General features: G+C 51.4%; 4 protein-coding genes and 1 long non-coding RNA gene across 6 annotated transcripts; 3 read left to right on the top strand and 2 right to left on the bottom strand.

Moving 5' to 3' along the window:
- Positions 1-243: 243 nt before the first annotated feature.
- On the bottom strand, positions 244-12,819 carry FBRS (fibrosin). Its single transcript, XM_058711981.1, has 18 exons — positions 11,254-12,819; positions 10,785-10,964; positions 10,009-10,044; positions 9,859-9,888; positions 8,749-8,797; positions 8,357-8,657; positions 6,663-6,964; positions 6,252-6,457; positions 6,092-6,136; positions 5,781-5,876; positions 5,476-5,544; positions 4,642-4,671; positions 4,191-4,262; positions 3,761-3,881; positions 3,575-3,655; positions 2,522-2,605; positions 2,191-2,398; positions 244-2,068 (listed from the first exon to the last, which is right to left on the bottom strand). The coding sequence occupies exons 1-18, from the start codon at positions 11,707-11,709 to the stop codon at positions 1,483-1,485; spliced, it is 2,952 nt and encodes a 983-aa protein (XP_058567964.1). The 5' UTR covers positions 11,710-12,819; the 3' UTR covers positions 244-1,482.
- A 1,447-nt stretch (positions 12,820-14,266) lies between these two features.
- PRR14 (proline rich 14) lies at positions 14,267-19,246 on the bottom strand. Its single transcript, XM_058711982.1, has 12 exons — positions 19,115-19,246; positions 18,245-18,316; positions 17,952-18,120; positions 17,178-17,299; positions 16,918-17,107; positions 16,640-16,683; positions 16,329-16,438; positions 15,439-16,027; positions 15,233-15,302; positions 15,061-15,152; positions 14,730-14,801; positions 14,267-14,639 (listed from the first exon to the last, which is right to left on the bottom strand). Exons 2-12 carry the CDS (start codon positions 18,265-18,267, stop codon positions 14,360-14,362), a joined length of 1,761 nt encoding a protein of 586 aa, XP_058567965.1. The 5' UTR covers positions 18,268-18,316; positions 19,115-19,246; the 3' UTR covers positions 14,267-14,359.
- Positions 18,382-21,789, top strand: LOC131501661 (uncharacterized). Its single transcript, XR_009256848.1, has 2 exons — positions 18,382-18,839; positions 19,083-21,789. It is a non-coding gene; the product is annotated as an uncharacterized LOC131501661 (long non-coding RNA).
- Positions 21,790-44,127: 22,338 nt separating this feature from the next.
- LOC131501720 (zinc finger protein OZF-like) lies at positions 44,128-51,954 on the top strand. Its single transcript, XM_058712144.1, has 4 exons — positions 44,128-44,749; positions 44,934-45,047; positions 46,003-49,011; positions 50,237-51,954. The coding sequence occupies exons 1-3, from the start codon at positions 44,554-44,556 to the stop codon at positions 47,214-47,216; spliced, it is 1,524 nt and encodes a 507-aa protein (XP_058568127.1). The 5' UTR covers positions 44,128-44,553; the 3' UTR covers positions 47,217-49,011; positions 50,237-51,954.
- Positions 51,955-54,383: 2,429 nt separating this feature from the next.
- Positions 54,384-60,084, top strand: LOC131501721 (zinc finger protein 689). Of its 2 annotated transcripts, XM_058712145.1 has the most exons (3): positions 54,391-55,145; positions 55,358-55,471; positions 57,204-60,084. In XM_058712145.1, exons 1-3 carry the CDS (start codon positions 54,941-54,943, stop codon positions 58,385-58,387), a joined length of 1,503 nt encoding a protein of 500 aa, XP_058568128.1. In that variant the 5' UTR covers positions 54,391-54,940; the 3' UTR covers positions 58,388-60,084. The 2 variants fall into 2 exon arrangements, with proteins under 2 accessions (XP_058568129.1, XP_058568128.1); XM_058712146.1 differs by lacking the exon at positions 55,358-55,471 and having other exon boundaries at positions 54,384-55,145.
- Positions 60,085-61,403: the final 1,319 nt, after the last annotated feature.

Genomic DNA, 61,403 nt, shown 5'->3' on the forward strand with positions numbered 1-61,403 from the left:
GTTTGAACCCGTATAGTATGTACCCCTGGGTTATATAAAAATGTGTGAAAAACGTCAATGCCCAACACCCCAATTCATCCATCTACAAGTAAAAGAACCACTCTCCCAGGTGGGAAGGGGAACCTTCCAGGACATGTCCTGTCTTCAGTATCGTCCTCCCTCATCCCTCCCTGACCCAATGCCCCTTGCCCGCCGCCGGATGACCCCCCCCCCCCCACCACACTGAAAGAGCAGCCAAGGGGCCTCATTGTAACACTCATTTTTATATAAATATCCGCAAGTCATGTTACAGAATAAGCCCCACCGGGGAAAAAAAGTCAACGTTATGTTTTTGTTAAATTGACCCCTGCCTTCTAGGTTGGGCCCCAGCCTGGGGGCGCCTGCTGCTTTGGGAAGGCTGGGACTGCTGCCGAGAGGCTGCTGAAGAAGCTGCCTGTGTGGCCCACCCCCGGGCCGACCCCCTTCTTTGGTGTGTGGTACATGGTGACCTTCTCTGCCCCCCACCCCCCCAGCCTAGGGCAGGGTTCTGGGGAACAGGGTTCTGGGGAGCAGGGCCCAGGAGTCCTGGGGGCACTTGGAAATGGAGTAGGGAGACTGAGCCACTAAGAGGTGGAGTCTGAAGCTTAGAGATTTGAGCCTTTTGGGAATGGTGGCACACAGAGGTAACAGGAACAAGTTGGGGGGGCGGGGGGGACCTGGGCTGTTAGCCAAGCAGGAAGCGTTTGCCCTTCTTTCCAGCCTAGGTACCCAGGTCCCTTCCCCTGTTGCTCTGTCTCCTGCTGACTCCATATTTCCAGGGATAAGCCCTGGGTTCCTGCCTGTCCCCTCCCAGCTCTTCCCTCTACAATCCCCCCTCCCCCCACAGAGAGGCCAGAGGCTAGGAACACAGCACCAGTCTGAGGATTTAATTAACCAGGAAGGGGGGTTATTGGGAGGGGCACCCCTGTAAAAATGTACAAAAGGTCTGGGGGGCTATGTGGAAGGGGAGATAAATATGTACATGGAACCCCCCTTCCGTTAGCCCCTCCTCCCCCAGCCCTGAGAGGGCATGAGGACTTGGGTGGTAGGTGAAGGGGAGGGGGGGCACTTTGGCCTCTGGCTTAGTGAGCCCTTGGGGAGGCAGGCCAAGGGCCTAGGGGCCCTCAGAGGGGGCGATGGTGTACCTCAGGAGATCATGAGCTATGACCTCTGAAATGACCCCCACTCTCATCTCTCACATGTACACACACACGCACGCACACACACACTCACACACACACCCCTCTCTCTAGAGGATTGTGACCTCTGCCCTCCCAGTGACCCCAAGGTCCATCTGATGCTTGATCTTGTGGGGGTTGGGGCTTCTGCTCCCAGGTTCCATGACCTCAGAGATGGCTGGTGAGGTCATGACCTCTGCCCTCTAGCCCTGGCTTGAAACCTCAGCTCTAGGACCTTGTCAAAAGGAAAGGGGGATGGAGCTTGGCCCCCGCCCCTCCCCTTCCCTCACCTGTCAGCCCGGGCTGGGCCAGGGGCCCTAGGTGGGGAACTAGGCCGGGGGGCGGGCACAAGTGGAGGTGGTGCCCCCAAAAGGGCTCCTGGGGGGGTCTTGCTGAGAAGGTGAGGGGTTCCCGGGGCCGCAGCAGGTGGCGGTGGCGGGGCCAAGCGGCTGTATAGCAGGGGGTGGGCAGGCTCCAGACCGTAGAGGCGGGCGGCAGCCACAGCCCCTGGTCCAGTCAGCTCCTCGCCAGCCTCATAGAAGCGGGGTGGCCTAGCAAGGCGAGGGGGCCCTGCCAACCAGGTTGGCTCCAGAAAGCCAGCGCAGCGCTCTGGGGGACTAGGGCCCAGAAAAGGGGGTGGCCGGGGCCTCTCAAACAGTAGGTGAAGGCCCTGAGGCCCGGTGGTGGCGGCAGCGGCGGCAGCGGCGGCGGCGGCGGCGGCGGCGGCAGCGGCGGCGGCGGCGGCGGCCTCCTCCTTCCGTTCTTCCTTTACCCGCACTGATTCCTTGGCCGGTCTGGCCCCTTCCTCGCCAGCCCTGGCCTTGGGAGTAGCAGGAGAAACTCGGAGCTGGGGCCGTGAGAAGGGGAGGTCCCTGTGGGAAAGAATGGAGGTACTCCAGTGGTCTGACCAGGCTGCGACCAGACCAGGCTTCGGGGAGGGAGGGCCAGGGTTGTGGGCAGTGGGGGGGGGGGGGGGGGGGGAGGAGAAGCACACCTGTCTTTCTCCTCCTTGGTGATAGAGGGCTCTCTCCGCTCCACAGGCCGCTCCTTGTCTGAGCCTGGAGTCCGGGCGGCCTCAGGGGGCCGGACCCAGGCAGGAAAGGCCAGAGGACTGCGGTGCAGGCGGCCCCATGGGTCTGGCGGGGAGGCGAAGGCTGGTGGAGCCCCTGGGCTTTCTTTCTGGGCAAAGACGGCGCCGGAGTCTAGACAGAGGGCGAAGCAGGGAGTGACAGGAGCCACGAGGAGGAGGCCCCACTCAGGGACAACCCCCCCCTCCCCAGCCCACTGCCACAGCCACCCACCCGCCCCACCCAACCCGCACTCACTGAATGTGGGGCTGCCCAGGCCTCCAAAGGCCCCGTTGGAGAGGGCAGCCAAAGAGGCGAAGCTTGTGGGACGCCCAAAGGGATCTGTGGGAGAAAAGGGGAATGGTCAGAGCGTCGGCAGCCAGCTCTGATCAGGCACCAAGACTGGCAGGGAAGAGGCAGCTTATTAGCAAGCAGGCCCCAGAGCTCTCAGCCGCTTGGGTCTTGGTTTTAACCACCAGGCACTGAACACCTCCTTAGGCCTGGCAAGGCACTAGGCTTTGACATGCATCGTGTTGTTTAACCTCACAAACAACAAGCCCCACTAGGCAGACAGGATCACTCCCACTTAAAGATGATGAAACAGGCTCAGAGAAGTGAAGTGACTTGCCAACGGTCATCTAGCCAGTAAATGGTACCCCCAGCCCAAGGCCTCTCTTGACTCCAGAGGTCAAGGTCTTACCCCACAATCCCCCGACACCAGCCACCCAGACTGGCTCTAGAGCAAACCATTCACCCGAAGATCTCTGCTGGCTTCCTCCCACCTGACATGCAGGGCCTTTCCCAACCTGACCCTAACTTCATGCACATAGCCAGTCAGAACAACTAACCTACCCCGCTAGGGGAACATCTCACAACTTCCTCTTCCAGGAACACCTAATCCTATGCTATCAGGCTCAATTCCCTTGTGTCTACCCAGACCCGAGTTACATCTCCCCACGAAGCCTGACAAGACTGCTAGGAGCCAGCGACTATGTTCTCACCTGGGCGTGCACAGCCTTCCTCCACCCTCCTCTCCCAGGTGGCACACTATACCCCCTACCACTGGCTATTTCAGAGACAGTGTCTGAGGTGGCAGAGATTGGCAATCGCTTCTCCCTTCCCTATCCCACTTCACAGGTGACAAGATCAAGGCTCAGAGGGGTTAGAGTAACTCGCCCAAGGTCACGAATCAAGTGGAACCAGGCCTACCCCCATTCCAGCCGCCTCTCAAGTCTAATTTCCATCCCCAGCTTGAGAACTCCTGAAGTCAGGGACAAGGCCTGGGTTGCCCAACATGCCCTTGGCTCTTACCAATGTGGGTGCTGGGGCTCAGAAAGGTTCCGTGGGCCCCGGGAGCTGCGGTGAAAGGGTTGGCTGCAGCGTGGACGGCACCTGGGGCAGAGAGGTGGGAGATTCTGGTGAGGCTGAGTGGGCGCAAGGTGGGCCTTGGGCTATAGACAGGGAACCTCAGGCCCTGAGAGGGCTGGCCAGACTCACCAGTCGCAGTGAAGAGGGAGGCGGCCGGGTGGGAGAGCTCCTGCCCAGGGGGCAGGGCCCCATAGGGCCCCGGAAGGCAGGGCAGGAGGTCGTTCCGAAAGTCAAGCTTGTGGGAGTCGCCCTGCGTGGGACAGGGAGAGGGGTGGTGAGTGAGGAGCCAGGTGAAGTCCCGCTCTTGCTCTTCCACCCCTAGGTCCCCTCCAAGGGCTGGCGGGCGCCAAGAAGGGGCTTGGGTGCCTAGCCTCTGCCTCTCTCAGAGCCTTCTCACACCACCTCCCCCTAGTTAGCCAGACAACCTAGTACTAACTGTGAAAATGCTCAGGCAGTGACCGGGACAGAGCCAAGCAATTCGGCCAAGCTCTGCCAAAGGCAGATGCCCAGGGCTCAGGCTGGCCCACTCTCGCTCTCCCCAGCCCTCCGGCCCCAGTACCTTCATCTTTTCCTGGTGTCTCAGGATCATGTAAGCCACGCGCACGTGCATGGCACACCACTTCCCTGGTTTCTGCCGCCCCAGAAGGATAACCAAAGGGAAAGGGAAGGAAAGAACGTTCACTCATCGCCCACTCCAGGCCTGGTCCTAGGCCCAGCCTTGCCACACAACATCCCCACTCATCATCCCTACAACTGAGGGATGACTAGGTTCATTTCACAGCCTAGGAAACTGAGGCTCAGAGAGATAAACTGTCTTGCCCAAGGTCCCACGGCCAGTTACATCAGAACCCAGGTCTGTAGCTTGTAAGCCTTTCCCTTTCTGCTGTTCCACATCTGGCTGCCTCCATGTCTTGGGCTTCTCGCTCATTCCCAAGCAAGACCCGCCCTTAGCCAAACACCCTGACACCAGCCCGCAGCCTCATGCAGCCTGAGGTCCTCACCAAACTCACCCTCAAAGGTGGCCGGAAATGGTCGGGGATCTGGGGATGGCAAAGCAGAGATTGGCGGCGATTCAGACCTGTTTACTGTCCTGGGCACCTCGTCTCCACAGTCCCCAATCCCCACCCAAACACCAGAGCACTTGTGTGGCTCCCTCGGGCCTTGCCTGCCTCTGTCAAGACTGATTTCCCCATCTCTCCCACTCTGGGTATCTCCCCTCCAGCACTAAGGTCTTGAACCAGGCCCCAAGGACGTGCCCCTGCTTGGAGGACTGGGGAGTGAGGAGGCAGACAGGCAGCTTTCTCAAACTCAGAACCTATCCTACTAACAGCTTTACATAGTGAGACTCTGCTGAAGATTCCTCTAGTAAAAAAAAACCTTTACTGCTGCTAAAAGAGGTTGCAAAATCTCTGGTCTAGTCTACCCTTTAGGAAACACATCCTGTGCTTTTCATGATATTCCCAGAGCCGTGGGCTCTAAGGCTGCTCCCTGTGCCACTTCACAAAGGAGCAGCTTATCTTTTCATTCATTGTTTTATGGACAGGACTTCCTGGTGTGATGTCACTTAAAAAAAAAAAAAAAAAAGGATTTTGTAACTTGAAAAATTAGAAAACTCCTACAAAAACTACTCTCCTAGTAAGCTCACTTCTGGGACAACTTCATGAAATTTCCTATTCCTCATGCATGGTAAACCTTGTCCTTTACAGAAATTCCCTCTCGTCAGATTTTCAGGTATGCCCCTGATCGTGTATTAAAGGCAGGGATCAGTCGTTCACTTTCAATCAACCCTGCTCTCCCTCAACAGATACTCTAGTTCCCCCAGGACCTGCCTTGGCCCCCCTCACCTGTGTCCCCTTTTGGGGAAGCCCGCTCGGCACTGGCCCCAGTCGTGGTGGCAGCTCGGGGTTCGTGCTCTGGGAAAGGGGAGTGGAGGGATCAGTCAGGAGAGCTGGCGCCAGGCATAAAAAGGGGTCTGGAACCAAGCTGGGGGCTGGGACAGGGAGGGTGCATTGGCTCTGAAGAAATCTAGGTCCACAAGGGGAGGACAGGAGAATGGGTGTGGTTTTGGGGAACGGAAGAAGGTATGTGGATCCAGGGCGTCTGGGTTTGTACAGGGTGGGAGGTGGTGGTATTTGGATTGGGAGCTCACCTTGGGCTGGAAGGCCCCCTGCAGGGAGCCAAAGGAGACAGCCGGCGGGAGGCCCGGAGGGAGGCCGGGCACTGCGGGAGGGAAGGCCGTGTACGGCTGTGGAGAGAAGGGGACTAGTCCAAGCTGGGGGTGGAGGGGCAGCCCACGTCTCGTCTGCCCATCAATCCTGTGGCCTCCACCCTAAAATCCCCCAGGGAGCTCTCCCAGGCTCAAGGCTCTTGCTTTTGAAGCTGAAGACTGGATCCCCAACAGTCAGGGCCACACGCATTGATGCATCCATCACATAACACACCACACACACACACACTCACATTATGCCGGAAAAGGCCTTCCATCTTTCCTGGATATTTCTCAAACTAGGGAAGAGAAGGGAAGAGTAAGCTGCCAGCCAGGGACCCATGATCTTCCCCTGGAAGCCACACCCTCCCCCCAAGTCTCTGAGCCTCATCACCAGCCCAATGAGGAGCTCACCATGTGGGGGCCATGGGGTGGCAGCAGGCCCGGGGGATAAGGGGTGAAGTGCTGGTGGGTGTGCTGGTGGGTGTGCTGGTGCTGGTGGTTGTGCTGGTGGAACTGGAAGGCCAGGGGCCGGGCGGAGCCCCCTGCCCCCACCACCTCGGGGCCACCCTGGGCATTCAGGTAGCGAGAGTTCAGGTCCTGGCCGATCAGGTCCTGCTCTGTGGGAGGGGAGGGGGAGAAGGCTTTAATATCTGTCGCCACCAGGTCAGCCTCCTTGGGCCCAGGTGACTGGCCTTCCCTTCTGGCCTTTAGCCACTCCCTCCTCAAGCCCTGATGTCTGCTGAGGTCCAGCTGCCCCAAAGCCGACTGGGCCCAAGCCCGGGGCCATGGCCCCCCACCCCCCGGCCAGGACCCCAAACTCACCAGAAAGGGCGTTAGCGGCTGAGGCCCCAGGGTGCCCTGGCACCTGCAGCAGGGGTGGGGGTGGGGGCAGGGTGGGGCCAGGGGAGAACAAGGAGGGGTGGGGGGGTGGTGGGGGGGGCCGCAGCCCAGGGGGGGGAAAGCTGTGGGTGGACAAAGGCAGGGGCAGTGAGGGCGTCGGGGGCCGGTGGGTGAGCTGCGCGGACGAGGAGGAGGCAGATGAGGAGGAAGAGGACGAAGAGGATGATGAGGGGGGAGGCTGAGCCACGGGAGGGGCCGGGGCCTTGGGGGGCGGCCGTGAAGAGCTGGGGAGAGAAGTGGGGAGATGAGTGAGGGGTTGGGAGGTGCCAGCTCTGACGGGAGGGGGTCAGAAGCCTGGGCGATACCTTGACCCTGGTTCTCCAACATGGAAGGTGGTAGAACCCGGCCCCCAGGACCCCCACCCCCGCCCAGGGAGCCCATCCTCAGACTGAGGTACCTCCCACACCCAGCGACCCCCACGCTCTCCCTCTCCAGATCTCTTCCACACAGCTGCCCGGACGTCTCTGGCCACATGACTTGCCCTTTTCTGACTCAACTGCAGCACGAAACATGTCGTTCACTTTGCCGCTTAGTTACAACCTAAGCCACCTGGGTTCCCACCCTAAGACAGTGGAAGCAGCACCTCCCTGGCCTGGCCTAGGAGTCAGGTGACCTGAATTCTAGGCCCGTCTTGCCATTGACACCCTGGGTGACCTTGAGCAAGTCACTGCCCCTCTCTGAGCCTTAGTTTTCTCAAGAATAAGAAAAAGAACGATAATGAAAATGACAACAATAGAACAGCATCAATAATGATAATAATAGTGTCAGTGATTCTTACCCTTTAACAAGCACTTACTGTAGGTCAAGTGCTGGCACCTGCTTTACACGCTAATCCAAATCTCCAACATGTCACACCACCTTCCCAACTGCTGCTGCGTCCGTGCAACCACCTGTACCATTTACTTCTTTCTTTAATTTAACTTTCTTGGCTTTTCACTTAGCCTCGCCCAAGCCACACATGTGAAATCAAGGGTTTGAGATACTAGTCATGTTTTTCTAAAGCAAGTAACAACTGAAAAAAATTTACTCACGTAACAGCTCAAATTATCTCACGCACCACTGACGATGCACGTACACACTTTGGGAAACACTGCATTAACTCATAATTAATCCTCACAATAGCTTTGTTAGGATGAAGGTACTCTTGCTATTTCTTTTTACAGGAGGAGGAAATGGAGGCTCAGAGAGATTAAGTGACTTGTCAAAAATCACACAGTCACTATGTGGCAGAGCAAGATTTTGAGTCCAGGTCTGACTGACACCAAAGCCAGCACCCTTAATCATCATGTCAGCATTTCCCAAAGTATGTTCTGAAGAACAGTATTCCTAGCAGATGTGCCCTGCAAGAAGGTCTCACCAGCAAATAAAATTGAGAAACGGCACAAAGCGGATTTCCCTGCATGTGAATGTAGGGTGGAAAGTTTCTGGTAAGTCCTGCAAGCAAGTAACTTCTTTAAATCTGTTTCACCCAGTGTCTCTAAAACTTTTCAGCCTCGGAATCCTTTCTTCAAGTCACATCCCACAGGTACCATCCCATGTCCCAGCCACAGAATGCAGGGGTTGGCGCCAAAATGACCAGGTCCTTCCAGATCAGACCAAACCCCTGGACCACTCACCTGCCAGTGCTGAGGTCCAGGCTGCTGCCATAGGGAGAAGTGCGGAGGCCGAAGGGCGAGACCCGAAGCTGCAGCTGGGGCTGGGGTGGGGGTGGCAGACTGGGGGCGGCCGGCAGGGGTGCAGGGGGTGAGACAGGAGGCCGAGGGGCCGGTGCAGGCGGTGGTTCCTTCGGGGGGAAAGGCACTAGCAGCGGGTCGGGCCCTGGGGGCTGTTCCTGGCTCCGCTCCAGGCCCGACACTTTAGGGACTACGGAGAGTTTTGCTTCACAGTTCCCATTGAAGGCGCCGTGGGGGCCCGAGGCTGTGAGGACAGGACAGCAGACGTATTCAGTTGAGGCCCACGCTCACCCAACTTCCCTCCCTTGTCTCCAGCCCCAGCCCTTGAGACCAACCTTTGCTGGTTGAGACAGTAAAGGATGGATCGAGGTCATCATCGGAGACCTGGGGAAGAAGGGTAGGGACAAGGTCAGGTTCTGCTCAGGAAGGCTCTAACCCAGGAAGGCTAACAGCCTCTAGAGCCTGCTAGGAATAAGTGATGGTCATAAGTCTATTTCACCAGCTTAGCTAAAATCCAGCAAAGACTATGGGCTCCAGAGGGCCTATCCTTGGGAAAAAGGGTAGGATAGCTGAGCCTGAAATTAGACCAGGAGAACTGAATCAAGGTAGAACTTACATAGCAAAGAAGTAGACACATCAAAGCAAAAATGTTAGAGATCACTAACTGCTGGCCCACATGTCTACCTGACTTACAGATCAGTTTGGTCCACAAGTGTTAGCAAAATCTTTGAAAATTAATTGCTGATAAATGCAAGACGTCCTGATAAAAACTCAGACTTGCAGGTTCTCTTAAAAACTGGCTCCTATTCTTGCATGAAATTAGCTAGAACTAGACAGTGGTCACCTCCTTTAGACAGACAAGAACTCTCTGGTTCACCACAGCCCCTGTCCAGCCAACTTTTTAAGCTAAAACAAGACACACATCAGGGAATACAAACTCAGTTAGTTATAGGAGTAGAGCATCAACTGCTACAACACATTATTTCAAAACAAGCACGTCAAGCCTGATGCAAAAACCGAAATCTAATTTATAAGACTTGTTCTGACACTGACCACAACAGTTTAGAATCTTCACTGCCATAATCTCTGCTTGGGACTCTAATCTGTGAGAGCAGACTAACTGCTAGCAGGAAGGACCAGCTTAGTTTCACAGTCACCTAGGATTTCTGTGGAGAACCACTGGTATCTCCAAGGGCTTTGAAAAACGTGGGATACCAAAACATGGGCTTTCTAATCTTTGGTCATCTGGCGCTAGTTACTAAAGAAAAGAAGTCATTTACCCTCTCAATCTCCCTCCCCCCTCCCCACATTCAATCCTGGCCCACCCTAACCTATGTTCCCCACTCAAGGGGAGGCTCTGTCTGCTGCACATAGGAGACCTTTAAGCTGCAGTACATTTTACAAGTTGTAACACTGCCCACCCCACAAGTTCTACCCCCACTCACCCTCTCGTCCAGATCGCTTTCTGCATCGCACTGGGGAGAAGGAAAGACAGAGATGTCACAAGAGGGAAGAAGAGTGGGGCCCAAGGTAGAGAGGGGACTTCCAAAGAGGAATTGAGAGGGGAGGGACCAGTACAGGTGGAGAGCACTTACTATGTATCCAGCTTCCAGAGAATGACGGGAGGAGGCCTGAGAAAGACCAGAGTCCAGAGGTAAGGGAGGCTGACTGGCAAGGCCTTTGGATAAAGTCTAAACTCCCCAGCAAAGAACTCAAGGTCTTTCATGACATGCTCAATCCTTTTCCAGCTACTTCTCCTGCTAGTGCCCACCGTTCCCAATGTTCTATCTTCCAAATACATTCTCACATCTCTGTGTTTTTGCTCAAAACAACTTGGCTCGTTTCTTCTCTTAACACAATTATGACTATCCTTCAAGGCCTGACTAAGACATCCTAGGGGGCTTTCCCTAACCACAACCCTCCTCCCATCCCCCAGGCAGAATGAGTGGCTTCCTCATGTGGGTTTCTACAGCATCTCTCCCAGACCTCTGCCTTCTACAGCTTCTCAGATTTTGGTCTAGGTATTTGTTCACAGATTGTTTTTTTCTTGGGAGATTACTACTGCCTCAAGAGAGAGGGCTGAGACCCTATCTAATTCATTTACAATTCAGTGAAATCTCTTTGATACAGCTCTGAATTATCAACATGTCTGAAACAGAGCCAGCCAAAAGCAGAAAAGTCTGACTGTAGGAATGTCTCTGTCAGACCCGGACTGAGGAGTAGAGGGCTCAAATTTGCTCTGCCTTCTTTGCCCTTAGAAAATAAAATCACTGTTTACGATGGGCAGTGGCATTACTGATGAAAAACAGGTCTATGTGAAGGACGTTCTGCCCAGAGTTTTAAAGGACAAGGATCTATATGACAAGCTCACCTCTTTCCTTCTCCGTTTATTGGGCCATTTTCGGGCCCGATCCCCAGAGGGCCGGCCAGGCTCCCGATCAGAGCTGTCCCCTGGCTCCCCAGTGGCCCCACTGGAGCCCCCCCTCTTCCGCTTCCCAGAATGCTTCAGCCGATGTTCCAGTCGCTCTGGGGGCTGAAGAGATGCATCCTTCTGTGGAGGAGGAGGTGGGACTAAAGTAGATGGAGAAAGGAAAGCTCCCGACCTCTCTGGGGGTGACCAGGCTACCAAAGTGGCTCTCAGACCAGATAACCTGGTTGGTCCCTGGAGACTAACTCTACCTCCTCCCACCCCAGGGTGGGGCAGAGGCCTGGCCAGAGGAGCCGGTTGCTCTGGTTTGGGGTGCCAGCATTCCCCCCTCAACTCCACCCACTCCAGGCACGATACCCTTCTCTCTGCCCCTCTGAAGCCCCCAAAGGTCCCCAGCCCCACCAGGCCCCACCTGCAAGGCCTCAAGGCTGGCGAAGCTGGCGATGGCGAAGCCATCGATCAAGTCCTCCTCTTCTTCTTCCTCCTCCTCAGGCTCCTCCTCGGCCTCCCCGTCGTCTGCGCCCCCCTCCTCCTCCTCCTCCTCTTCCTCCCCGCGGCTGCCCGAGCCGGCAGGCCGCTTCCGAGCTCGGGGTCGCGGGGGCCGAGGCCTGGGACGGGGCCGCCGTCGTCTCGGGCCTCCGGGCCGCTCTCCAGACGAGGCTGACGACCAAGGCCTGGCCGGCGGTGGCGGCGACGAGGACGACGAGGAGCCGCGCGGGGCGGCCAACAGGGCCCGGGGCGCGTCGCCGCCGGGACCTCGGCGGCGCCGCTGCTCCCGGTCTCGGTCTCGGCGCGAGCAGCGCCGCCGCCGCCGCTCCCCCTCAGCGGCCCAGCCCGGGCCCGGAGCCGCGGCCGCTGCCGTCTCCATGGCGACCGCCCTCAGCGCCGCATCCGGAGGCGGCGGGGCCCGAAGCGACCTGTCCGCAGGCCCGGGGTCGCAGGCGCGGCGCTGGCGGCTGCACAGGGACGAAAAGGCCACGGCTTCCCCTTTAAAGCAGGATCTACTGGCCCCGAGCTTGCCCCAAGGCCAAGGCCCGGGGAGCCGGCGCCGCCCCCGGGGCGACAAGCCCGAGGGCCCCCCCTGTGGGGCCGGCGGGGCCGAGACGCCGAAAACGGGGCGGCCGTCCCTTTAAGGCGAGGCCTCAAGTTGTCCAGCCCCTGACCCCTTTAAAACGACCCGATGGTGTCCAGCCGGCCTAGTGCAGTGGCCGCCCCCTGCCAGGGGTCGAGACAAGTCTCCCCGAGGAAGAGGAAGGGCCACCCCTTTAAAAGGGACCGAAAGCTCGCCCCGAAACGTAGACCTCCCCTTTAAAAGTGTCTCAAGTCCTCCGGCTAAAAGAGGCCACCCCTTTAAGGAGTCCAGGGTCCTCCAAACAGCAGGCCGCCCCTTTAAGGGCCCGGGAGTTAAGTTTCTGGTCCTCCACAAGCGGCCACTTCCCCTTTAAGCTGATTTTAAAGGACTTCTTGCGTGAGAGAGAAACGGCGGTGAGAATCCCCACTCGTTCCAGCTCTCCCAACAGCACAGTTCTCAATTTGTCAAGCTTCTGTTCGATGGCTTCCCCTTTAAGGCTGCCGATGTAGTCTGCCGAGTTCAGTGGCCGCCCCTTTAAGGAGATTTAAAGGGGCCTCCTCCAGGCCCAGCTCTTCCAGCCTCCGCCTCCGGTCGCCATGAAAGGCGAGGGGGGGGGCGGGGCCGCGGGTCCAGCCCTCCAAAGCCCCGGATGTGAGGCAACGGTGACGGGTAGAGCTTCTCTGTCTGCCGACATAAAAGTCTCTTCCTCCTTTCCTCCGTCTCTGCCTGACTTGCGCCGTAAGGGATCCGGAACAGCCGTTGGGCAGCGGGGTAGCTCCAGCGCACCCTCCTGTTGTCTCCTTTGGAGTCCTGGGCCTCTTCTTCGTCAGGACTTCCCTGCCCCTCCTCCCTCTTCCTCCTCAGCCTACGCCTCCTTCCTCTCTCGGCCTCCTCCCACACTCCGCCCCTTTCCCCTCACCCCTCCACAAGCTTAGTCGTTGATAGGTTGAGAAGTGTACGACAAGGCGAAGGGCGGAGTCAAGCTCCGGGGAATGGGTAATATGTAACCGCCCTCAAATCTTGGATTGGGTATACGTCAGATTAGCCCCGCCCTTCATCAGGTCTTGTGACTAGACTGGTTAGAAGTAAGCGCTTGGGGCGGTCCCTCAGGTGACCCCGCCTCTTCCTGCTCTCTGTTCATTGGCCCGTCTTCAGACAGCGTCGAGACTAGGAGCCAGGAGGTGGTGCGCAAGTTCTAGGAGGCGGTTGGCCGCTGGGCGGCGTGCGGCCGCGGAAAGTGCCTCTCGAAAGCAAGTTACGTCGCCTCTCCCTTTCCGCCGCTTGCCTTAAGTCCACAGGCCGCCTGGCTTTCTCGCGCACGCGCGTTGGCAGTACTGTTGAGCGGCTGGCAACTCAGCGGGATCCCCTCGGTGCCGGGTGGCTCGAGCACGCGGCATGCCTTGCGAGCACCAGACGCGCTAGAAGGAAGCTGCGTCCTCATTATCATTTCATTGCGTGGGAGAGTGGTCTCCGCGTGCTAATAGGAAACACTTTGCACTTGTGTGCCGGCCACGGCCACTTTCTCACATATTAACTCATTTGACAGTAAGAGTTCTTTTAGGAAGGTACTGATATTAGCCCCGTTTTACAGAGGGGGAGGGGAATTAATACACATTGAGTTTCCTACACAGGATTTGGGCTCAAGAAGCCTTAACTGTGCTCTTAGCCACTGCTCTGTTCTGGCCCTAAGTTACCAAAGATGGAGAATGCCACTTCTGGCCTCTGCTTGCCTGGGTTAACCATTTTAACAAGGACATCTCATTACACATTCAGCTTCCTTCCTTTACTTAAAAAAAAAAAAAAAATCTGTACCTCCAATGTGGGGCTCAAACTCATGACCCCGAGATGGAGTCACGTGTTCTACCAACTGAGCCAGCCAGGTGCCCCAGCTTGCTTGTGTGTAAAATGGGTATAATTCCCTCTCATAGTGCTATCTGCAGGGCAAGTACATATGACAGGTTGTTGTAGGTGCTCAATTACAGCTGATTACTCTTATGTCTTGAATCCAGAAGCAAATCCTGGCCTGCATGTTCAGAGGAATTCAGGGCCATATTGATCAAGGCCTTGGTCCACTCTGGGTCCTTCAGTCTCCTCCTTGATGTAAGTGAATTTAGAGAACCCTGCCCAGGGTTCAGAGTCAGTATCTTCTGGAACAGATTCTCAAGTATCCCTCCACACAGGAAAATTCTTAAATCAAGGAAGTATGTCCGATGACCATTCCCCCACTTCCCGTATCAAACCCTCATTGCCTTCCCTGGCACCTCCCCCATTTCCCAGTCTTTGGGAGCCAAAGTAAAAACATCAGCTGGTACTGTCAGTCAATCTCAAACTTAGCCAGAGACATACAAAAGAATCAGAAACATATTGAAAACTTTACTAGAAATATAAAGAAAAAAATATAACTGCCTTAGATGCTTCAGGATGGACGGACAAACAGATGGAGCTCCTAGGTCCGATGGGGATGCTCCCTATCCACTTCCTCCTCCTCCAGGAGTGAGGCATCCAGCTCCTCCAGCCGCTGCTGCAGCAGAGGTCCCACATCTGGGCTGGGGGCCAGGTTGGAGGTAAGGGTCCTGCCAGCTGCAGCCCGGACTCCACGAGATGGCCGCCGGGATCGAGGAAGGCTGCTGTCCCGAAATTCTACAGCCCGCCGAAGCTTCTTTGAGCTGGTGAAAATCAGAGTCCCGTTGCGCTCCCGGGGCTCCTCAAAGATGGTTTCAAAGGTCCTGGACCAGGCAGGGAGGGGTGCTGGTTACCAGCGTGGCCCCTGGTTCCAGCCTTCCCTCTATTACCCCCAAGCCTTCAGAGTTTCTCACCTCCTGGTTGTAGGTGACTGATAATTCTTGTTGGTATAAATTTCTTCTAAGCTGAACTCCTTCTTGTTCAACCTGGGAGCAAAGAGCAGAGGCCATTGAAAACCCAGGGCCATTGTGCCCTGAAAAAAGGATAAGCAAGGTGTGGTCTATATTTTAGTTTCTGGGACACACTGAGGCCAGGAGTGCTGCCTGAGACAGACATATAGTTCTAAGTGCAAACCATGTTCAGACCAAATTGACTCCTCCCTGAGAGAAGACAGAGCCGCACTTCAGAGGGTCCAAGCCTACACCTATTTGGCCAAGGCAGCTGCATGTACAATGAGCCACTCACCTGATTGGTCGAGGCAGTCCCATTGGTGTAAGGTTTGGCTGAGGACGGACTGGTGTCCTGCGTATTCTGAATCGAGAAACCTTTCCCATGGTCTGCAAAAACAGGGCAGAGGATAAGGGTGCAGCATGGACTCAGAGTCCCACTTGTCTCCTCCCCCCATCTCTACTCCTACCTTGGTCTCAGGGTCTGAAAGCACCTGGTCCTCTGAGGCCCTTGGCTCCTTCCCCTTGGTTGAGCCCAACCTGCAGATAAGGTCAAGGCTCAGGGACAAATAATATTCATAGCAATATCCCCATCTCCTGCCCACTGGATAGTAGGGAAGGAGGCTGGGCCCAGCCTGCGGCCAGGGCTTTAAGAAGGGTTTATTGAGAGCACTACCTGGGTTCTGCAGGTTCAGAGAAGGAGGAAGTAGATGCGGTGGACGAACAAGATGTGATGAGGGGAGGAGAGCCTCCCGCTCCTCCAAGAGGGAAGACCTCTTTCCGGAGACAGGGCCGAGGGGGTGGTGGGGCTCGGGCCATCTCTCCACCACCCACAGTGTGCCGCCGGAGCCGTGACCGGCTCGGGTGGTGTGGAGCAGGGGGCCAGCTGCAGGTATCTGGGCCAGGGGGCCCCAGATCGGGGCAGGAGTGGCTTCGGCCCAGAGAGGGCTTAGAAAGAGGTGCTGGGGGATTGTGGTCTTGGGCCCGCCACTGGCGGATAGGGGGCCGGGGACTGACAGATGCAGTGTCCTCAGTAGCCCCAGACTGCTCAGCCTCTGAGATGGCAATCTTCAACTCCAACTTCATGGGAGGTGATGGGGGTGGGGGCCGTGGGGCTTTGTTGGGTGTGAGGAAGATGTCAGCAAAGCTCTCCAGCTTGGAGCGGACGGAACGGAAGAGGGGAGCCAAGCCCCAGGGACTGAGGCGGGGGCGTAAAAGGCTGGACGGCGGTGGGATCGATGGGGGCTCCAGTACAGGATCCGGGGCTAAGGAAAGGAGAGGCTCAGATGGGCATTCCTCAACTGCAGGTGTCTAAGCCCTACTTCAGTAGCCTCAGCTCCTCCCCCAAACACTAAACTTTGCCCACAGAAGTCTAAGCCCACCCCTAAAAAGCTAAGCCCTAAATTGAGGAATTGAACCTCAGACCTCTGAAGTCTACACCCCAACTTCACACACTGAGCTCCCTGAGGGGAAGGAGTTAAGCCCCACCCCCACCTTTGCCTCTGATACTTTTAAACTCAGCTAGGATTTTCCAGAGCCCTAAATCTCATCCCTCTGAGTCCTTACCTCCTGGTGGGCTCTCCAGAGGGTCTTCAGGCAAGGCAGATGGCTGGAATGGGGGATCCAGGTCCCTGGACGGAAGCATTGGCTGGTGAACCACGGTCATGGGCTTGGCTCTGGGGTTAAGGGGAAGGTAAAGGCTGAGGGAGCTTCCAGGTCCAGATCCCACCTGAGCCAGCACCTCCCCTGTCCCTTAAGGCTTCTGAAGGTGCTACAAGGAAGGATTGGACAAGTAAATTCTGATGCCCCTAACTCTAGTTGCCTGGGTAACAGGTGTTGCCTGGACATTTCGATAATTCCTTCCCCAGCCCTCTCACCTTCTTGCTGGGATGATGAAGTTGGGAGTCTCATCAGCAAAGCCCTGGGTGTAAACAAAGAATGTTTTGGGGGAGGCAAGGAAGCCCCCTTCAGCCTTCTTAGCTACCCACATTCCGACCCTCTCAAGTCTCCAAAGGCCTGCCGGGGTTCACACCAAAGACTTTTCCATATAGGTCTTTCCTCGATGTCTTCCATCTAAAATAATATTCTCCTTACTCAGAGCAAAAGCTACCCCCGCTGAACGAGCCCTGACATCCTTACCCCAAAATACTCATACCTCAGCTGCGGGTCTTGAGCTGGCAATGTCTTCTAGCATCACCACCAGAGTAGGCTGGGGGGCCCAGTCCACCTTTTGTGAAGGGCCTTCCTCTGGGCCAGGGGTTGTCCTTGATCTCCGTCTCAGGGTAGAAGGGGGACGGTGGGTACGGCTCAAGGGCTCTCGGCGTAAGTGCAGTGGGTCGGGAGGCCTAGAGAGGACACAGGAATATCAGAGGGGTTCAGTTGTGTCCCGTTTACCCTCTATCCTGCCATGCTCACCTGGTCTGCGAGGACCACGTAGCCTGTTGGGATGGCGAGGCAGGCGGCTGGTTTCGGACAGAATCTCGGCGGTTGCTGCGGTGTTGTGGGGTGGTGGTCTCTTCTTGGGGCACCAGGGGAACCTAATTGAGGAGAAAGTGTCAAGAGCAAGGTGATGGACTGAGGTCAGACTGGACAGGGCCTCCCTGAACCTAACAGTGCCCTGTGCCATCAAAGTGACAGAGACTGTGACTAGAATTCACTTATGAACCCAAAGAAGTGAGTTGAACTGAATCAGGGGCCAGATATTACAGTGTCCTGAGCTGCAGTAATCTCACCCTGGCTATTTGGCGAAATGAAAGGGAGAGAGTAACCTTGGGTGAGTCACTGCCCTATTTGGGGCTTCAGTTTTTCTAATCTGTGCAATGGAGCCAAAGTCCTCAGCCTGCTTCCCAAGGATAGCCTAAAAGTTTGCCCTGGAAGAAAGCAAGGGTTTCTCATACTTAAGAGTGTAGAGATGTGGTTGCAGCCCAACAGGGTTGATGGTGGGGCAGGCGAGATTCTACCACTGAACCACCAATGCTGGGTTGATAGTGGGGAATGAGCACCAGAGACTCTGCCCAAATCTAGGTTGGATTGAGAGCTAAGCAGAACTCTAGTATTAGTGAGACTGCCTGAGCAGGGTGTGAGAATGAGGTATCTGGACCTCAATTATCCTCACTAGTGATCTAGTTTCACCTTGGTACTGAAGAGAGGACCTGAGGAAGAAGGGGCCTTTCAGTTCAGGGGGCTCACCATACGGGCAGCCATAACATCTTCCAGCACTACAGCCAGGACCCGCCGAGAGGCCTTTTCCAAGGGCGAAGGGGCTGCCAGAGACTGCAGCCTCGGCCGTTTGGGGCTCCTGGCTCCCCATAATGCTCGAGCCAGGGGCTGGCGGCACAGACGTGGCCGGCCAGGTGGGCTGGAGGATGAGAGAAGCAGAAGACAGTCGCCTGGGTCCGTCGTTAGCTCTGTGGTTTCCCCGGTACGGTCGCCAGGCTCCCCGTTTCCCGTGCTCAAGACAGGCGGGCGGGGTGCGCTCTCACCTGGAGTCCCCGGGCAAGTCCATGGGGGAAGCGGCGGCTCCGGGGAGTCCCTGGGGGATCCCAGGCTGCAGCCTGGGATGGGGGGGGAGCGGGGGAGCGGGGAGTGAGGGCCAGCCCCTCCCCTGGGGCTCCGCCCTTCATGGTCCGCCCAAGGCTCCCGGTAGCCCACAGGCCGGGGCCCTGGGGCGTAAAAGGGCGCCCCCGGCTGGCCGTCCGGAGCGAGTGTCTTCCCGCTGCCGTCGCCCGAAATCAGTGGATCACCCGCGCCCAGACTGGCACTTCCCGGGAGACCCTGGCTTGCAGCGGCCCCAGTTCTCCCACGGCCCCGAACCTCCTGGTGGGGCCTTTGTCTCTTTAGAATCCGCCCTGAGATCCCCCGGGATCAGCTGGGATCCCGGTCCTGGGAGGCTCACTTTCTGCCGGATCCCTCTGCACTCCTCATCCACTGCCAGCGAGTGGCCGAGAACTCAGAAGCAATACTCTCACACACCGACGGCACCCCCCGCCCCACCAGATCCCCTACACTGGATCCCTGTGGAAAGAATCCTACAGTGCGGTTCCTCCAATCAGACGCCGCGAGGATCCTCCTCTCCCTGTAAGTTTGGGCTCCGCAAAGCTCCACTCAGACAGGGGCAGCCCGAGCTTGAGCATCACGAACTCAGTCCGGATCCCCGGGGATCCACTGTCAAACAGATACCCCCTTCACTCCAATCTCGGGAGGTCCCACCCACCGACCCCATCCTCCACCCCTCCCCGGCTCCCCGCCCAGTGCTCTCCCCAGCCCAGGACCAGATGGTTCAAATGTTTCCTTCCCTCCCTCCTCCCGCCCTCTCTCCAGCCGCTCGGTGCCCTCCCCCGCGCGCCGCTCACCGCCGCCTCCCGCGGATCCCGGGTCTTCGACGGCTCCCACCTCCGGCTCCTTTAAAACCAGCCTTACCCAGCACTGTCCAACCGCCGAGGGCCTTCTTCTCGGAGCCTTCGGGCGCCGCCCAATCGCCGATCCCCGTCTTCCGGGGTGGTGAGAAACTAAGTGAAGCCACCTGGCAGCCATCTTCCCTAGGGGCAAGAAGCCAAATTGGGCACCGCCGCCATTATAGTTGAGGGCAGGTAGCTCTGTCCTCGAAGAACCGAAGTGGACCGGATGGAGTCGTTTTGTGAAGGCCAGTCAGTGGCCGAAGACTATGCCAAGTTTCTTGAACTACTGAGGCAGCTGTAGTGACTAGAGTGCCGCCACGTTTTTTAAGGGCATCTTCCGGGTTTTTTTTTTTTGTTGTTTTCTTTTTTTTTTTTTTTTGGTTCTCAGGCCAATAAACGTGAACTGAGTTGCTAGCGACAAGTGAAATTCCCAATTTCCTAGAGAGGCCTCATCGAGGGCGGTTCCGGTTACCCTCCGGGATTCCTCAGCCGGGTTCCCACGTCGCTGAGAAGATCTGGGGAGGGGTTAGGGGCCAGAGACTAAGGATAATGCCACCTCCAGCTCCTGTGTTTGCGCTATGTCCCGGAGAGGCTGCTGGGCTGGGCCAAAATTGGGAGGAGGCTGGGGCGTTGACCTTCCTGGAGGTGTGGGGGTTTCTGCGGCGCACGCCGAGTGTTCAGTATAGGGGCGCCTTTGCAGGGGACCAATAACCCACCTTGGCGTGCTCCGTAGGGTCCGGCAGCTTGCCTCTCTGTTCCGGGCTCCCACTAACCTTCTTTCAAGAGGGGCCTGGAAATAGCCCTTAGTAGTAAGGGATCGAGGGTGCATTCCCACTGCTTGGGAGAGTCTGCATCATGCAACCTTTACCAGGAGTCGGACTATTAGTGGGGAGGAAGTGGGCAGGTACTAGCTTCTTGAACTGTGAAGCGGCTCTCACCGCGTAACCAGAGCCTGTACCTCCACTAGTTCTCCTTCCCCAGAATTTCCTCGTCCAAACCAGTACCTAATTTTCTTGGTGGAACAAGAAAGCCTGAAGCCTAGAATCCTGGGTCTGAGATGAAGGTGCAGCCCAACCCAGCAGAATTCTGCCTTCTGGGACTTCGTGATAAACGTATTGACATAGTGAGAATGATATGGAAAGAACAGACTCAGCAAGAGCCGGTGTGGAAAGTGAAGACTCCCCCACTCTGTAAGCAAGGGCTCATCCAGATAGCTCTCCCAAGCCTACAGCAATTCTCTTTGTAACACAAGGCCTGCTGGGTCCTCTGGAAATCCACAATGAGGCTTCTGGTGTTGGGGGAACAACAGCTTTTCCAGTGGGAAGTGTTCTCTCTTCCCTGGATGGGGGCTGGCTGTCTGATGATGCTTGCAGCTGTGAGTGCTTGGAGATCCTTCTCAACCTTGTTGAGTTGAGAGGCCCTCTGTAGGCTCTCACTTTCTTAAACAGGTGCTTCCCCAGCCCCAAGGCAAGAAAAGCGCTCAAGGGTAGAGCATGCCTGATCAGAGTTTTGATTCTCTGGGTCTCCTGAAGAAGTCAGGCAATGGCAAAGGACATAGGCTTAAGGAAAAGGTCTGGGTCTGAGAATTTGGCAGGGACGGCCCAGCCCTAAGACCTAACTTGGGGTGCTGGCGTTTATCAAATTGAAGTTTAATGTAGACTGTGGTGTCTTGGCCCTAAGCTCAGGTCAGCAATAGCAAACCTGATATCCTCACCGTGTTACCTCTGCCTTTTTTGTGACTACCATTTCAACAACTCTTACCTCACCCATCACCTGTGTACACACTCTAGGGCCTGGTCAATGTGTGCTGATCCACTGGCAAGAGGCCCCACACAACTTCCAGTGGGGCAGGTGATGTGGCTGGAGGTTGGCCCATCGGTGCATCATTGTTCAGAAACTCTAGGGTGCCTGGGTGGCTCAGTTGATTAAGCGTCCAACTTCAGCTCAGGTCATGATCTCACAATTCATGAGTTTGAACCCCGCATCAGGCTTTCTGCTGTCAGCACAGAGCCCACTTAGGATCATCTGTCCCCCCTCTCTCTCTGTCCTTCCCCCGCTCATGTGCACACACCCATTCTCTGTCTCTCAAAAATAAATAAACATTAGAAAGAAAGAAAGAAAGAAAGAAAGAAAGAAAGAAAGAAGGAAGGAAGGAAGGAAGGAAGGAAGGAAGGAAGGAAGAAAGAAAGAAAGAAAGAAAGAAAGAAAGAAAGAAAGAAAGAAAGAAAGAAAGAAAGAAAGAAAGAAAGAAAGAAAGAAAGAAAAGAAAGAAAGAAGTTATGGGTCCCTTTGACTCTGGGTCTCCCATCTGCTTAACTATTCTTGACCTCAGTGGTCTCACTTGTGAAATGGGAGCAATGAACTCTATCATGCCTATCTGAAAATCGACTTGAAAGATAAAGATCAAATGAGAAGACACACCTGAATGTGCCTGATAAATGAAGTCTCCGGTAAAATGAGGAAGATGGGGCGCCTGGATGGCTCAGTCAGTTGAGCTCTTGATTTCAGCTCAGGTCATGATCTAATAGTGGATCCTGCATGGAGCCTGCTTAAGATTCTCTCCCTCCCTCTTCATCTGCCCCTCCCTAGCTCATGCGCTCTCTCTCTCTCTCTCTCTCTCTCTCTCTCTCTCTTTCTCTCCCTCTCTGTCAAAAAAGAAAAAAAGATAAAAACCACCTCTTCTTTCTCTCAGAGTACCCTATCCCTTCTGGCCCTCAAGCCAGCTCTGCTCAGTACCTTTGTCTGCAGAAGCCTCTAGCCCGAGCTCCAGATTAGCTGGGGTGGGTTGAGTTGGGTTGTGGCTGCAGGGGATTGGAATGGGTGGGATGGTCAATGACAGAGCTTTCCTAAGAACCACCCCTGAAAAATGACAGGAAGCTTCAGGTTTGGGTTGCTGTTGTGGTTCCCATCAACCATTTAATAAGAGTTCAACTCCTCCTACATGCTCTGCCCTGGGGATAAACAGGTGCTTATTCCCAGGAGGTTGGTGTTTAAGTCCCTGTACACAAAATTGCCATTGGCTCTACTACTTCCTGCAGCTTCTGTCCTCTCCACCTTAAAGGACTTATTCCAGCCAGGTGGCAGCACATGCCTGACCAACTTAGTTCCCCAGCTGAGGAGCTTTCAAGATCCACCTCTGAGGGCTTTTCCTCTCTGGTCAGCTATTGCTAGAATTTGTAAGCAAATCCTGAGAAAAGCTGGTCCTACCTATGGTCTAACTCCTCTTCCCCAGTTAGAGAGTCACCTGCCATCAGTTCTATACTTGGCTCGTTGTTGTTGTTGTTGTTGTTGTTGTTGTTGTTGTTGTTGAGGGAGAGATCATAGGGAGGTGTCAAGGTCAGAAGAACTGATGGTGAAGTGATAGGGCTTATGGTGAGGGTTTCAGAGGAAGGGAGAAGGTTGGGGGAAGGAGAGAATCAGGAAGGTGAAGGGAGGGGTGCCTAGGTGGCTCAGTCGGCTAAGTGGCTAAGTATCTGACTCTCGATTTTGGCTCAGGTCATGATCTTGCAGTTCCTGAGTTTCAGCCCCGCATCAGGCTCCACACGGACAGTGCAGAGTCTGCTTGGGATTCTCCCCCTCTCTTTCTCTCTCTCTCAAAATAAATAAATAAACCTAAAAAGAAAAAAGAAGGTTGGGGCGCCTGGGTGGCTCAGTTGGTTAAGCATCGGACTTCAGCTTAGGTCATGATCTCACGGTTTGTGGGTTCAAGCCCCACGCTGGGCTCTGTGCTGACAGTTCGGAGCCTGGAGCCAGCTTTGGATTCTGTCTCCCTCTCTCCCTGCTCTTCCCCCACTCGAGCTGTCTCTCTCTCTCTCTCTCAAAAATAAATAAACATTAAAAATAAAAAAGAAGGTGAAGGGAAGTGTCCACTAATATCTGAAACAATGATGTGTCACTGTATCAGTTACCAATTTATTACTTCTCAGTTCCAAATTCACTCTTTTTGCCTCCTCTGTGAAAAGGGATCTGGGCCCTTTAAATATATTTTCTTTGCCAGCTGGCATCGTACTAAATTGTCAGTAGACAGCTGGGGAGGCATTGCAGGAAGAAAGGATTTTCTTCCTGGTTCCAATGAGCCCTATGGTCAAGCTCGTGCCGTGTAAGTGGGTTCCCCAGCCCTCAGCTTCTGCAGTCCCTGCAGCTTCTCCAGCACCAGCGCGCAGTGGCCAGAAACTCTCCCTGATGTGCCTCTTGCAGTTTCCTAGTGGAGTGCCTCTGGTGAGATGCCTTCCTGTGACTAGTTTCCCCTGACATCCCAGAGGGAAGATATCCAGGATGTTCCACCAGAGGTGACACCCCAGCCACTTCTGTGCTCTCTCTAAAAAGTTCTGGATCTCAGCCCCAGGGAGGCCCAGATAGAGGCTCTTCCTTGGGTGTTATATCCCCAGCGAAGAGTTAGCGTCTTCTTATATCTCCTATTCCTGCCTTCTTTAGAATTCTCTTTACTTCCTGCTATCTGTAGTGGGCAGAACTGTGTCTCCCCCTCCCAAATATATGTTCAAATCCTAACCCCCAATTCCTTTAATTGTGACCTTATTTGGAAATAGAATCTTTGCAGGTATAATCAATGAGGTCGTACTGGATTAGGGTGGGTCCTAAGTCAGCGTCGGGTGTCCTTGTATGAAGAAGGGAATTTGGACACAAATAGAAAGGAGAATGCCATGTGAAGACACGCACAGAGACACAGGAAGAATGCCATGTACAACAGAGGCAGAGACTGGAGTGATGTATCCAGAAACCAAGGAATACCAGAGATTGCTAACAGCTGCCAGGAGCTAGGAAGAAGCAAGGAAGGATACTCCCCAGGGTCTCAGAGGGCGTATGACCCTGTTCATGCCTTGATTTCAGATTTCCAGTCTCCAGAACTATGAGAGCACGGATTTGTGTTGTCTTAAGCCACCTAGTTTGTGGTAACTTGTTATGACAGCCCTGGGAAACTAATACACATTCCAAACCCTCATTTCTCTATTTCCCTGTTACAGTTGATAATTTTTTTTAAAGATTCCATTCTATTCTTTCTTTCTTTCTTTTTTTTTAATCAGGCTTTACACCCAATGTGGAGCCCAACACGGAGCTTGAACTCATGACCCTGAGATCAAGACCTGACCATGCTTACCTGACTGAGCCACCGGGCGCCCCCTTTAAGATTTTATTTTTAAGCAATCCCCACACCCAACGCGGGGCTCAAACCCACGACCCCAAGATCAAGAGCCGCACCCTCCACCAACTGAGCCAGCCCGCTGCCCCTATAATTCTTTATAACAAACTTGTCCTTGTTCAAATTACTGTGTGGTTTCTCTCTCCTGATTGGTCGCAGACTTATTCTATGATTTAGAATACAAAAATACTAGTGTTTTAGCATTAAATGAAACAGAATATCTGAAAGTGCCTACTGCGGTAACTAAAGAGATATTTCAGACAGTCGGTCATTTCCAAGACAGGCTTAAAGTCTGCGTTGTAGACATAATCCTTAAAGGCATTTGAATGCTCCCATCACACTTGAGGAGGGGGCGGGGAGGAGAAAATGCACGCCGATGGTGCCTGTGAGGACAGCTGGCTCAACTGGGATGGAAGAAGTTGAACTGCAGCGCTCCCATGTTGTCTAAAGGCGCTTCCTGGCATCCTGTGGTTTCAGATAGAGGGATAGTGCTCTAGAGAGCACTCAGAAAACAAGTCCAGGTAGAGGCTTGTGGAAATGACCGTGGTTGATGTCACAGGCTGAGGGGGCAGAGGGACAGTGGTATTCAGGGCTAGAATGGCAATTGGGGGGCAGAGAGAACCATGACCCACACACCTGACAGATTCACACGGCCATGATCTCTCCTTCAGAGAAAGAGGTCTAAATGGAGGACAGCAATGTCCTTGGCTGGTCAAGAAGGCTAAGGTGTCCATTTATTTGCTCAATACATTTGTTGAATTCCAACCACATACCAGACACAAAAGCTACCACGGTGAATGAGACAGTGAGCGTCCTTTTCCTCAGAGAGACAAGTAAATGGACACAGGGCATAGGGAGATAAACACTAAAATCCACTTGTACACAGCTTCCCAAAAGAGCACAGAAACAGAGCCAGAGAAGACTTCTCTGAGAATGTGATGAATCATCTGAGATTTAAAGGAAAAGGGGTCGGGAAGAGAGACTGTGCATGGGTCACCCCAATCGTGCGAAGGGTCAGAGGGCAAGACTCAGGAGGCTGCAATTCGGTCGTCAGCCTGTTGGAAATAATGCATGCCTTTTATTTATTTAAAAAGTGTTTTTAACATTTTATTTTATATTTGAGAGGGAGAGACAGAGAGCGTGAGCAGGGGAAGGGCAGAGAGAGACTGAGACAGAATCCGAAGCAGGCTCCAAGCTCTGAGCTGTCAGCACAGAGCCCGACCCGGGGCTTGAACCCATGAGCCGTGAGGTAATGACCTGAGCTGAAGTTGGACTGAACCACCCAGGCGACCCTGCACGCCTTTTAGAATAAATATTTTGAATGCTCCTTTAATGATGATGAAATAAATGAATAGAGAAGTAACTCATTTACAGTCCGACTTTTAAAAACTCAATATAACCCTCAATATAAAAGACAGGCCATTTATATTAAAATGTGTATCCAGTAGTATAAGAGTATACTATACATGATTTAGAATACAAATTACAGACAGCAATATGAACTTTAGAAAGAAAAGAATCCAGACACGAAAGAGTATGTATGTATGTATATACTATATACTGTATATGTATGTACATATTATATATATAGTATGATTCCATTTGCATTACATAAAAAAAGGGAAAACCAGGGGTGCTTGGCTGGCTCAGTCAGAAGAGTATGTGACTTTTGACCTTGGGGTGGTAAGCTGGAGCCCTGCATTGGGTATACAGATGAATAAAAAATAATAATATAAAAGAGGCAAAATTAATCTATAATGTTAGAGATTGGACTCGCCAATACCCTTGGGAAAGACAGTGATTGGAGAGTGCATGGGAGGGTCTAAGGTGCTAGAAATGTTTTGGTTTCTTGATCTGGGTACTGGTTATATCCACCAGTTCACCAGTTATATTCTGGTTATGTTCACCAGAAAATTCATTGAGCTTACACTTAAGAATTGTGCACTTTTCTGTATATTATTCTTTAAAAACTTAAGTAATGTATATCTCAATGTGTGAATGCTTGGGTAGGGCTTTGCCAAAAGATTTAGTGAAGTGATCATAATGAAGTCATCATATGCTTGCATCTACATATAGGATTTTCATGAATTCTGTAGCTACAAGCTCAGACTGTCACAGATGGGTTGCATTGGTGACTCAAATTCAAATTGGCCATCTGTACCACGATTTTCCAAAATGCCAACAATTCTTGGTGAAATTCCAAAAAAACAAAATACAATTTTCCCTTGATATATATTGCTGTCTGCCTCTCTGAAAAAGTCAGAATTAAAACTATTCTTAAAATTTTTAAATATACATATATTTAATGTTTTATTATTTCTGGGAGGGGGGGGGAGAGAGGGGGAGTGCACGTGGGGGAGGGGCAGAGAGAGGGACACAGAAGCCGAAGCAGGCTCCAGGTTCTGAGCTGTCAGCACAGAGACCGATGCAGGGCTTGAACTCACAAGCCTTGAACTCACAAGCTGCGAGATCATGACCCGAGCTGAAGTCGGACGCCTAACTGACTGAGCCACCCAGGCACCCCTAAATATATTTTTAAGTTTTACTTATTTAAGTAATCTCTACACCCTTCATGGGGCTTGAACTCATGACCCTGAAATCAAGAGTCGTATGCTCTTCTGACTGAGCGAGACAGGCCCCTGAGATTAGAACCATTTATAACTTTATGTTTATATATATAAAATGAATGTTGGTTCTGTACTTGGATAATTATAAATGTGTTTTTACCTACATGAATGTCCATGGAGCCTTCTGAAAATGGTGGAAGGCAAGGGACATTTTTTTTTTTTTCATTGAATAAGGCTCTTTGGTACTATGCAAGACAACTGATATCCCTGGGTCCACCCATTACATGCCAATAGGTCCTCCACCACTGTGATAAAGAAAAAAAAAATGCCCCCACAAATTCACAGAACAGTCCCTATGGGTAGCACTGTTGAGGACCCCTGTTGAGGACCACTGATTTAGGGCCACAGATTTAAGGCATAAAGGTCAGCAATGGGGGGACGAATACCCAAAGAAATGGGAGGTGGAAAGATTAGTTAGAGCTCAGCGAAGGTCAGCTTAGTTGGAGGGGAAATGTAGTGGGGGGAAAAGACGGGGAGTGGCACTGGTATGCTTGAATCCATAAAGATTTGTTAGGTGAGTCAGAGAACAAATGAATAAGTGGATGTTTGCAGGTAATAAGAAACTATTGACTTTTGATTATCCTGTTTTTATTTTTATTTTTAATTTATTTTTAATGTTTTATTTATTTTTGAGACAGATGGAGACAGAGCATGAGCAGGGGAGGGGCGGAGAGAGAGGGAGACACAGAATCCGAAGCAGGCTCCAGGCTCCGAGCTGTCAGCACAGAGCTGACATGGGGCTCGGACTCACAAACCGTGAGATCATGACCTGAGCCGAAGTCGGATGCTTAACTGACTGAGCCACCCAGGCGCCCCAATTCTGTTTTTATTTTATTAAAAATTTTTTAATGTTTATTTATTTTTGAGAGAAAGAAGAGAGAGTGTGAGCAGGGGAGGGGCAGAGAGAGACGGAGTCAGCACAGAGCCCGACTCGGGGCTCAAACTTGCGAGCTGTGAGATCATGACCTGACCCAAAGTCAGACGCTTAACCGACTGAGCCACCCAGGCACCCCAAGTGTCTGACTCTTGATTTCCGCTCGCGGCATGATTTCACTGTTCCTGAGTTCAAGCCCTACTCCTGGCTCTGCACGGATGGTGCAGAGCCTGCTTGGGATTCTCTCTCTCCCTCTCTCTCTACCCCTTCCCCACTCATGAGCACACTCTTGCACTCTTTCTCTCTCTCAAAATAAATAAATAAACTTGAAAAAATAATTTTCTAGTCAGTCCCGGCACCCTATAGAAAATCATTCTTGGGGCGCCTGGGTGGCGCAGTCGGTTAAGTGTCCGACTTCAGCCAGGTCACGATCTCGCGGTCCGTGAGTTCGAGCCCCGCGTCAGGCTCTGGGCTGATGGCTCGGAGCCTGGAGCCTGTTTCCGATTCTGTGTCTCCCTCTCTCTCTGCCCCTGCCCCGTTCATGCTTTGTCTCTCTCTGTCCCAAAAATAAATAAAAAACGTTGAAAAAAAAATTAAAAAAAAAAAGAAAATCATTCTTATTGGATTCTTATCTATCCTGCAGAGTTTCTTTGTGCATACAAAAGCAAATTTCCATATCTACTATTTTCCCCTTGGCTTTGTCTATACTTAAGAGGTAGCATACTACATATACTGTTCTGCTCTTTGCTCGATGAGTCTGGAAGCTTTTTCCTTAGCAGTGCCTAGAGCACTTCTGTGTTATTTTCAACAGCTGCCTAGTTTGCCATTGTGTGATTCCACCATACTCTCTTCAATCACTCTCTTATTGATGGGATTTGAGTTGTTTTCTATCAGTATTAGAAACAACGCTTCAATGATAACCTTTACAATGTGTCATGTGTTTTATAGTGGAGATTTTTGAGGAAGGACAAAACAACATTAAGATGATGTTTTAGAAAGATTTAGCAACTCCTGGACAAGATGGGTTTGGGAGTATGGGCAAGTTACTCTATTATATGGGAGGGCAAGTTATTAAAATAGACTAGATATAACAGGGTGGGAGGTGTGGTGGTTTTACAAATATATCCATAGAGGGGCGCCTGGGTGGCTCAGTCGGTTAAACATTTGACTCGAGGTCAGCTCAGGTCATGATCTCACAATAGGGAGTTCAAGCCACACTTTGGGCTCCACACTGAGCATGGAGCCTGCTTGGGATTCTCTCTCTCCCTCTCTCTTTGCTCCTCCTGCCCCCTCCTCTCAAAATTAATAAATAAACATTTAAAAAACCAAATATATCCATAGATTCTTAGAATCTTCTCCCCTCAGATTTGGAGGCTAACTCCCCCCCCCCCGCCCCCCCCCCCCCCCCCCCCCCCCGTCTTGAGTAGGAGCTGACCTAGTGCCTTGAATCTAATAAATGGAAGAAAGCAGAACCGATGGTATGAGACTTTGGGCACCAGGTCATGAAAAGACATTCTCTTTTGGGGCGCCTGGGTGGCTCAGTCAGTTAAGTGTTCAACTCTTGATTTTGGCTCAGGTCAAGATCTCATGGCTCCTGAGATCAAGCCCCGAGTCAGGCTCCTCGCTGACGGTTCGGAGCCTGCTTGGGAATCTCTCTCTCCCTCTCTCTGCCCCTCCCCTGCTCTCTCTCTCTCTCAAAATAAATAAACAAAACTTAAAGAAAAGACACTTTATTTTGCTCTTTCTATCTTGGATCACTTGTTCTGGAGGAAGCCAGCTGACATGTTGTAAGTAGCTCTATGGAACCCTATAGAGAGACCCACATGGGAGAAACTGAGGCCTCCTGCCAACAGCCATGTGAGTGAACTTGGAGGCAAATCCTTCAGGCCCTGTCAAACCTTCAAATGACTGCAGCCCTGGTCAATACCTTGCTTGCATCCTCATGAGAAACCCTGAGCTACAGCCATCCAGCTAAGCCTCTCCTAAATTCCTGCTTCACAGAAACTGAGATGATAGATGTTTGTTGTTTAAGCTACTAAATTTTGAGGCAATGTATTACAAACAGGTGGAATTTTGGGCATGGGAAAGAGAGGGAGGGTAAAGGAGGCATCTGGAAATACCTTTCACCTCTGTTTATTAGAAATTGTCCATACTCTCCCCTTGCAGTGTAAGCTCCTTGAGGAGAGGATCTTTGCCTGTTTTTTTTCACTGACTTATCCTTAGCTTCTAATATATAACAGACTCTCAGGATTGCTAGGGAAACCCTTGAAAAAGGGGTCAGATAAAGGAACAGTAGGTCTGATATGTCAGTAACAGGAGTGAAGTGTAGTTGAATAGTCAATTAAAATACCCCCAAAATAACAATCAGCCAGTTAGATGTGTAGGCCTGGATGAGGATTTCTCAACCTCAGCACTATTTTTTTTTTTTTTTTTTTTTTTTTTTTTTTTTTTTTTGGGACAGAGAGAGACAGAGCATGAACGGGGGAGGGGCAGAGAGAGAGGGAGACACAGAATCGGAAACAGGCTCCAGGCTCCGAGCCATCAGCCCAGAGCCTGACGCGGGGCTCGAACTCACGGACCGGGAGATCGTGACCTGGCTGAAGTCGGACGCTTAACCGACTGCGCCACCCAGGCGCCCCATCAACCTCAGCACTATTAATAGTTTGGACCAGATTATTCTTTGTTGTGAAGAGATGTCCTGGGCATAGAAGAGGTTTAGTAGAAATATCCCTAATCTCTACCCACTAGATGTCAGTAGCGCACACACATCGCGTCCCTGTTCTCTGTCACCACCCTCCGTCCCCTGCCCCCCAACCAAAAAGTCTTTGCCAAATGTTCCTGGGAAGGGGGATCACTCCCCAGTTGGGGATCACTGACCTAGAGGATATAATGACAATTGAAACCAAGGGAAAGGGGTTGGATGCCTGAACCTTGGGGAAATGCACTTTAAAAAGGAGGGCCAGGGACGCCTGGGTGGCTTAGTCTGTCAAAGGTCTCACTCTCGATGAGTGAGATGGAGCCCCACATCTGGCTCAGCACTGGGTGTGAAGCCTGCTTAAGATTCTCTCTCTCCCTCTGCCCTTCTCCTGGGCACATGAGGTACATGCGCTCTCTCTCTCTCTCTCTCTCTCAAAAAAAAAAAAAAGAGGGCTGTAGGGGCATCTGGCTGGCTCAGTAGGAAGAGCATGTGACTCTTGGCCTCAGGCTCATGAGTTCGAGCCCCATGTTGGGTGCAGAGATTGTTTAAATAAATAAATAAGCTCAAAAAAATCAAATCAAATCAAATCAAATCAATCAATCAATCAATCAATCAATAAGAAGGCTGTAACAGAAGACAGAAAAGCTGAAAAGCAAAACCAACAGAACAAAAAGGGATTCAGAAGTCAATGAAAACAAACAGCAGAGTGTTTTAGTGAGGAGGTTGGCAGGATTTGGGAGAGGATTGCTTTAATTGAATAGTGTGACAAAATCCTGGTTGCGGTGTGTTTGCGTGTGCTTGTGCACACCTATGTGTCCTCTCAGGTGAGAGAGGCGAGGAAAAAGTAGAGGCAGTCTGGTAGCTGGTAATAAGAAAGCTATCAACCGAATGCGAATATGGAATATCGCGGTGGCTGGAAAGCAGAGAGAAAGGATCAAAGGAGAGGGCGAGGCTGCAGGGGAAATGTGAAAAGAGAAAGCAGTGGTGTATTCCACCATATCCTTCATCTCTGGAGAGTCATGGAAAGGACGGAGAGTATCAATCTTTACCCTTCCCTAGAAGGAAGGAAGAAGGGAGCAGAGAGCTTTAACAAATTAGGTTGGAGAAAACCGTGAGATGGGATCTGCAATGGACCCTTAACTCCCTCAGACTAATTTCAAGAGGTAGGCTTCCTGGGTTGGAAGCCGTAAGAATTTTCTCTGCATAAAACAGTATGAAGCCATGCCATTCCTTTAGAACACAGTAGACCACCAAAGGTTCTGGAAAGGACTCTCCTGTGCATTTCTATTACTCTTCCATGAATTAAGACCCCTGTTTACTCTGATGTGGATGAACTAAGGCTCTTCTCACGTCCAGGTTCTCCTCTTCCAAATCTTCACATCATATAACCCCCTTGCTTAAGAATATTTACTACCTCCCTGCCACCTACAGTGTAAGGACCAAAATTCTTGTTTAATTTTCAGGGAAGGGGAGGAAACTATCACTTATCAGTGCCTAGCATATGCTAAGTGTATTCGTTTCCTAGGGCTGCTGTAATAAAGTACCACAAACTCGGTGGCTTCAAACAACAGAAATTTATTCTCTCACAGTTCTGGAAGCTAGAAGTCCAAAACTGAGGTGTCAGCATGGCCATGTTCCCTCTGGGACCCTGAGCAGAATGCTTCTTTGCTTCTTCCTGGCTTCTGGTGGTGGCCACCAGTCCTTGGCATTCCTTGGCCCCAAGGACAAGCTGCATCGTCCTAGAACAGCTGCATCGTTCTAATCTCTGTGCTGCCATCACATGTGTTCTCCTTGAGTCTGTCTTTGTATGTGTTTTCCCTTCTTGTGAAGACATCACTCACTGGGGCACTTGGCTGGCTCAGTTGGCAGAGCATGCCCCTCTTGATCTTGGGGTTGAGTTCAAGCCCCAAGTTAGGCATAAAGCTTACTTAAAAACAAATAAATACGAACACCAGTTCTATTAGATCAGGGCCCACTCTAATTGGGTGTGATCTCATCTTAACTGGACTACATTTACAAAGACCCTATTTTCAAATAAGGTCACATTTCTGAGCTGCTGGCAATTAGGACTTGAACATGACTTGAACAGGGACATTTGCAAAAACTCTCCCTCAGATACTCTACACTAGAGCCAAAGGGATCTAATCATTGCTAGGCTATATAGCCTATGCTTTCCCACCTTGTGCCAGGCCATTGTTAGGTTTCCGTTTACCCATTCTTGAAGGCCCAGACGAAATGGCACCTCCTCCCTACAGACTTCTTGAGTCTCCTTCTCCTGAACTTTCAGGGCATTTCTCATTGTCCCTTCTGCCCTGCAATTATTTGTGTTCCCTTCTTAAATGCTGCTCACCTCCAAGAATTGGATGGAGGACAAATTGGATAATACATGGAGAAATTGTTGTTGTTGTTGTTGTTGTTGTTTAATTTTTTTTCTTTATTTTAGAGAGAGTGCGAGCAGGGGAGGGGGCAGATGGAGAAAGAGAATCTCAAGCAGGCTCCACACTCAGCAGGCATGACCTGAGCTGAAATCAAGCATCTGACGCTGAACCTGAACCGACTGAGCCACCCAGCACCCCTGCGTGAGGAAGTTTTGCAATACCAGAGTGCCCCCAAATTTTAGACCAGTGACAACGAACTTTCACACACTTTAAAACAGCTTTATTGCGGGGCGCCTGGGTGGCGCAGTCGGTTAAGCGTCCGACTTCAGCCAGGTCACGATCTCGCGGTCCGTGAGTTCGAGCCCCGCGTCAGGCTCTAGGCTGATGGCTCGGAGCCTGGAGCCTGTTTCCGATTCTGTGTCTCCCTCTCTCTCTGCCGCTCCCCCGTTCATGCTCTGTCTCTCTCTGTCCCAAAAATAAATAAAAAACGTTGAAAAAAAAATTTAAAACAGCTTTATTGGGGGAGAGCTCACATCCCACATAATTCACCTCTTTGAAGAGCGCAATTCAAAGGCGTTTTTTTTTCCTATTAGCATCACTGCAATCTAATTTTAGAACATTTTCTTAACCTTCCGAAAGAAACTCCATACCCATTTACTGTCACTTCCTATTCCCCAAGCCCCTCCCCAGCCCTTCTACAAATATGTTTATTCTGGACATTTCATATGAACCTTCACCCATTTTCATTTGGCTTCAGCAAAGGCTTCACTTTGTGGGAATTTTTACAGTATTGTTTGGGGAACAACACCCCTATTTTCACGGGACAAGACTGACCGCTGTTGAGGATGTGTAAGACTTCAACTCGCACACGGATTTCGGATTCCATCGCTCTGTAGATGCACGGATATCTTGAGTGGGAAGTCCGCCGTCCTCCAGCAGCCCGGTTGAAATCGAAGCGGCGCGGGCAGGAGCTAACCCCGAGCTCCTCCTGGGTTCCCCCCAGTTCTGGTCGCTGCACTGCCAGTGAGGGCAGCCACACGCTCCCTTTTCCTCCAGGCGCCGCGGTCACCAGCCCCACCAGGATCCTGAGCGGCGCCGAGGCAGGTCACTCCACGCAAGCGCCATCCAAACCTCCCCGCCCTCACCCCCACCCCGAGGCCCAATCACCGCGCTGCTCGTTTCGGCGTGCTACTGGAAATGGCCCACCTACCAGCGCGATCGTGGCACCGCCCGCAGCTCCGGCGGCGCCGGGAGCCCAGTGCCCCAGTGCCTAGGGCAGCGAGGAGCCTGGAGCACGAGTCGTGTTCGATTCAGAGGGTGAACTTGACCTAGCGAGGAAAGGCCATCCCACGGCTCTGGGGGAAATGGCTGTGAAGCTGGCGTCGCCGGGTTTCCTCTGGGACTGTCTCAGGATACGGATCCAAAACGAGGGGCTCATAAACATAAGGGGAGGCCCGGGGCCCTGAGTGGGGAGGATCCGTGGGCGGGAAGGAGGCGTCCCGGGAGTGCTGCCCCAGGCCGATGTGGGTCGGCAGACTGCGCTGGCCCTACATATCTACTCCCTCAAAAACTGCCAAACTTTTTAAGGGGGGGGGGGGGGGGTGTACAAAACAAAACAAAAAGTGTAACAGTGGTATAGCTTAAAGCGCATTTAGCATGAGCTTTTAACACAAAAGCCCACTGCAATCGGGCGCCTGCCTGGCTCAGGCAGTTAAGTGTCTGACTCCTGGTTTCTGCTCAGGACACGGTTTGTGAGATCGAGCCCAGCCTTCGGCTCTGCACTCACTGACAGTGCAGACCCTGCTTGGGATTCTTCTCTCTCTCCCTCTCTTTCTGCCTCTCCCCTGTTCATGCTCTCTCTCTCTCTCTCTCTCTCTCTCTCTCTCTCTCAAAATAAATAGAAAAGTAATTTTTTTTTAGAAAATACACTGCAATGTAATTGTGCTATTCACAAAATAACTCTATGAGAAAAATAATACATAAGATCAAGGTAAGGTAAGGCCCAGTAATGGTCTCTGGGTCCAGACTACTTGTTTGAAGATAAAAGTTTACATTTCAGAGTTTCCTGGAAGTAAGGCCTGGGATCAAAGACCCTCTGCCCCTCACTCCCCCTAGGCCATGCTTCTGAGGCTCTAAAGCTGTGGGTCACAGAGGCAGCATATTCAGTATCTCCAAGTGGTTAATCACTTGGGGACTGATGTCAGACAGACTTGAATACTGATCCTGATTCTTTCTCTTACATGTGGTGTGGGCTTGGGCAAACCACTTGATTTTTCTGAACGTCCAGTTTTTTAAACGTTAAAATGGTTCCAATAACGCCTAGCTGAGGACTCACAGGAGTTGTACACACACACACACACACACACACACACACACACACACACACACACACACGCCACATTCTTCCTTTGGGACTCCTATACGACTCTGACTCATTTATTCTTTCCTAGGATCTGAGAGAACTTTTGTTTCTTGGGTGGGACAAAAAGTTGAGGTCTGTGGTCCTCTGAAGAGATCCCAAAGATAAGGCACGTCCCAGAGAAGTCAGTCTGTTGAGTTGAGGGGGTCAGTGTATGCCTGAAGTCAGACTTCTTGGAAAGCCTCAAGGATTCATTCTTCACAAAGTTCTCCCTCTAAAGGCACTTATCTAGTGCAATTTCAGTACCTTTTCTAGGTTAGTTCCATCTTCTCAGATTCCAAGTGGTGCCAGACTGCTCCTAGGTTTGGGGAATATAACAATAAGTTTGTAAAAATAACCCTTGACTTTTCTTTCTCTACACATCTTTTCTCCAGTGAGTTTTATATAGAGAGAGGGTCCTGAGGTGGAACTAAGGGAGATAAATAAATTTGGTTCAGCACTTACCGAACTCAGGTCCTGAACTCCAGTGTTCTTAAAGAGGATCTTTAATTACATTATCTCATTTAATCTTCACAACATCCCTAAGAAAAAAAGAAATGATTATCCCCATTTAACAGGTAAGAAAATTAAGGTAGAGAAGTTGGGCCCCTTGCTAATGGGGGGGCAGAGGATCAGAGTGCTTTATAAATGGGAATTTGCAAGGAAACATGAACTCTTTGGAAGGGGTACCAACAAAGAGTTGGGAGCTCAGAGTTCATTTTCTTTGGTTGGGGTGGGAGAGTTGTATAAGGTCAGTTGATGTACATGATCACTTCAAGGTGAAGATCAGAATTTTAGTATTCCACTCATTAAAAGAGGTTAAGATCTAGTAGTTGGGTTTTTTTTTGTTTTGTTTTGTTTTTTGTTTTAAGGTTTCCAGCTACACGTTTCTGAATACTCATGTGTTACCAATCTTGGGCCTTTAGAAAGGTAAAATGTAAAGGACGTTGAAGAAGTTTCTCTATAGGGTGAGGATCTCAGGACCCTTGTTTTTTCCTGAGCTAGTCCTAGAGGCTCCCTATAGGGTTCCTGTCATTGAAAAGGAGAGTTGGGGCGACTCTACCTTCACACGTGGAGAATAATGCCCCATCTGAGGCATTCTCTCAATCCTCACTGGTGAGGGATTAATGGTCCCAGATTTCCATAGGACTATGAGCCAGCTGTGGGGACTTGGGACACCTCTCTCAATCAACTGTCCAGGGGAGCTCTGAGGCAAGTCTTTGAATTTGCCCACTGCCCTCATCCTCACCCTCATGGACCAAAAGTGGCTACAGCCTAAGTTCTGAGATTCTCCCTATTTTCCAGCAGAAAACAAGAAGTGGTAGATGCAGAAGGAAGGGACCAAAAGCAAGAAACTTTGGGGAGATAGAAATATCAGTGCCAGAGCAGATGCCTCACCTTGACACTGAGGACCATGGGCTGGCACTCATGATGCCCTGATATCTTTGGACCTAAAGTCTGTGTCCTGGTCCGTGTTAACCCCCCCACTGCAAACCCTGGAATCAGGTATGTTACCTTGACTGTAACCGGGCCTTCCGGAAACTCTCTCCCTTGGATTTGCACCAAGGTGCGTGGCCTTGCCTGTTTCCTGAGTGTGACTGTTGCTTCTCTAGGGCCTAGAAACTGATTAGCACAGAAGCAGCACCCAGGAGTATGTCACTACTTGTGCGGGGGCCCTTCTCAGCTCTTACAAGGACATACTGGAATGAGTAAGTGGGAAATGACCTCACACCTTTCCCAAAGGCCTGAAGTGTTGTTCTAGCTACTAGCTCTGATTAAGCATCGGCAGAATCACCCTCAGTAGTTGAAAAAAATCCAGATTAAGAAGTAGCAAAAAGACTCAGGGCGCCTGGGTGGCTCAGTCGGTTAGGCCTCTGACTCTTGATTCAGCTCAGGTCATGATCTCATGATCTCACGGTTCATGAGTACCAGTCCTGCACTGGGTGCCACTCTGCCACTACGGAGGCTGCTTGGGATTCTCTCTCTTCCCCTCCTGAGATCCTTTGATATTTTTGGACAATGCTGTGCTTAGAAATAGCTGTGTAGCACCGTGGTTACGATAAATGGGCTTCAAAGTTGGATACCTTGGATTCTAATGCTGGCTGTTTAATTTAGCTGTGCTACAGAGGGTATCTTACTGGACTGAGTTTGAGCGCCCCCATTCGGAAAGTGAAATGATCAGCCTCATTAGGGTTGTTTCTTGAGGATTAAATGAGCTAATGGTTTTGAAGTGTTTTGCAGTTCCTGGCACATTGCGTGGGTTGTTGTTTTTGTAGTTACACTACAGTTTTTAGATGGTTAGGAACAACAAAGAATAAGATTCTGACTTTGGCCACTCAGCCTTCAGAGCGGTGGATAAAAGGGAAGAGGGCACTTCTGTAAGTCACTGGAGCCCAGCTGGTGGCCAGGACTTCTATCCCAGGAGTGTGTGTGAACTGCTCAAGGGCGGAGATGGCTCCGAAGAGAAAGCTCTAGTGTTAGGTCAGCAGAAAGAACACTGGACTAAGGAGCAGTAGCCAGTCTCAATGTTTTTATTCTTTTTTATTTTAATTTTAAAATGTTTATTTATTTATTTATTTATTTATTTATTTTTTAACATTTATTTATTTTTGAGAGAGAGAGAGAGAGACAGAGCATGAACGGGGGAGGGCCAGAGAGAGGGAGACACAGAATCTGAAACAGGCTCCAGGCTCTGAGCTGTCAGCACAGAGCCCGACGCGGGGCTCGAACTCACAGACCGCGAGATCATGACCTGAGCCGAAGTCGGACGCTTAACCGACTGAGCCACCCAGGCGCCCCTAAATGTTTATTTTTAAAAGAGAGACAGCCAGACAGACCGTGAGCGGGAGAGGGGCAGAGAGGGGGCAAATCCGAATGGGGCTCCAGGCTCTGAGCTGTCAGCACAGAGCCTGGCTTGGGGCTGAACTCACCATCTGTGAGATCATGACCCGAGCCGAAGTCAGATGCTTAACCGACTGAGCCACCCAGGCGCCCCTCAATGTTCTTATTCTTAAACAGGGGCCACAGTCCCTACCCTCACAAGGAATGTTGCTCAGTTAGATGATTCACAAGAAGGCTGTTGCACACGTGGGACAATGAAGAAATTCCATAAATATGCTTAGCTCCCTAGAATTGGCTTCATTTTTGCAGCCAGGAAGCACTCCCGGAAGCCTGTGGGCCAGCGGAACAGAGGTGGAATCGCTCAGAGGACGCTGATCAATGCGGGTTCCCTACACACAACCTTCTCAGGACACCTGGTAGTACGCCTGTGGCGTTACCTAGCAACAGCGTTCTAGAGTCTGGCTCCAGGGACCAACCAGCGCAGACCTAGTATTTCACTAGGTCCAATCACTGGGCGCCGCCAGAAGGCACGTCCTCTAGCCAATCTCCGCCGGCGCCCAGAGGGCTTAGGAATTTCAAGAGCCGCAGCTGAGCGTTTGGAGCTGACTCTTAAATGAATAAGGTCAACCGAAACAAGTAACAACTTTCCGAGTGCATCTGAATGACCGTTGTGAAGGCAGGTCGCCATATTCTCTCGGGGGCATTTTTCTGTACCGTTGTCCACTCTGAGTACCAGAGTGACCCACGACGCCGTGATTCCTCTGTTCCGACCGCAGCTTGGCCCCCATGCAAAGCCGGATCCGGGCCAGCTCCGACGCTGGGCCCAGCGCAACAGTGTCTCCTCAGCTCAGAAAAGACAGTGGACCTGGGGTTGGGGCTTCCAGGGTCTGGGAATGGAAGAGTCCAAAGCACCCCCTGCATCCCCGCTCCCCATGCGGAGCCCAGAGCCTGGACCCGAGCGGAGGAGGCCGGGCGCCGTCAAGCCTCGCCGCGGTGGTGGTGTATTTTTTTCTTCGGGGAGTGTGGAGAATCTGAGGCTCAGAAGGCCTTGAACTAGATGTGATGCCAGAGGCCTACGGCCACCTGGGGGCGCTCACTCTGCCCATTTTTGCACACCCCTTTATTAATTTTTCACAATGTGTCTAAACCAGTCCTTGGGCGAGAGCTGCAGACGCAGAGACCACTCAGACAGTGCAAAATGCCTAGAGCGGCTGGGGGACAGAGGGCAAAATGACGAGTATTGGGCTGAGGCTTACGGAGGGATTATTCTAGAATGCCTCCTGGAAGCCTTGAGGGTTTTTTATTTAAAAAAAATAATTTACCTTTCCTTGTCTAAGGCTACAACGTAGTTGCTTTTTAAACTTTTATTTTTTAATTTTTTAATTTTTTTACATTTATTAATTTTTGAGACAGAGAGGGACAGAGCATGAACGGGGGAGGGTCAGAGAGAGAGGGAGACACAGAATCTGAAACAGGCTCCAGGCTCTGAGCGGTCAGCACAGAGCCCGATGCGGGGCTCGAACTCGCGGACCGAGAGATCATGACCTGAGCCGAAGTCGGTCGCCCAACCGACTGAGCCACCCAGGCGCCCCCAACGTAGTTGCTTTTTAAAAACAGCTTTATTAAGATGAGATATAATTCACACGTCATAAACTTCATCCCTTGAAAAGTATACAATTCAGTGATTTTTAGTATATTTAGAAAGTTGTACAACCATCACCACAATCTAACTCCAGAACATTTTCATCACCCCAGAAAGAAACCCTCTAGCCATCACGACCCCATTCTCTCCTTCAGCCCCTGGAAACCACTAATCTACTTTTGTCTGTTGAGTTCCCTGTTTCAGACATTTCATATCATTGGAATCATAAGATACGTGGTCTTTTGTGTCTGGCTTTTTTTTCACATGGCATAATGTTTTGAAGGTTCATCCATATTGTAACATGAATCATTATTTTTAAAACATTTTTTAAAAGTTTATTTATTTAGGGGCGCCTGGGTGGCTCAGTCAGTTGAGCGGCAGACTTCAGCTGAGGTCATGCATTCTGTCTCTGTGTCTCTCAAAAATAAATAAACATTGGGGCGCCTGGGTGGCGCAGTCGGTTAAGCGTCCGACTTCAGCCAGGTCACGATCTCGCGGTCTGTGAGTTCGAGCCCCGCATCAGGCTCTGGGCCGATGGCTCGGAGCCTGGAGCCTGTTTCCGATTCTGTGTCTCCCTCTCTCTCTGCCCCTCCCCCGTTCATGCTCTGTCTCTCTCTGTCCCAAAAATAAATAAAAAACGTTGGAAAAAAAAAAATTTAAAAAAAAAAAAAATAAATAAATAAACATTAAAAAAAAATTTTTTTTTTTAATGTTTATTTTGAAAGAGAGAGAGATGGAGAGTGTGAGCAGGGGAGGGGCAGAGAGAGAGGGAGAGAGAGAGAGAGAGAGAGAGAGAGAGAGAGAGAGAATCCCAAGCAGGCTCTGCACTGTCAACAGAGAGCCAGACTCGGGGCTCAAACTCACAAACTGTGAGTTCATGACCTGAGTGGAAATGAAGAGTCAGACACTTAACTGATTGAGCCACCCAGGCACCCCATTTTTAAAACATTTTGAATAGATTTTATTTTTTAGATTTTTATTTTAATTTAGGGTTAAGCTGACAGTGCAGAGAGTTCCCATATCCCTTTACCCTCTATCCCGGCCTCCCTACTATCAGCATCCCATACCAGATTCGTACATTTGTTATAATCTATGAATCGACATTGATATATCATTATCACCCAAAGCCCATAGTTTACATTAGGGTTTATTTTGATTTACATTCTATGAGTTTTGGCAGATGCATAATGCTATGTATCCACCATTATTATAGAATCATTACCCTAAAAATCCTCTGTGTTCCTCCTGTTTGTTCCTTCTCCCCAAACCCTGGCAACCACTGATCTTTCTATTGTCTCCCTGGTTTTGCCTTTTCCAGAATGTAATATAGTTGGAATCATACAGTATATACCTTTTTCAGATTGCCTTCTTTCTCTTAGTAATATGTGTTTAAGGTTACTACATGTCTTTTCATGGCTTAATGGCCCACGTCTCTTTAGTGCCAATATTTCACTGTACGAATGTACCACAGGTCATTTATCCACTCACCTACTAAAAGCAACCTTGATTGCTTCCAAGATTTGGCAATTATGAAATAAAGTTGCTATAAGCATCTGTGTGCAGGTTTTTGTGTGGACATGATTTATCAACTTATTTAGGCAGATACCAAGGAGCGTAATTGCTGAATCATGTGCTTAGTGTATGTTTAGTTTTGTGAGAAATTGACAATATTCATTCATTCATTCATTCATTCATTCATTCAACACTGGGCCCAAACTCACGACCCTGAGATCAAGACCTGAGCTGAGATCGAGTTGGACACTTAACCGACTGAGCCACCCAGGCACCCCATAGGAATTGACAATCTTCTAAAATGGCTGCACTAATGGCTTCTTTTTTCTTTGTCAAAGAATGCTCTACACCCAGTGTGGGGTTTGAACTCATGACCCCAAGATCAAGAATCATATGCTCTATCAACTGACACAGCCAGTTGTCCCAGTACTAATGGCTTTTTAAATGAATTCCTCAAGAATTTGTATATCATGTCATCTACAGATAGCAGTAGTGTTACATCTTTCTAACCTGGATGTTTTATTTCATTTTCTTGCATAATCGTTCTGGCTAGAACAGTACAATGTAGTCAAATAGAAGTGATGAAAATAATAATGGTGAGGAGAATAGAAGTGGCCAGAGTGGCAAGAGCCTTGTTCCTGATCTTATGAGGAAAGTATTCAGTCAACAGGTTGAGGACATTCCCTTTTATTTTTAGTTTTTGAGTGTTTTTATCATGAAGGGGTGTTGGATTTTATCAAGTGCTTTTTGCACTTCTGTTGAGATGATCATGTGGTTTTTGTCTTTTTACTGATATATGATGTATTAATTGCTTTTCAGATATTAAACCAACTTTACATTCCTGGGTTAATCCTGTCCAATCATAGTATATACTTTTTTTTTATATGTTGCTGGGTTTGGTCTGCTTGTATATTTGGTCAAGTATTTTTGGTTTTATTTGTGGTAAAATACACACTGCATAAAATTTACCACCTTAACCATTTTTTTAAGTGTACACTCGCATTGTTGGGCAACCAATCTCCAGACCTTTCTCATCTTGCAAAACTGAAACTCTATACTCATTAAACAACTCCTGCTATCCCTCTCTCCTCAGCCAGTGGCAATCACTCAACCACAACCCCACCTCTGCTTCTATGACTTTGACTGCTTTAGATACCTCATATAAATGGAATCATTCAGTATCTTTTTGTGACTGGCTTATTTCACTTAATATAATGTCCTCAAGTTTAATCCAAGTTGTAGCATGTATCAGAATTTCCTTCCTTTTTAAGCTGGATAATATTCCATTGCATGTATCCACCATATTTTGTTTATCCATTCATCAATCAACAGACACTTGGGTTACTTCCATCTCTTAACTATTGTGAATAATACTGCTATAAACATGTGTATACAAATGTCTCTTCAAGGCCATGCTTTGAATTCTTGGGGGTATATACCCAAAGTGGAAAAACTATTTTTAATTTCTTTAAAACCCATCATACAGTTTTCCATAGGGGCTGCACCATTTTACATTTCCACCGACAGTGCATAGGATCCCAATTACTCCACATCCTCACCAACACTTGTTCTTTTCTTTTCTTCTTTTTTTTTTTATAGTAGGCATCCTAATGGTTTTGAGAACACAGCTTTTTTTTTTTTTTTTAATTTTTTTTTTCAACGTTTTTTATTTATTTTTGGGACAGAGAGAGACAGAGCATGAACGGGGGAGGGGCAGAGAGAGAGGGAGACACAGAATCGGAAACAGGCTCCAGGCTCCGAGCCATCAGCCCAGAGCCTGATGCGGGGCTCGAACTCACAGACCGCGAGATCGTGACCTGGCTGAAGTCGGACGCTTAACCGACTGCGCCACCCAGGCGCCCCAACTTTTTTTTTTTTAATATTGAACAGTTTTCTCTAATCATCCCTGTTTTAAACAACTGCTTTTAATATAATTTCTCTAGTTCTCCAGGTTTTAGACAATTGGGAGCTATTTGCCTTTTTTCTTCCTTTCTTCTTCCTAATTCATTCACAATATCTCTTTTTTTCTGTGCTCAACTCAGGTGAGAGAGTGTCTTATGATTCCCTGGAGTGTATCAGGGCTACCACTGTGGCTTTCTCATAGTAAATCCCGTATAAATCTTCACACGCAAATACGTTGGAAAATGGGTGTCACCTGAGGTGAAATATGCAAGAGGCCTACTGCCCTGCTCTCAAATGCATATAGAAGACATACTAAGCTGGGAGTGAAGTCTTCAATGTATTATGATGTCTTTACTACCTCGGGACTGCTGGCTCCGATCTGAGGCTTTTCCGCCTCTAGAGGCGCCCAGACCTTTGTGTATGTGTGTGTCTCCCTCACAAGGTTGTAAGCACCGCTGAGCGCAAGCACCCCTAGAGCCACCTCTTTCCAGTCCCCAGCATTATGTTTGGAGATGCCACGTTTAATCACATCAGACAGGAAGAGCTGCGGGGGCTCAAGGACTATATCGTGGGTCAAGCCCGGCGAAGACTCGAGAATCTGGAAGGCTGTAGACAGCAATGTAACCTCCATGGCCGAGGAGGCTTTGTTTAGCTCCCTGCTCTGTACCGGGCTCCTGGAGCTGTGCTCCACGCAGGAGGCGCCAATGCACGTTTGAACGTCGTTCATATCTAGGTGCAAAGGAGGCAGGGAGCCCCAGCCGCAGACAGGGCTCTGGTCCGAGGCCCAGCCGGCCAGGGTGTGGGGGGCGGGGAGGAGGAGCGGTGCTGTGGGCCCGCCGTCCCTTCGCACGCGCGGCCTACGACGGCGCCGGGCAGGTGCTCAACCAGTGCGAGTCCTGGAGAGTTGTGGCTCCAGGGAGAAGGCCGGCTCGCATGCTGCAACCGGCTTTCCTCCAACGGAGTGATTCTCTGAGACCCAATCAGAACGCCGGCTCGTTGCTTCCGGCCCCGCGCCACCCAATGACTGTGCACGGGAGGGAGAAGGGCGTGAAGCCCAGCGACGCCATTATTCTTGAGGGCAAAGGGTTTCTAGCGCCCCTGCGGTGGGGGAGTGGGTGAGCGAGCTTCTTGCGCGCTTCCACTGTGGCTGAAGGCATCCTCCGATGCTCTAATCCGGGTCCATGTAGGACCTGTAAGAATAACACCTTAGGGTTTTTGCGCTGGTCCCACGACAGGCTGGGACCCAGCCCTTCGGGCTTCCTCGGCGGTGCCCTAGGCCCGAGGACCGACCAGGTTTGGTCCCGCGGCGTCCAGAACCCCGGGCCCGCCGGCGAACGGCGGAACGGCGGAACGGTGCTGGACCCATGGCGCCGCCCGGGGCCCCGCGCCTCGCCGGCGAGCAGGGGGAGGCCCACCCAGAGCGAGGGAAGCCGGGCGCCTTGAGCTTCGCAGACGTAGCCGTGTACTTCTCTTCGGAGGAGTGGGGCTGTCTGCGGCCAGCCCAGAGGGCCCTGTACCGGGACGTGATGCGGGAAACCTACGGCCACCTGGGCGCGCTCGGTGAGGCCCGGCCCGCCCCCTTCTCTCCCTTTTTGTGACACGGGGATTTTTAGACTTCTGGTGCGGACGCGTCCAAGTGTCTGTTGTTAAGGAGGGTCTTCTCCGCTAGGGTCCGGAGGCTGTGTCCCCCGCCTTGGCTGGGCTCCATCCTCACCCTGTCCGCTGTTGGCCTCTTCTCCCCTAGGATTCGCAGGCCCCAAGCCCGCCCTCATCTCCTGGATGGAGAGAAAGAAGGAGGCGTGGAGCCCGGAGGCCGAGGATCCCGAGGACAGGGCGAGGCACCCAGGATATGGGATAGGTGAGGAAAGTGGGGCTGAGCTGGAAGTCACCCTCTCTTGGGAGCGAGTCCTGGGCAGGAACTTTCCCCTGGCAGTCTCCTTCCAACACACAGCCCAGTTAGTGAGGATCTTCTGAACCTTCACTTCCAAATTTCCCTTTATCAGACCTGGTGCCTTCCTTACATCAAGGATAGCTGGGTAGGGGGGAAGAGAAGGTGGGGGGATAGAATTTATTGAGCCTTCCTTCTCTATGTGCCCAGAGCATTTGCATGCCTCAGAAAGGGGCCAGAAGTTCACTTAGTGAAATTGGTAGTTTTGGCCCAGGTGGTGACTGCTGTGTGTGTGTGTGTGTGTGTGTGTGTGTGTGTGTGTGAGAGAGAGAGAGAGAGAGAGAGTGTGTGTGTGTGTGTGTACGTGTATTTATTATTTATTTTGAGATACAGAGCACAAGCAGGGGAGGGGCAGAGAGAGAGGAATAGTGAAAATTCCAAGCAGGCTCCACATTGCCAGCACAGAGCCTGCTGTGGGGCTCAAACTCATGAACCTCGACATCATGACCTGAGTGGAAATCAAGAGTTGGAGGCTTAACCGACTGAGCCACCCAGAGCCCCTGTGACTGCTGTTTTTGTATACACTGACCTGTGGTCCATTCCAGTGCCTTGAGAAATCTCTGTCCCTACTGAAATGCCTACTTTTAGGGGCTTTAATGTGGCAGGTGATTCCTTATTTTTGACAGGCAGTACTGTCCCTCACCTTCTGACAAAACTGTAATTTTCCAAGCCCTAAATGGGGGGGCGGGGAGGCCATGGAGTGGGGAGCTGCTGCCGTAGATGAACCCAGGGGCTCTGAAACAGGGAATACACCAGAGAAACAGACTGCTGCTCCCTTCACCTACATCTCCCCATGGTGAGAGAAAACACAGGTGGGGGCATGCAGGCACTCAACTCTTTGGTTTCAATTCTCTCATCTCTTTAGAAAACAAGAAAAAGAATGAACCAAGCAGCAGAATCAGGGCCAAGGAGCTTGAGGACCCCCCTGTGAAGAACGGGCCACTGATGAAGGCCAGGCTGGTTCCTGGTTTTAGAGACTGCAGCCATTCATTGCCTCAGGTCTCCTCTGACACGGGACACCAGTGCACCGAGACTCCCAAGAGGCCCTACCCCTGCCTGGAATGCAGCCGTTCTTTCAGCTACCCCTCCCTCCTAGCCAGCCACCAGCGGGTCCACTCTGGGGAGCGGCCCTTTCCCTGTGACCAGTGTGGACGCTGCTTCCGCCAAAGAGGCAATCTGGCTGTTCATATGCGCATACATACAGGGGAGAAGCCCTTCTCCTGCCCAGACTGTGGGAGGCTCTTTGCCTACCCCTCGATGCTGGTCAGACATCGGCGAATCCACTCTGGAGACCGTCCATATGTCTGTGGGCCTTGTGGGGTTCAGTTCTCCCAGAGGGCTCACCTGGTCCAGCACCAGCTGCTTCATACAGGGGACAAGCCTTATTCATGTCCGGATTGTGGCCGCTGCTTCCGCCAGACGGGGGCCCTGGCCATCCACAGACACAGACATGGTGGGGAGAAGCCATATGTGTGTACCGAGTGTGGGCGCCACTTTACACACCCTTCGCTCTTGGCTATCCACCAGCGCACCCACACGAGGAAGAAGCCCCATATCTGTTCTGACTGTGGTCGGGGCTTTGCCTACCCCTCCCTCCTGACCAATCACCAGCGGGTCCACTCTGGTGAGCGCCCCTACCCTTGTGCCCATTGCGGTGCCCGTTTTGCCCAGCAAAATAACCTGCTTCAGCATCAGCTCATTCACACAGGCGAAAAGCCCTATGAGTGCCCTGATTGTGGCCGCTGCTTCCGGCAGAGTGGCTCTCTGGCTATCCATAGGCGCACACATACAGGGGAGAAGCCCTACTCCTGCCCTGAGTGTGGGCACCAATTTACCTCTTCGTGTGTCCTCAACAGTCACAGGCGTGTCCATTCTGTTGAGAGGCCCTTCCCCTGTTCCCAGTGTGGGAAAACCTTTAAACGAAAGAGTGCCCTGGAAGCCCACCAATGGATCCATCGCACACGCAGGACAAGTCAGAGGGGGGCCGGACCTCTGTTACAACCTCCAGCCCGAGCTTCTGTCCCTGAGGGTCAGGAACCGTCAGTACACTTCCGGCATTTTCCTGATATGTTTCAGTAGTGCGAGTGTCTGAGTTCAGCAGTGTGAACAAGCGTTTTAAGATTCTCCCTGATCAAGTGTTGGGAAGGAGGTGCACAGAGGGCATAGGAGGGGTAGGAGAGGGGAGGAAAAGGGAATCAATCAAAAAGGAGATGGTGGGGGCTGAGCCACATCTAGAGTCTGTGAGTGACCTGGAGCTGAGAAGGAGGACATCCAGAGGGAAGCACCATCCAGGAAAAGCATGAGTCTCCTCCAATCCACTGCCAGCACCAACTGCTGACCTCTGAGATTTCAGCTCCCAGTTTTCCCTAACTCTAGAGCTCAGGAGTTCAAATCTTAATTTGGACCAGAAGCCAAAATGAAAGAGGAGGATCATAGGCTTTGAGCCAGTTTATCCCATGTTCAACCTTGGTGCATCTCGCGTCATCAACATCTTTCTATAAAATAAGTACATGAATCCGGCCCCCAAGGTGGTTGTGAGGATTAAATAACATATATTCAGTCAAAACTGTCTAGTACAATACTTTTTGCTGTGTATATCCTCCCAAGCTTTGCAGGTAGAGCTGTTTGAATATTGTCTAATCATCCCTGCTGAAAACAACTCTTTCAATGTGATTTTTGTAGCTTTAAAAAAAATGTTTTTTTAAATGTTTATTTTATTTTTTGAGAGAGATACAGGGCTCCAGTTGGGGAGGAGTAGAGAGAGAGGGAGATACAAAATCTGAGGCAGGCTCCCTGCTCTGAGCTGTCAGCACAGAGCCCTACCACAGGCTTGAATTCACCAGCTGGGAGATCATGACCTGAGCCTAAGGCAGACGCTTAACCGACTGAGCCATCCAGGCGCCCCTTGTAGCTCTTTTCTATATTTCAGCAAGTTATAAACTATTAATGCCTTTGTTTTTCCCCCAAGTGATTCAATGCTTATTTTCTCTGTGCTCAACTCAGAAGTGAGAGTCTGTCTCATAATTCCCTGGAGTGTGTTAGAACTACCACACTGGCTTAGGCACCCATGCCTTTGCTTACATATTATGTGTCCCTCTCACGGGGTTGTAAGTACCACTGAGAGCAATCACCCTTAGAGCCACCTCTTTCCAGTCCCCAGAATTATGTTTGGAGATGCCACGTTTAATCACATCAGACAGGAAGAGCTGCGGGGGCTCAAGGACTACATCGTGGGTCAAGCCCGGTGAAGACTCGAGAATCTGGAAGGCTGTAGACAGCAATGTAACCTCCATGGCCGAGGAGGCTTTGTTTAGCTCCCTGCTCTGTACCGGGCTCCTGGAGCTGTGTTCCACGCAGGAGGCGCCAATGCACGTTTGAACGTCATTCATATCTGGGTGCAAAGGAGGCAGGGAGCCCCAGCCGCAGACAGCGCTCTGGTCCGAGGCCCAGCCGGCCAGGGTGTGGGGGGCGGGGAGGAGGAGCGGTGCTGTGGGCCCGCCGTCCCTTCGCACGCGCGGCCTACGACGGCGCCAGGCAGGTGTTCAACCAGCGCGATCCCCGGGGTCGTTGTGGCTCCAGGGAGAAGGCCGGCTCGCATGCTGCAGCCGGCTTCCCTCCAACGGAGTGATTCTCTGAGACCCAATCAGAACGCCGGCTCGTTGCTTCCCGCCCCGCGCCATCCAATGACTGTGCATGGGAGGGAGAAGGGCGTGAAGTCCAGTGGCGCCATTATCGTTGAGGGCGAAGGCTTCAAGGCTCTGGTGCGGTGCACTGGGCTGTCTTCAGGGAAGTGATGCAGGTGACCCAGGACTGCCTACCTGGGCGCGATCGGAAAGTCCCAGCCCTCCCCTTGTCCCCCTTTTAGCGAAAAGGGGTACTAGTCGGCTTCGGTCCGGACGCGTCTGAGTGTCTGTTGTTGGGGAGGGTCTTTTCCGGTAGGATTCAGGAGGCTGTAACTGCCCCTGCAGAGGAAGCCCACTCTTTAGGCTTCATCCTCTCACCCAGTCCTCTGTCAGCCTCTTCTCCCCTGGGATTCGCAGACCTCAAACCCGCCCTCATTTCCTGGAGATGAAAGTAGGAGGCGTGGAGCTCGGAGTCCAAGAAGGAGGGGGCAAGGCACTCAGGATCTGGGATAGGCGAGGAAAGTGGGGGCTGAGCTGGAAGTCAACCTCTCTTGGGAGGGAGCCAGGGTAGGCTCTTTCTGCCGGCAGCCACAGCTACACCGCACCCAAAGACCCCAATTCATAAGAATCCGATGAACTTTCTCTTCTAAAGTTCTCTTTCCCAGACCCGGAGGCTTCCTTGTGTTCAAGGGTAGCTGGTCCTGTTGGTTCCAGTTGGGGGTTGGGGCGAGACAACAGTTGGGGATTTAGGTTCTTTCGCCTTATTTCTGCTGAGTGTTTAAGAGTATTGCTTCCAACAGAGCTTTCTTCAGTCATGGGAATGTTCTGTATCTGTGGTGACCAACACAAAAGCCACCAGCCACATGTGTCTATTTAGCACTTGAAATGTGGCTAGTGTACCTGAGGAAGTAAAATTTTCATTTTAATTAACTTAAGCCTAGAGAACATGCATGATGTATTTCTGACTGGCCTTGGAAGGAGACCAGACATTCACTTCGGTTTCTTGGCCTGGCCTTGTTTCTCAGGGCATATCCTGCCTTTTGAAGCTGCCTAGAGCCCTCTATAGAATTTAAAGCCTTGCCACCTTTCATTGAGGATGCAAACAGGTGTTTTTGTGTGCTCAGACGGCACTGAGGTCTGTTTTTTGAGGAACGTTTCCACTGACATGTCTGTATTTAAGGTCTTTCACTAGGGAGAGGTGCCGGCTTACCTCTGAAAAGAATTCAGCCCTTCCTTATGGGAACCCTCTATGGTTCTGGAAGCCTGGAGTGAGAAGGCATGGTACTTTTTCTGAAAACTAGAAACTTCTGCCTGGGGCAGGTGGGGGATCGCTGTGGAGGGATGGGGGGTGGGGCGGGGATTCACACTTAGATCCTCCTGCCCTGAACGAACAGGCACTCTGTCTCCAGTGCTGCCCCACCAGTGGCGATTCAGAGCACCCCACAATCTTTAGTTCCGATTCTCTTGTCTCTGCAGAGAGCAAGAGTAAAGAAAAGAAGGGGGAAATGGAGGTGAAGAAGCTTAAGGAGCCTGTGTGAGAGAGGCTGCCTGGTTAGGCAGCATGGCAGGAGTCCTTTGAAGAACCAGGGGCCCTGAATCAGGGGGTATGGCCAGATATCACCTCAGGGCTCCTGAACTATGGGACAACAGTGCTGTTTGGCTCCGAAGAAACCCTACCCGAGTCTTGGCTGTCCTCTTCCTCCTGGCCAGACACCAGCAGGCCTACTGTGCTGGCAGCCTTCCCTGTGACAGTGTGGATGCTGCTCTCTCAGTGCAAGAACCTGCCCCACCATCTGCCCGTCCACAGGTGAGACAGTCGTCTCCCCACCCCACCCCCACCCCCCTGCTGTGTGGCTGCTGCCTTTGAAAAAGTAGGGCCCTGGCCACCTACAGAAGGAAGAAACTTTATGCAAGTCTGGACTGTGGGCAGCTCTTTGCCACCCCTCACTGTTAGACACGGACAGACCACTCCGGTGACTGTCCCCGTGTGTGTGGCTCCTGTGGTGTCCCCGTTTCCCGGAGGGCCCACCTGATCTAGCACCAGCTGCTCCACATAGGGCACACCCGCGTCCTGACTGCACCGCGCCGCCTCCACCCGGGGAAGCGCCCTGGGTGCCCATAAGTGCAGACATGTGGGCAGACTGGGGGTGAGACTTTGCATACCCGCCTCCCGGCCAGCCACCTGCTCATGCACTTGAGTAAACACTGCTATACCGTGGTCTATAGTGTGGTACTCACTTTTGCTCACCAAAAAAATTTGCTCCAGCACCAGCTTATCCACACGGGAAAGAAGCCCTCTGGTGCTGTGGCTGTAAGGCGGTGTTCTTTGGCCGTTCGGTCCTTTGGCCGTTCACAGATGCCCACGCACACCCGGGGAAACCTTCCCCCTGCCCAGAGTGTGGCATCTGCTTCCTGCACTCCTCCCTCCTGCTCAGCCACAGGCACATCCACTCTCATGAGAGGCCCTTTCCCTGCACTGAATGTGGGAAAAGCTCCAAGAGGAAGCACGCCCAGAAAGCCCACCATGGAATCCATCAGGGATACACGGAAGGGCCAAGGTGTGGGAGCCCTGAGCCAGCCTCCTCCCTTGGGGATCAAGACCCCTCAGTTCATGTCCACTATTAGATACATTCCAGGAGTGTGGGTGACTGGGGTCAAGTGCTGCAAAGGGGTTTATGATGGAAGACATTGTTTCCCGTCAAGCGTTCACCACTCAGAGCGTGTAGAGGCAAGAGAGAAAGGAAAAAAGGGGGAGGTGTACAAAGTGACAAAGTCCATAGGTGCCTTGGAGTCCTCCTTCAGAGAGCAGGATATAGAGGTAATGGGAAATGTACCAGCGAGTTACGTCACCCAGAAATGGACAGGTTGGAACTGGACTGCAAGAATCTGTTAGGGAAAGGGAAGATTCCATCATTACCCATGACTTTGTCCCAGGACTAACACTGCTTGCTGGAGTCTGGGTTTATGGCGCAATGACATTTTAGGCAAATCGAAGGTTGCACTGCCTGATGCTTTCCTCTCACTGAGCATGAAACAAGGAGAAATGACGCTCAGAGCCTTTCACCCAGTTTAGAGCTGCCAGTGCAAGTCAGAGGACATTCTCCAGCTTCAAATCTCATCCCCGCCTTTACTAACAGGCAGTCTGCTTGCTCAACTGTCTGCTAACCATCCTCATAAGGACTCTGGAAGGTGAATTTCCACTGTGGTTATCTATCTCGATGTGCCTACGAGGTGGCACCTGGGACTTAGCTGGCTTTCAACACCATTTCCCTTTACCCCAAACAGGGAGCCTTTGGTGGCCTCTTGGTGTGTAGACTCCCTGGATCTTCTCCATCCTTCTCTACAGTGGACATTCTGCAGGAGGAGCCCCGCGTGTCCCTGTGCCCAGTGTGAATCCAGGAATTTATACAGAAGGGAGCAAGGGCCTCTGCTTTCACATGAAGTCCTAGGTGCATCTCTCTCCGAAATGTTTCCCTATAGGTAAGAGCACCTGACTCTGCCTGATTCCTAGGCTCTGCCTTAGTGGCTCCCACCAAGATCACCTTGGCCAAGATCATCTTTGGCAAGCCAGGCCAAATGGGGCCTTTCCAGCCCAGGGCCAAAAGGGCGAGGCTGAGCCTGTCTTGCCATCTCCTGTATGTGGGAAGAGGGCTTAACACTCTTTCTCCTCAGTATTTAACCATCTTCTTTCCTAGTCAATGTCAGCATCATTGACAGTGCATCATTACCATTTAGGCAAAATATCCACAGAGGTAGTCTGATTCCTTCCCAACCTTCTCTGTTTACTCATTGTCTTCCCAATGAAATAGTTTACTGTCTGTTTGCCCTTTTATTCCCTCAGCAGCCCACGTTTACCTTCTGATTTCTCCAAACTGAACTATGTGTAGGCACAAAGCTATCAGTTTGCCCTGCACACTATCAGAGTAATTCTCTTAAAATATTAACAGAAGGTAATTCACTTCTTTAGACCAGTGTAGAGCTCCCCGGTGTGCAGGATGAAACCATCCAATATCTGGTGTCAACCTATCCTTTCAATCCTTCAGGGTTTTTATTTTATTTATGTTTATTTATTTTTGAGAGAGAGGGAGAGAGTGCAAGCAGGGGAGGGGAAGAGAGAGAAAGAGAGGGAGAGAGAGAGAGAGAGAGAGAGAGAGAGAGAGAGAGAGAGAGAGAGAGGATCTCAAGCAGGCTCCGCGCTGTCAGCACAGAGCCTGACGGGGGGCTTGAACTCACAAACCCTAAGATCACGACCTGAGTTGAAACCAAAAATTGGACACTTACAAGACTGAGCCACCCAGGGGCCCTCAATCCTTGTTTCACCCTAACAGTATCTGGTACTGCATCAGAAAATGTCCTCATTCCCTTCACACTCAGAACTTTCCCGAATTCCTGGCTTTGTATCAGAGATGTTTATGGTCATGGAATTCAGCTGTTTACTCAACAAATATACATTGAGCACTGCTGCCCTCTCTGAATCCTGCCCATTCATAGACCAAACTCATTTCCCACTTGATGCATCAATCTGGAAAGTCATTCAGAGCAGGCATTCTGTCTTATTCATTTTGGCAATCTTGACATTCCACTTGCTCCCCCAGTAGTTTGTTCAATAAACAGTCACTATGCTGGGGACAGAGTAGAACTCAGTGTTTACTGTCATTTTGTTGTTGGTGTGTTTTGTTTTTCCCTACCTCCTCTGTTCAAAAGTCATCTTCCTCAGAAAGCCTTACTACCTCACAAGGTTATCTTGTGAATTCCTGAAATGTTGTCTTCACTCCTGGTCAGTTCTGGGATAGCGTTTTATCCATAAAAGGTGCTTTAACAAATTGATCAATGGGTTGGAGAGAGAGATGTGTATGTCACCAGTTGAGGTATGTAGCAAATGGCATATTCTCTGCCCCCTAGATCGCCTGGGAGATGACCCTGAGTTGGTGAAACCCTGAACAACAACACTTAGACAGAAGTCGGGACTGATGGAGTGGGAGCCGACTGGTTACATCAGCAATTTTCCTATGCCTTTCACATACATGCTTGCTGCACTCTGTTAATTTGTAAATTTATATGCCTCACTCAACTACAATCTTCATTCAGAGCATGGTTCATGACTTATTTCCAAACTGCCTAGCACTACGCTTTGTACACTGAACAAATGTCATGTAAAAATAAGGAACGGAGATGTGCATAAGACTGAACCTGGAAACAGGCCAGGAGCTCTGATTGTTGAGTTGACGAGCGAATTCGCATAGTGCGGGGCAGGGGGTCGTGTTCTGCGGTATGAATGAAGACCCGGTCGGCCCTGGATTTAAATCTCTGTTGGTTTTCCTTATTAGCAGCATCCCTCTGAGATTTTCCTCATCGGTAGAACTGGATGGTGACCACCAACGACTATTGTACTATTGTCACATAATAGTAACAAAGAATAAATAAGATCCCCTCTTATTAGAGGGGAATGGTGCCTGCGCGCAGGAAACGCCAACGTTAATTTCCCTCCCCAAAAGGCAACAAGGAAGTTATCCAATTCTCTGAGAAGGTCACCCGGGGTAATCTCAGCCCCGGGCTGGCCGGAGTGGCTCCGTCACTCAAATCTTTCCCTCCCTCCGCGAGGCAGCGCGTGCCAGAGAATAGGGGCCCGTCAGCGACGCCAGGCTAGCTCACAGCGGCCGGACTCAGAACCGGCCAGAGGCACCCGGCTTGAAGGGTCGGCTTCCTGCCCTTACGCTTCCGTTGGCTTCGTTTAAACAGGCCGCTTTCGACAGCACCCAATCAGGAAGCTCGATCTTCGGCCGCCGCCCAATGAGCGCGTGTAATGGGGGGAAAAAGGGCGTGAAGCCCAATCGCAGCGCCATCACACTTGAGGGCAAAGAGGTTAGGAAGCCGGCATGGCGCTCCGGTCAATAAAATCGATAGCTGGAAGCTGCCTGTGTTCCAGGCTAAGGCGGTGCGGGAGCAGCGCCGCCATCTTCCCCGAAGGCATCTTCCGGTGCCTTTCACCCAAGTTCGGGCAGGAGTTTCCTGAATAACAGCGAAAGGTTTCCGTTAGCCCCGCAAGGCGGCCGATTCCGATTCCCTCCGGGCCTCCCCAGGCACGCTCAGCCCCGGTCCGGCGGGGGCTCCCAAATCTCCGGGTCCGCCAGGGGTCCAGGCCGAGACGGGGAAGGCCGTGGCGCCGGCTTCTGGGGTCCAATGGCGCCACCTTCGGCTCCGCTCTGTGCGCGGGGACCAGGAGAGGCCAGACCCGGCCGGAGAAGGGGAAGGAGGCCGAGGGCGGTGAAGTTCGCAGACGTGGCCGTGTACTTCTCCACGGAGGAGTGGGGGTGTCTGCGCCCCGCGCAGAGGGCCCTGTACCGGGACGTGATGCGGGAGACCTACGGCCACCTGGGCGCGCTCGGTGAGGCCCGGCCCAATTCGCTTCCGCGGGGCCCGAAGGGATGGAGGAGCTTAGGGGCGGGGGTTGGGGGGACGGCAGAGTGTCCAGGGACCTGGCCTGCGACCAGGTTGTGTCAGGGGAGGAGGACAGGGTCTTGGCAGGAGATGACACCGGGTAGGTATTTACCCAGCGTTATCTAGGAGCTGGGCGTCTGACTGGTTCTCCTTCCCCAGGGTGCGCAGGTCCCAAACCAGCCCTCATCTCCTGGTTGGAACGAAATACTGATGATTGGGAACCGGCTGCTCTGGATCCGCAGGAGTGCCCACGGGGGGTAGCAGTCCAAAGAAGTGAGTGAAAAATGCCTGTGGAGGGCCTGCGGCCTCTAATGACTCAGTTTCAAGTTTTGGTAGCCAGGGGTTCCTCTGGCCGGTCCTGTAGTGCTTTACTTACTTACTGTGTTGGTTTTCATAACTTCAGGGTCTTGTCTCTCTGATGGTGTTGGGTGGGTCCACCATACAATGGTTTACCCATCAGTTTGCAAACTAATGGTCTGCAGTTCTCTATTGTGTGAATAAACCAGTGAGCTTTTCAAAGGAGTTACACTCCGGTGTCCTTCCCAGGATCCCTGTCCTCAGCTAGCTTTGAATTGGGCCCTGAGGCACCTGGTACCTTTCTGAGCTTTCCGGATTTTGGTTGAACGGATCTCATAGGGAACAGCTGCCTGGGATGTAGGGCCCTCTCTCTGCCCTTTTGGCGGGGTGACTGCTGATCAGTGCAGGAATCTGTACTCTTCTCAGGATCAAGCAAGGCTCTGATTGATGCCATTCAGGTAGAAGGACCCCAGATCCACCCACAGGGACGGATGTAACTGTCGGAGCTGGAGTTTTGGTGCCAGATTCTCTGAGACCAGTGCTATCTTTCCAAGATTCAGATCTGACCATGATACTTCCTTACTTAAAACCTGTTAGTTTGCGGGGCATCTGGGTGGCTCAGTCGGTTGAGCTTCTGACTTCGGCTCAGGTCATGATCTTGAGGTCCATGAGTTCGGGCCCTGCATCGGGCTCTGTGCTGACAGCTCAGAGCCTGGAGCCTGCTTCGGATTCTGTGTCTCCCTCTCTTCTCTGTCCCTACCTGCGTGCCCCCCCCCCTTAAAAATAAACATTAAAAATTTTTTTTTATTTTAAAAAAACGTGTCCGTTTTTGCCACGACAGGTTGGCAAATGGCTGTCAGTTATATCAAGTCACTTGGGGAACTTGGTAAAAAAAAAATACACAGATTTCCTGGACCCAGAACTATTGACTTACTCTTATGGATGTCTAGGCCGTTTGTAACGGCCCCAGTCAGTTGGCATGTACGTTTAGATTTGAGAACCACTGGATAAAATATAGTTCAAGGCCCTATACAGCAGTGGTTCTCGGAGTATGGTCCTCAGACCAACAGCAGCATCAGTCAGGAAAGAATTAGAAATACAGATTCTTTGTTTCCGATTCTGTGTCTCCCTCTCTCTCTGCCCCTCCCCCGTTCATGCTCTGTCTCTCTCTGTCCCAAAAATAAATAAAAAATGTTGAAAAAAAAAAAAATTAAAAAAAAAAAAAAAAAGAAATACAGATTCTTGGGCCCCATCCCAGACCTGCTGAATCCAAAATTGTCTCAATAAGTTATCCAGATGCTTCTGATCACAATAAAATTTGAGACCCATTGGCTTAGACGGCCTTAGAACCTAGAGCTCATAGCCATTATAGCTCATAGCCATTATAGCTCATAGCCTATAGCCAGCTCATAGCTCATTTGTTTCTGCTTCCTTGCCTTACACTTAACCTGTTCAAAAACTTTTAATTTGTAAAATCTGCATAATCTCCAAGAAACCTTTTCTGACTTCTCCAAATTGAGTTAGGGACTCCTGGAATCTCCTCTATTTCTATAGTAGTACGTCACCGTGGCACTGACACAGATTGTCTGTGGCACTAACACTCCTTGAAGAGGGGCTGAGTCTGTTTGTGTTCCAACCTGTAACACTGTCTTAGGCAAGGGTGGGGGCCCAGTATATGTTAAATTAATTTCTCCCTGTGTTCCTGTAGAAACCAGAACCAGAAAGAAGAATGGAGACAAGGAAGTATTCCCACCTAAGGAGGCACCCCGAAAGGGGAAGCGAGGGCGGAGGCCCAGCAAACCCCGACTGATCCCCAGGCAGACGTCGGGGGGCCCCATCTGCCCGGACTGTGGTTGCACCTTCCCTGATCACCTGGCCCTGGAGAGCCACAAGTGTGCCCAGAATCTGAAGAAGCCTTACCCTTGCCCAGACTGCGGGCGCCGGTTCTCCTACCCCTCCCTGCTGGTCAGTCACCGGCGGGCACACTCTGGTGAGTGTCCCTATGTTTGCGACCAGTGTGGCAAACGTTTCTCCCAGCGCAAGAACCTCTCGCAGCACCAGGTTATCCACACAGGCGAGAAGCCCTACCACTGCCCTGACTGTGGCCGCTGCTTCCGCAGGAGCCGGTCACTGGCCAATCACCGGACCACGCATACGGGTGAAAAGCCCCACCAGTGCCCTAGCTGCGGGCGTCGCTTTGCCTATCCCTCGCTGCTGGCCATCCACCAGCGCACACACACGGGGGAGAAGCCCTACACCTGCCTGGAGTGCAACCGCCGCTTCCGTCAGCGCACCGCCCTCGTCATCCACCAGCGCATCCACACCGGCGAGAAGCCCTACCCGTGTCCGGACTGTGAGCGGCGCTTCTCCTCCTCCTCCCGCCTGGTCAGCCACCGGCGGGTACACTCCGGGGAGCGTCCCTACGCCTGCGAGCACTGTGAGGCCCGCTTCTCCCAGCGCAGCACCCTGCTCCAGCACCAGCTCTTGCACACGGGGGAGAAGCCGTACCCCTGCCCAGACTGCGGACGTGCCTTCCGGCGGAGCGGCTCCCTCGCCATTCACCGCAGCACGCACACCGAGGAGAAGCTGCACGCGTGCGAAGACTGTGGCCGCCGCTTCGCCTACCCCTCGCTCCTGGCCAGTCACCGGCGCGTCCACTCGGGCGAGCGGCCCTACGCCTGCGACCTGTGCTCCAAGCGCTTTGCCCAGTGGAGCCACCTGGCCCAGCACCAGCTCCTGCACACCGGGGAGAAGCCCTTCCCCTGCCTGGAGTGTGGCCGTTGCTTCCGCCAGAGGTGGTCTCTGGCCGTCCACAAGTGTAGCCCCAGGGCCCAAAACTGTAGCGCTAGATCTGCTCTAGGAGGGGCCAGCCAGAAGGGCGATGCCCTTTAGTGTGGGAAGGACAGTGGCAGTTCATTTCAGTGCATGGAGGGGCCCGGAGAAGGGAAGGAGAGCCCCAGGTCATACAGGGCAGAGTCAGAGCAAAAACCCAGGTTCCCTGCCGCAGAGACCTGAACTTCAGTGTATTCCACCACACTGGCTGCCTTACAGGATGTGTCGAGAACGGACGGTCCCGTTAGGAGAGGTGACATCATTTGGTTGTTTCCCGGCTACCCTATCCTGAAAGAATTTCTGTGTGTGGATATCAGGACTGAGAGTTCTCCCGTCTGTTTTAGAGGCTGTTGGCTTTTGCTTTCTTGTCACAGGGGTTACCTGTCCTCTTGCACAGTCAGGAGAATCCCAGACTCTGCCCCTTCTTCCATACGTGGTTAAAGCCAACCTGATCTAGCCCTCTTTTTATGACACTCCTGCCAAGTGTTTTTTTTTTTTTTTTTTTTTTTTTTTTTTACCCTTGCTTTAAAACCTCCCTTGACAGGGAGCTTACTACCTCACAAGGCAGGTCATTTCGTTGTGGGATAGCTCTGATCTTTAGAAGGCTGTTCAGGACCACATTCTCCTTCCCTATAAGCCTTGCCCAGAATATGTAATACTTCATGTGCGTGACAGCATTTCAGAGAACTCTATCACGACTGCTTTTGCCCCACGTTTTCAGGTTAAACAGCATCATTTGGTCCATCATTCCTTAAAGACAGGGTTTCAGTTCCCACACACATGCTCGCTCTCCAAACAGGTGCTGGGTTTTCAATGTTCCTTTTAAAGCCGGCACCACAGTGTGCACAGTACACCTCCTTGGTCTGTACTTGTCTCGGTGGCTCTAGATTGCACTGACTTTGGGGATGGTGGCACTGCACGGGGGCTTCATTGGGTGACAGGCACCTAAATACCTAAGGTTTTTGTTTGTTTTTAAACCACATACTGTGAAGCTAAGTCTTCTGCACCCTATGTTTGAAAAATTAGTTCCAGTGGGTCTGGGACATAGGCAAAGTGAGCTCTGGGAGAAGACTGGTTTTAAGGCAAAGCAGGGGAGCTATGGTCTAGCAGCAAGAGGCAAAACTGGGACCAGCTTGTACTTCATCCAGTGGATTTGGATTCGTTCCAGGCAGCCAGTGGCTGGAAAACCCTTGAGAACTGGGTCTCACCCTTCCCTGATTTCTCATCAGAATAAGGAGACATCAGCACAGACCTTCCAGGAGTCCTCAGCCAACATTTTTCATAAAATGGAGTGAGGCCATTCAAGGAGGGTAGAGTCAACAGTCATCAAGTTGTGCTCATGCCTGCCTTCCTCACATAAGCTCTCCAAAGCAGCAGCAGCAATGTGTCTTAATCTTTGATATGCCTCCCTGGTACCTACCCCTGAGTAGATGCTCAGTAAAGCTTTAGCGCATTAAATGAACAAGGCCTACCACTTTGCCTTGGGTAGCTGCACCAAATTGGAATTTCCAAACATGACTTCTCTCCTATTCCAACGGCTGGAGTGGGTCATGTTCCTACCCCTATTGCTTGTTCCTTCGGCTCTCCTCATCTCAGCCCCAAAGTCGGGGAGCAGTTGGGGAACAGTGTTTGTAATTACCTCTGTTCTGGTGTTTAGCAAGTTGCATTGTAACTGTTTCTCCTTGGATGAATGGATGAGCTACCCCAAGACAGGGGTCGTACCAGATTGGGTCTCATTAAAATGTCTGATAAATGAATTATGTTCCTTGTGGAATCACTATTTATAAAATGTAAGTGTAGGTCCTTGACTGACTAGAAATTTTTACAGTTTTGTTGTTGTTGTTTTTAATGTCTATTTCTGAGAGAGCAGGAAAGGGGCAGAGAGAGAAGGAGACTCCAGGCTCACCCAACTCTTTCTTTACCTAGGAATTTTGTAACTTTCTTTGGCCTGGATTGTAACTCCAAGACTTGGGAGCCACTGGTGGCCAAGTTCCAGTGTGTGGTCTGTGGAGGGTCGAGACGAGTGACAACTTACTAGGTTCCCTAAAGCACTTCAGTCTCAGCTGTGATCCTGGCCCTGTTTTCAGTGGGAGATCCCAGTATCCTTCCAATAAACTCCCCCTTCTGTTTTAGGTAGAGTTTCTGTTACTTGCAACCAAAGAGCGAACGGATTCATAGTCCCAGTGTGGATTTACCTCCCATCTGCCTTCATGTCTATGTACGAGCTGTGAAGAAGAAAAAATTGCAGGGTTGCTGAAAGCCAGCATGACGCCTTTCCTGATCTCCAACTTCAGTTGAGCCTTCCTTATTACTTAAGTCTTCCCTCTGTCCTTCACCAGTGAAACACAAGGTTTCACATGGGAACTCTTAACATTCCACTCCCCACTGCCCCCACATTTACCAGTGTGACCACAAGTATTTACTTGCTTCCAGGAACCACCTCAGGGGACTCCCTTATGCACCATGATCGCCAACGAAGCTGTCCTTGGATTTCATCTACTGTCCTCTCAGGGACTTTGCTATTGTTCGTCTCTCCCCTTAATTTTATGGTTTCAGAGTCCCTCTCTTTGCTGGAACACACACATGCCAGTCTTTAAACATGATAAATATTTTTTAAGATTTTATTTCTTTTTCAACATTTTTTTATTTTTATTTTTGGGACAGAGAGAGACAGAGCATGAACGGGGGAGGGGCAGAGAGAGAGGGAGACACAGAATCGGAAACAGGCTCCAGGCTCCGAGCCATCAGCCCAGAGCCTGACACGGGGCTCGAACTCACGGACCGCGAGATCGTGACCTGGCTGAAGTCGGACGCTTAACCGACTGTGCCACCCAGGCGCCCCTAAGATTTTATTTCTAAGTAATATCTCATAACCCCAAGATCAAGAGTCACACACTCTACCAACTGAGCCAGGCAGGCGCCCCTCAGCTAAATATCTTGAAGGAGTAGCCTATGTTCACTCTATTCTTTGGCCTACTGCAACAGTATTGTAGCTACTTTGTTGAGCATTTAATGATGCGCCATGTACTGTGTTAAGTACCTTGTACACTCCAATCTAATTTGTAGGAGAACCCCT

Source organism: Neofelis nebulosa, chromosome 18 (assembly GCF_028018385.1).
Source record: "Neofelis nebulosa isolate mNeoNeb1 chromosome 18, mNeoNeb1.pri, whole genome shotgun sequence".
NCBI lineage: Eukaryota > Metazoa > Chordata > Mammalia > Carnivora > Felidae > Neofelis > Neofelis nebulosa.

Bases quoted from the DNA above. Each gene is read 5' to 3' on its own strand.
- PRR14 (XM_058711982.1), bottom strand. From the start codon at position 18,267: ATGGACTTGCCCGGGGACTCCAG. The intron at 18,121-18,244 runs GTGAGAGCGCAC...CTCATCCTCCAG, and splicing joins GACTTGCCCGGGGACTCCAG to CCCACCTGGCCGGCCACGTC. The intron at 17,108-17,177 runs GTGAGCATGGCA...TGTCCTCTCTAG, and splicing joins ACGTGGTCCTCGCAGACCAG to GCCTCCCGACCCACTGCACT.
- LOC131501720 (XM_058712144.1), top strand. From the start codon at position 44,554: ATGGCGCCGCCCGGGGCCCCGCGCCTCGCCGGCGAGCAGGGGGAGGCC. The intron at 44,750-44,933 runs GTGAGGCCCGGC...CTTCTCCCCTAG, and splicing joins CGGCCACCTGGGCGCGCTCG to GATTCGCAGGCCCCAAGCCC. The intron at 45,048-46,002 runs GTGAGGAAAGTG...TCATCTCTTTAG, and splicing joins GCACCCAGGATATGGGATAG to AAAACAAGAAAAAGAATGAA.
- LOC131501721 (XM_058712145.1), top strand. From the start codon at position 54,941: ATGGCGCCACCTTCGGCTCCGCTCTGTGCGCGGGGACCAGGAGAGGCC. The intron at 55,146-55,357 runs GTGAGGCCCGGC...CTCCTTCCCCAG, and splicing joins CGGCCACCTGGGCGCGCTCG to GGTGCGCAGGTCCCAAACCA. The intron at 55,472-57,203 runs GTGAGTGAAAAA...GTGTTCCTGTAG, and splicing joins GGGGGTAGCAGTCCAAAGAA to AAACCAGAACCAGAAAGAAG.
- FBRS (XM_058711981.1), bottom strand. From the start codon at position 11,709: ATGGAGACGGCAGCGGCCGCGGCTCCGGGCCCGGGCTGGGCCGCTGAG. The intron at 8,798-9,858 runs GTGAGTGGGGGT...CTTCTTCCCCAG, and splicing joins AAAGCGATCTGGACGAGAGG to GTCTCCGATGATGACCTCGA. The intron at 4,672-5,475 runs GTGAGGGGGGCC...TGCCATCCCCAG, and splicing joins TTCCCCAAAAGGGGACACAG to ATCCCCGACCATTTCCGGCC.